Raw genomic sequence first — 65,109 nt, 5'->3', positions numbered from 1 at the left:
GGACTTACTGCATATATTTGTTATAGGGTCTCTTTTGAACCATTCAGACAATGTACTGGGAGGCATATTAAACTGTTTAAATATTAGACAATAAAATAAATCTTGCCTTCTGGGTAAGCAGTCTTCCCCTGGTGTGATTTGGTTTCATAATTTCAGCTGACTGCAGCTGCGGTCTTTAGGGAAGTTCCTCAGAGCCGGCTGGCTTAGGGCCCCTGTCATGACCATGGCTGCACCTTGTGATTTCCACCTCAGAGGAAATACTCAACAGAAACTGTTTGGGGGCCGATGAACACTATTTTAAAATTTGCACCACAGGCATTGCCCCCTCTGGCAAGAGTGGGGGTCATTTATATCCTGCCTCTAAGGTACAGAGTCACATGTGGAAACCTGAGTTAGCTGGGACCGCTTTTCTGATTAGGGTCAAGGGTTCTCCTCCCAGCAGGCAGCTGCCATGCTGGCCTTCCTCCTAAACTGGCCCTATCAAGAGACATTGGTTATACTCAGAAATAGTGCCAGTCCTCTTGATTTTGGCTCAAGTCACCATCTCACGGTTTGTGGGTTCGAGCCCCGCATCCGGCCCCGCGCTGACGGTGAGGAACCTGCTTGGGATTCTCGCTCTCTCCTCTCTCTCTGCCTCTTCCCCGCTTGCACTCTCTCTCTCTCTCTCTCAAAATAAAAAAATAAACTTAAAAAAAGAGAGAGAGAGAGAAAGAATTAGTACCAGTTTAAGCTAAAGGAAAGAATAACCCTTCAAATTTAAAAGTAAACCCTTACCATTAGACAACCAATCCTTGAGTCTGAGCCTCAAGAATGGTACAGAAAATTTCACCCTATTTTTTTTTTATTTTTTTTTTAATGTTTATTTATTTTTGAGACAGAGAGAGACAGAGCATGAACAGGGGAGGAGCAGAGAGAGAGGGAGACACAGAATCTGAAACAGGCTCCAGGCTCTGAGCTGTCAGCACAGAGCCTGATGCGGGGCTCGAACTCACGGACCGCGAGATCACGACCTGAGCCAAAGTCGGACGTTTAACCGACCGAGTCACCCAGGCGCCCCAATTTCACCCTATTTTTTGTTGAGCTCAGACCAGCAGACATCTGAAAGCTCCCTCTCTGGTTTGTCCTTATTCTCTCCTCCGTCCCCTACCCCCCCCCCACACCCCTCCCCCAAACAGCTAGTCCTGGGGCCATTTTATCCCATGTGCTACATTCCAGGCCCTTAGTCAAATGGTTCTTTCTGGGTTTTCTCTCCATGGAAGCAGAGGTGGTTTGTGTTTGAGGGAGAGGGTTTTAGTTCCCTCTGAGTGAAACACTGACCAGTGAAACAATTCTTTCTCTGGCTAAAATGGGTCACTTCTTGCAGGCGACTTCGTGGAGTTTTTCTGCTAACAAAGTATCTTTCACTTCTCTCCATTTTACCCAAATACTTTCTTGTAGGTCCTTGCTGGGCATGGGACCTACAGAGGGGGAGGGGGCGCACCTCCTTGGCGGACAGGAAGAGGAAAACCCCAACTGGCCACGTAAGGCAAAACCACAAACGTCCTCAAGAGAAGCAGGTTCCCGGGAGAGGTAACGAACGTGCTGTCTGAAAGTGTTCAAGCGGAGGCTGGTTAATTACCTTTTTGGTGAGAGCTTGGACGCGATGATCTCTCCGCTCTGTCCTAGAAGAATCTAGGCACATTTTTCTTGGCGACTTGTTCCCCAAACAAATCTGTCATGGTAGTAGGCATCTACTGTTTCTGTCCCCCTCTGCCCTTTATCCCTTCTCTCTGGCCCGAGAGGGATTGGCTTCAACCCCAGCCCCCATGCGGGGCTCAGTGATCACATTAACGAGTGATAGAAAATGTTCACACCTTGTGCCTCCTCCCAGGAGTCTGTCCACACGCCTTTCTCCAGACCGCCTTTTTCCTAATCTTCGAATGCTACTCCTAGGTCCCTGACTGACCAGCCAAACTATTTACCACTCCCCCGCAAATCCACGCACATCCCCAATTCAGGCCATTTCTCTTTGTGCACAAAGCAGATGACCAGATGTAGGACCTGAAGCTCTGCCCACGGGGGACAGTTTTCTCCTGCCTACAGTTCCAGGACCGCCCCTGAGAAGACTATAGGGCAGCTGTAGTCCTTTGTGGCTTTCCCCCACATGCCCAGCCAACTGATCCGTGAACCAAACGTTGTCTTTTTCTTCTCCCACCAGCTAGCTGGTTGTGAGCCCAATCCCTCCATCCCAAGGTGGCTATAGATGCGGCCAAAGCGGGAGGTGCGGATCCCATGGCGGTGGATGGCAGAGGGTCAGACTGAGGGACTGAATGGGAGAAATGACGAGGTTGTCCTTTAAGGACAGCACTCATTTCTGCCATTGCCCCGAAGAGACAGGATTATTGGTTGGCTGGGGTGGGAGGCAGTTCCAGAAGCTTCCCCTTCTCCTGCCTCATCCTTGTGGCCCTTACCCCATAGGACGAGGATCCAAATCAGCTCCATCTATCCCAATTATATATGGAGAGGCCAGAAAAATGACTGCTAGGTGGTTCTGTGGACCTGGGGGACCCACTGTAAAGCAGGTCATGAACTTGGACTACGCTTACTACCTGACCTTCATGCTCTCCCTTTGGGAAGGGGCCACGATGACATTTCGGGTGCCTGGGCAATAATGTCCACTTGGACTTTGGGTCCAACAGTTTCCAAAATGTCTGTGTAGTCCCCTTTCCCATGTATGATTCTCAAGTACCCAATTTCTTCCTATGGAAAAGCGTGGGGAAACCTCACCCTATACGTTTGCCAGGTGATATAAGGCCTTCTTTATTCAGTAGGTTCTAGGTCTTACCTTAGGCTGGGAGCTGGCAAGGGATCATGACTTTTTATTGGGGTGGCTGATCGTTTTTAAATAAGCAATGTTCTTTTTTCTTTCTTTTGTTTTTTAGAGAGACAGAAAGAGAGAGAGCGCGCATGCAAGCGGGGGAGGGGCAGAGAGAGGGAGAGAGAATCTCAAGCTTCATGCCCAGCGCAGAGCCCAACGTGGAGCTCTTTCCTGTGACCCTGGGAACGTGACCTGAGCCGAAATCAAGAGTCAGAGGCCCAACCAACCGAGCCACCCAGCCGCCCCAAGCAATGCTCTTTCTGTCTGTCTGCGTATCTTGCCTCGAGGAATATCATGTGCTCTTAACCATTTCCATGGCCCCCTGGGAGTCCGGACCTCCGGCTGCTTCTGTGACCTTGCTGCTCCCATGAGAATTGTGCCCACTTTGCAGCAGTCAAGTGCTACCACGTGGTCTCTGTCATTATAGGTTCTTCTCATCCCTGCTGCTCTCAGGGAGTCTGCTCTGGAACAGCATCTCCCACCCGCAGCCCCGGCCAGTGGAGGAAACCGTCAACAACGAACTTCTTCCAGAAGGTCAGCGTGTCCTGTGGGGTCTCTGGAGAAGAGCCAGCTGGGGGTTCTTCAGGCCTTCTGTAGGATAATCCGGCCCAGCAGGCCCTGTCCTGTAAGCCGTTCGATCCTTCCTTCTACCACCTGCCACCACAGTTCTGGCTTTTCTGCTTCACTTACTTTGTGCCACTGCTGTGTCTAGGCCCACCCAAGCCATCCTGGCGGAATCCTGTATCACAGCAGCGTGATCCCATATTATTAAATCTTCTGTAAGCAGGAGTCCCTGGATGGCTCAGTCGGTTAAGGGTCTGACTCTTGGTTCCAGCTCATGATCTCCAGGGCATGATCTCATGGTTCGTGAAGTTCGAGCCCCACATTGGGGCTCTGCGCTGACAGAGCGGAGCCTGCTTGGGATTCTCTTTCTCCCTTTCTCTCTCTGCCCTTCCCCCACTTGCATTTTCTTTCTCTCTCTCTCTCTCTCTCTCTCCCTCAAAATAAATAAATAAAAAAAATACACTTAAAACAAAAATCTTCTCCAATCAGACCTTATGTTCTGCCCCCGGGGCCCTCGTTCTTGGGGCCCAGCCTCAGATCCACTCTCCGGACTCCTGCCAGGACTTGTTGGCAGGACATTCCGGTAGCGCCTCCAGGGTACGGTATGGGCTTCTTCCTCCCCTTCACAGGCTGGGTTTTGTTGTGACTTGACTCGTGTTCTTTGTCTGGGGGCCGGGCGAGGGCATGCATGCCATGCTGCCTGGCAGGGACCCCGCACCATCTATAAGCTGGGAGGGGGAGGGGGGCTTTAGCCCTTAACAGGGTGGGTGGAGCACTTCCTCAGGGGCAGGGGGTTCAGTGGAACCCGGAGACTCGAGCTGTTTGAGTGCATTGACCCAGATGCTTCCATGCCAAGTCTCTGAGTCCTAATCCTTGTCTACTGGGGCATGACCTTGGTAGAACAGACTTGTCTTCGGTTGAGAATTTGATCTTCTCTGGATCTCCATTCTTCTCTTTCTCCGCTGGGGTCGGTTTTCACACTGCTATTGGGGACCACAGAGGAGGCCTCCTCCTTGTCGACAGAGATGCTCACAGTTTCTGTAGCCTGTCCAAACTTGGGTCCTGGGGGTCCTGGGGTGGCTGGGCGTGTCGGGTATGTTCCCATCACTTCAGAGGGGCACTGGGTAGTGGTAGGGTGTGGCCTGGTGGATCAGGATGGCGTACTTGGTGGCGGGGGGCAGAATTATAGTGAGGCCCCCTGTGGTGAAGGCCCGGGGCCAGCACTGGCTCCTTGGCCCAGGCATCGCTGAGGAAGGCGACAAGTCCTGAAGGGGTGGGTGAGAAGGGTAACCATCCGCCATCTTGTCTCCCCTGTGGCTGCGCCATTATTCTTCTAGTGAATTCCCAGACCCGATTCTTAGCTTTTTCTGCCCTCCAGCTGCAGAAGATAAAAGTCTCTCTCTCTACTTGCTGCCAAGGAGACTTTTACACTTTGCCTTAAATTGATGATTAAGTCCTCAGCCTTTCATTGCCTTTCTTTAAGCATTGATAGCCTCCAGCCATGTGACCCCACAGTCCTTGCAGTCCTATTTCCCTCCAACTTCTGAAACGCCTGGGGATTGGCCTCCACCAGTGCCTTCCTTCCAAGGTTTCCCAACCCAGGGCATCCCCAGTGAAAGTTTTAACAATTGCACCAGGTCCAGAGTGCCAGGGCCTTCCTGCTCCTGACCTTCCAGCTCCAAACTGGTTTTAGAAGTCTGCTTCCTGTCCGACTTAGGCTCGGGTCATGATCTCCCGGTTTGTGAGTTGGAGCCCTTTGTCTGGCTCTGTGCTGACCGCTCAGAGCCTGGAGCCTGCTTCGGATTCTGTGTCTCCCTTGCTCTCCGCCCCTCCCCCACTTGTGCGCGCGCGCTGCGCGCGCGCGCGCGCGCTCTCTCTCTCTCTCTCTCTCTCTCTCAAAAATAAATAAAATGTTAAAACAAAATTTTTTTAATTTTTACTTTTTTTTATTAAAAACATTTTAACATTTATTTTTGAGACAGAGAGAGAGCATGAACAGGGGAGGGTCAGAGAAAGAGGGAGACACAGAATCTGCAGAGTAACAAGGTGAACCGCCAACTGGTTGTAGCAGAGGCCTTAGCCGGTCCCGCAGGGAGCCCTGGGGCTAAGTTGGCCCTTCAGCGGTCTCAAATTTAGGCAAGAGGACTTGCCATTGTACCGCGTGTCAGGAGGCCACCTAACCTGGGGCGAGGCAGAGGAGTATTTGGATGGGAATATCTGAGCGCTCACTAATATGAAATAATGCCTCAAGCGGTGAGCCATCAACAGTCAAGCCACCTGACCGCTGGGGGCGTGAGAGCCCTGATCCCGAAGTGGAGGGAGAGGAAAGGTTCTCGGATATCACAGGCCCCCCCCCTCCCCCCTCGGGAAGAGAGAGGCTGGAAGATGCCAGGTTCTTGGTGACATCCTTGAGCTGCTGCGTGAAACCTTGCCTGAAGTCACATTTCCTTCGTACTTTTCAGTTAAACATGCAAATTCTCCTTTACGCTGAGGCCACGTGAGTTGGGCTTTCTGTCCCTTGCGACCCAAAGACCGTCCACGATCGGTGGATCCGCGTGGGAGCGCCAACGCTTTATTCCCGTTTTCAAAACCAGAGGCCAAGATTAAATTTGTGAATTGGAAAATGCACAAAGGTTTCGGTATAAATTTAATGAGGATTGTTTTGTTTTGTTTTGTTTTTGACTGTTGGGTTACCTGAACATGGGGTGTGAATTACCTATGGAAATGTTTACAAACTTACACTGTGGTATAATTGGCGCTTGTTTGCGCCCTTCATTAATATTTAATTTCACACCATTTCTTGAACGAATTTATTGGCACATTTTCACATTCCGCTGAGAGACTTAACATAAATCACATTAATAATAAATGGCAGGAGAGCTTTTTACATTTCTTTTTCTGAGCTATCATTTTAAACTAATTTTCTATGACAGGGCGTCCTAAATGTACTCTTGAAGATAAGACTTTCTTAATGTGTGCCGCGGCAGCCAACAGGGAACACCATGTGATTTTAATTATATTCACGTCTTGGATTTTGACAGTGCTTTCTGTCATTAACTCTTGCTTAGTGTTCCTCTTCATAAAGGGTCTGCAGCCACCCATGAAAAAAACAGGCTTGCTCCGACAAGTGCTTGAAGCTCAAATAAAACTAAAGAAGCAAGGTCATCAGCTGAAGCAAGAAGTGTTCTTGTGGGAACTGGGGCGAGACATGTTTGTCAGGAAGGCGAGGACCTGAATTCTTCAGGTGGCCCATCTTCCCGTTGACAGGCTGTCACGCTCCGTCTACTTCCTGAGAAACCACCAAGTTAAGCCGTATTTAGTCATAAGTAATTCAAAAGTTTTATGCGGAAGATAAGAGAGGATAAACCACCAGAAGCCCATCTTTAAACGCGTGTCAAGAAGGAAGCTGTGGAATTTCAAAACAAACTTTAAAATAGTTTAAAATTCTTTTTTTTTAATTTTTTTAACGTTTTTTTAATTTTTGAGACAGAGAGAGACAGAGCATGAACGGGGGAGGGGCAGAGAGAGAGAGAGGGAGACACAGAATTGGAAGCAGGCTCCAGGCTCTGAGCCATCAGCCCAGAGCCCGACGCGGGGCTCGAACTCACGGACCGCGAGATCGTGACCTGAGCCGAAGTCGGACGCCCAACCGACTGAGCCACCCAGGCGCCCCAAAATAGTTTAAAATTCTTAAAAGCACTTTTTCGCCAAGCGGATATTAAAAAGAAGCGCGAAAACTGGTATTTTTCCCCCCTGCAATGCTGCTGTGAAAGTATAGATTCTTTTGATGGCAAGTGGTAGAAATCCAGCAGAGAGGGTGATGGGGCGATTAAAGTAACCAAAATGTTCTGTTGCAAAGTAAGAAGGGGAATCCCTCCTCCCCCTCTCCCGTAGCCTACTTCCACTTCCAAGGGGATCCCCAAGTCGGGATAACTATTGGTTTTGCGTGCACATCGACCTTCTCCTGCTAACAGCATCCCCTTTGTTTTGGAGGAAATACACCTGACGCCCTGTCGGCACCGTGGGGGTGCTGTCAATCACTGGGCCCCTCCCACTCCTGCAAGCAGGGTGGGCTCGTGCCTCCGGCTGCCCCTAACTTAGCCGTACATCTTCCTGGAGACAGTGATTGGGCCAAGAGGTGGGCACGTGACAAATACTGGCCAATCAGAGGCTTCTCCTCTGAAGGCCTGAGGGCTGGGTCTCAACGCTGTTCTTGGTAAGTGGAGTTTCCTGAGCAAGGTCACGGAAAGGGAAGTAGGTAGGAATGTGGTTAGAAGCCCAGAGAGGAGCCAACCCATTCCACAAAAGGAAGGAGAGCACTGAAGGGGGAGGTCCATGGGAAGAGTCAGGAGTGGCAGGAAAAGTGTCAGCGAGGTAATTGGGAGGGTGGGGGTGGAGAGCGTGGAAGGACGAGGAGGGCGGGACTCCCAGGGAGGCATCAATGCTGTCTCTGTCCCAGGTTTCTCTCCTTGTGGGACAAGAGCCTCAGAAAGGGCCAAGGGCAAGGTGGGCCCCTGGCACGCCCCTGGTCAGACTGATCAACATGAAGACCCAGCTTTAATAAAGATTAAACAAACAAACAAGCAAGGGCCCAGGAAGCAGGAGGTGGGGGTGCTGAACAGTGCCAGGGGCTGCATGGGGAGGGTCAGAAAAGAGCCCCAAGGACCCACTGACCAGATACTGGGAAGAAGACATGGGCGACAAGGAATCTGAAGAGTTTGCTATCCAGGGAGTGTTGTAAACCCCGACCCTGCTCAGTTTTCTCCATGAAATAGTCAGTAAAATCCACATTGCTGATTCATGCCAGAGCACGCAAGATTGGCATGGGGGAACAACAGAGATTGCTTTCAAGGACAGCGGATGGCTCTGCAGTGACCTCTAACACTCACAAAATAAGAACAGAAGGCTCCTTTCTAAACCTTCTAAATCTCATCCGTTGAAAACCTGCGGGCAAGGCCATATCGAAAGGAGACATTTGCACTGTTATTATTTGATCTGGTTCTGGAGGTCCTTTTCTTTGCCTTGAAGAGGACGACGCAGTGGGTAGGGTTGGAAAGCCTCATGAGCCCCGTGCCTCTCTGGGGAAGGTCTGCCTTTTGTTTCCATGCTTGAACCCACCAGAGAGACCCAGTCAGAAGGTCACTGCTGGCCAAGTTATTCTGGACATCGTTGGGCAAAACTGTCACCATCACTGATGTCTGGATCTTATTCTTCCTGTGGGGGCTTAGAGGGCGGTATCTGGGTGGGAATCCATAAAGCCTGAAGCTTTACTAATAAGAAACATTAGATGGAACAGTCTGGTTCAGTCTAGAGGGGATCAAAGTAGAAGGTCCTGGCCACTAAACTCTGCCCCCAAGCATGGACCAGGAGGAACCTGTGAGCCTTCCTCGCTGAGGATGGCGCCAAAGGCAGGAGGTGATGGCGCGTGGCCATGTTGGTGGGGACGAACCCTAGAGCCAGGGGCTTCCATTTACCTTGTACAGATGACCCTTGAACAATGTGGGGGTTAGGGGTGCCACCTCCCTCCCATACAGTCAAAAATCTGCCTATAACTTTTGACTCCCCCAAAACTTAACTGCTGCTAATAGCCTACTCTTGACCGGAAGCCTAACCGATAGCATAAACAGATGATTAGCACGTATTTTGATTGTTATATAGGTTGCATACTGTGTTCTCAACAGGAAAGCCAGCTAGAAAGAAGAAAGTGCTCTTAAGAAAATCAGACGGGGGGCGCCTGGGTGGCTCAGTCGGTTAAGCGTCCGACTTCAGCTCAGGTCACAATCTCGCGGTCCGTGAGTTCGAGCCCTGCATCGGGCTCTGGGCTGATGGCTCAGAGCCTGGAGCCTGCTTCCGATTCTGTGTCTCCCTCTCTCCCTGCCCCTCCCCATTCATGCTCTATCTCTCTCTGTCTCAAAAATAAATAAAAACTTTAAAAAAAAAAAAAAAAAAGAAAATCAGACGGAAGATAAAACACATTTCCGGCGCTGGACTATAAAAGCATCCACATGGAAGTGAACCCCCACAGCACATATGGGTGCTGTTTAAGGGTCAGCTGTACTAACCGGACCTCCAGAGGAGCGGCCTGGGCAACATCAGTTATGTGGTGTCCCAGCATGTGGCACAGGACAACGAATGCAGTGACGCTTACGAAACTGAGACCCACAGTCTCTATTATGCGTCTCTGGGCAGGTGCAAAGCCTCGGTGCCACCCAGCCATGCAGAGAAAATAGCCCTGCGCTTCAAGAGAACCAGTTTGCCCCAGATGAGCTAACAATGGCCGAGCCAATTGAAGCTTCCCAATCAAGAGTCTCCATGTTGGATGGTGACCAGGCTATCCACTGAAACCCTCTCTCCTTGGGAAGGTTGGAGGTGAGAAGCAGACAAAAAGAGATGCTAGGGAAGGCCCTGAGAGACAGACGCCACCCCCCCCCGCCCCCACTGCCACAACTCCCAGCAGCCTGAAAGAGTGGGACCCACACGGCCCCTGGTCCCTCAGCCCCTCGCAGAAGAGGCTGAGCTTGGCAGGCCTCGTCTTGGGAGCCTCTCTAGCTCCCAGGGCTCACCAGGCTCATTTCTAAATGCACACCCACCATCTGTTGGCTGATTTACGCCTGGCTGGTTGCAAAGTCGAGGCTCGATTTGGGTCTTGGGACTTGAATTCATTCCAAAATCAAAGGTGTCAAGCTTAGTGGCCTTAAAATTCTGGAATCATTTTGGGAAATGAGGACGTTGTACAATCTCTTGACGTGTCTTCCATTTTCAGAGAAACATGGAGAAGGTGCCGAGAGTCCCCCTGAAACAACCGTTTCCCCATCTGGGCTGGGGCCCCTGTGGACCAGGGAGGGGGGCGCCCTTGGGAAGCTCCTGCTCACACCCACCTGCTCCCTTCCTGGATCAGCTTGCTTCCTTCCTGTCCTCCTTCCTCCCTCCTTTGCTTTTATGTCCCCGCGCCCCATACCGTTTCAGCGTTCTGTGCAGAAATTTGAGTTAATCACATGCCTAGTTCATGTGGTTCTGTTATCTCTAGTCCACGCAAGACCCCTCTTTTGTTTGTGATAGTTTATTCTCTGTTATCCGCATTCCCCTTTGCCATTCTGTAGCTCCTCTCCTGCCATAGGCAAATACTCCCGCAAATGAATCTTTTCTTTGTAGGTGTCCTTGTAAAAAGAGTCTTGCTGCTTTGTATTTTGTATTTTGTGATTTTAGAGACAGAGAGACAGAGTGTGAGCAGGAGAGGGACAGAGAGAGAGGGAGACACAGAATCTGAAGCAGGCTCCAGGCTCTGAGCCATCAGCACAGAGCCCGATGCGGGGCTGGAACTCACGAACCATGAGATCACGACCTGAGCTGAAGTCAGACGCTTAAACGACTGGGCCACCCAGGCGCCCCCCCCCCCCCACCCCAACCCATTGCTTCTAACCCTGCAAAGTTCTCCGTGGTGTGTGTGCTGGGCACCTGCCACTTACTCCCAGACCCACTTTCCACCTTGCTCAGTGCTCTGGGAAGCGAAACTCTATGAGCTGTAGCTATCGGGTTCTCTTATCTTCCGGCTGCCAGTTGAATTTGGGCTTCAGGAAGCGTCATCAGGAGATGAGACAGTAGGCAGGGGATGAGGCTGGGATGTTTATTTGGTCTGATGGGCTGGGGGAGCAGTGGCTGAATTCCTTTACCCACGGCAACAGGCCACCGCTCATGTCCAGAGGCCTCTTCCTGCTGTCGCTCCTTCAGGCACCAGGGAGGTGACAGCTCCCAGCAGATGCCAATCTGATGATGCTTGGCTGTCGCTTGTTGGTATCTCCGGATGCTGCCCGTACCTTGCACATGATTCCATCACCGAAGTCCCCCCCGGCTGCCCTGTTGGATCCGCACCCTGCCTGACTCAGCATGTACTCACCACATTTATTTCTCTTCACTCCATGAGCTGGGGACCCCTACATCGCCCGCCAGCTCCCGGCCCCCACAAGTATCTCTGGGATAGACATCTTCACTCCCCTCTTGCCCCCCCGTGGCCTGCCTTTCCAATCTCAGTGCATTCCCCTTGCTCTTAAGGCTGGAGCATCTAGGATGGTTCTTCTTCTTCTTTGTGGTCAGTTACCACGGGGGTTCTTTTTTTAATAATTTTTTTAAAAAAGTTTATTTATGGGGCGCCTGGGTGGCTCAGTCGGTTAAGCGTCCGACTTCGGCTCAGGTCATGATCTCGAGGTCCGTGAGTTCGAGCCCCATGTCAGGCTCTGGGCTGATGTCTCAGAGCCTGGAGCCTGCTTCCGATTCTGTGTCTTCCTCTCTGTGACCCTCCCCCGTTTATGCTCTGTCTCCCTCTGTCTCAAAAATAAATAAACATTAAAAAAAATTTAAAAAAAAGTTTATTTTGAGAGCGAGAGAGTGGGGGGAAGGGGCAGAGAGAGAGAGAGAGAGAGAGAGAGAATCCCAAGCAGGCTCTGTGCTGTCAGCACGCAGCCCGATGCAGGGCTCAAACTTTCGAACCATAAGATCATGACCTGAGCTGACCTCAAGAGTCCGACACTTAACCGACTGAGCCACCCAGGCGCCCCAACACAGGGGTTCTTAACCGGGGGCAGTTCCATCCCCAGGGGACAGCTGGCAATGTCTGGAGACATTTATGGCGGTCATGATTGGCAGTGGGGGTGGTCAGGTGCTAGGGACACGGTAAATAAATTTCTTCCAATGACAGGACAGCGCCCCCTTCTCCCCAAAGAGTTATCTGTTCCAAAATGTCAGTAGTGCCGAGATCGAGAAACACGGAGGTAACACAGCAGCATTTTGGATGTTAGACTTCCTCTTCTGTTGGGCTTTTATTTGTTCCAGAGAGGTAGCCGGAGAGCTTCTCAGATCTTGCCTGGGCTTCTGTGTTAGGTCCTCAAGATTCCTCATTTGTGCTTGAGAGGAGAAAACTTTGCTCAGTTGGGTTTAGTCGGAGAAGGAGAGTGTGGGCTGTGTCTGTCCAGTGTGTGTGTGTGGGGGGGAGCTGAACACAGGGGCACAGGAGCTTGGTGGGGGCCAGCGCCCCTCTTCTCATCACTCTGCTTCTGTCTCCTGTGCTGACAACATTCTCAGGCAGGTGGCTGCCGGGAGCAGTGAGACCTGATATTGTTAAGTTCAAGTCCCGCTGAAAATAGCTGCATCCTGTGCGTTGCCGATTCTCTGGCCTCAGACCTGTCTCCTGGACCAATGATTGAATTCTGGGGAGTGCACCTTGCTGGTCTCGTGCTCCTCCCCTATGGCCGGTGGCGATGCCCACCAGGACCATGAGGGCTGTCCGGGGAGGGGGGATGGGTCCCAAAATGAACACAGGCACTGGGGCTGGAAGAAGAGGGGAATAGACACTAGGAAGCATGTCCACAAGAGTCCCATGGGCCTGCTTCCTATCCTAACCTCCCAATCACTGGCTGTGTGATCTTGGGCAGGTCACTTAACCTCTCTGGGTTTCCTGTTTCCTTTCCTGTGAAATGAGAATGATAAGAACACCTGTCTCACAGAGTTGCTATGAGGACTATTTGAAATGACACTTATAAAAAGACTAGCATAATGTCTTGCTAAATGGTAGATATTACCACCAGAATTGTAGACGTTATGAATCTACCTCTGGATCCTGCTTCCAGGGGTTCTCAGAAGGCGGGCATCTGGGTGACGGAGGGCTGAGAGCAGGTGTTATCGTCGTTGGGCTGAGAGTCCTTCGAGAACACCCAGAGTAACGATGTTGGTGTGAGTTTAATGCCATTTAGGCATGAGGTCCTGATGCCATTAAAAGGATATTGAGAGGGGCGCCTGGGTGGCTCAGTCGGTTAAGCGTCCGACTTCAGCTCAGGTCACGATCTCACGGTCCGTGAGTTCGAGCCCCGCGTCGGGCTCTGGGCTGACAGCTCGGAGCCTGGAGCCTGCTTCCGGTTCTGTGTCTCCCTCTCTCTCTGCCCCTCCCCCGTTCATGCTCTGTCTCTCTCTGTCTCAAAAATAAATAAACATTAAAAAAAATTTAAAAAAAAAAAAAGGATATTGAGAGAGAGTTCTGGTTGAAGCATGGAGTTAATAGATACTTCGCTTCAGAGTTAGGTGTTCGGCCAAGATACCAACATGGCGGCGTGATTCCTAAGGGTAGATATGGAAGGGTTGGAAGCTGGGTGAGAAAGGCATGTTCGAGAGAGCTTTGGTATGCCACGAGTGCCCCTCTCCTTACACCCCCTGCCTCTTACCCTAAGCTTAGAGGCCAACCGCTTTGAATGCTCGGTATGTGTCCGCTGGCATTCAGAGCCCAGGGCACCTGACTCCTGGATGGAGGACATAAGGGTTGGGCCTGAGAAGAGGTGCGGCTTGCAGGGCCCATGCTTCTAGGGTTTGCTGGGGGAAAGGAAGGGTGAGTGCTTCCCGTGGGTCGGATGAAAGTGCTCGTGAGGGGTCACTGCAGTCCAGTCCAAGAGTGGCAAACACATCTTGGCAGAGAGAAGCTAGCGGTAGAGCCAGAGGCCCAGGGCTGGGGCTTGCGATGCATTTGGCTTGTTGAGGGAGCTAATTGTAACCCAAAACTCTCTCCTCCACACTTGGAGGGAAGGGACGCCAAGAAGGGAAAGCATGCCTGATCATCCCCATTAACAGGACATGGCTGGCCACGGCCTTCATTTGCGTTTCTTTGCTCTCCTGGGATTGTCTTGCCCAATCAAATAGTTGATTCGGTAGAGGGGCTTCCAGAAAAACTGACCAGCTCTCCAATGGGAAGCATCAACCTTTGTGGCCTAAGATTCCGTGGCTCAAAATCCTAGCCTGGCCGCCCCCACCAATCCTGGACTGTTGTATCACGATTCTTACCCAATCTTAATCTAGCACCCCCCAGGCCTGATTTGTCCCAAGCTTACTATTCTCGGTACCTCCCGACCTTAGCTTTCCTTCTGTGAGACACTACTGGGCTTTGCAAGGCGGTGACCTGCTTATGACGACCAACCACAGTGAGCAGTAAGCTGAGCTTTGTCTCATCAGCAAATACGGGAGATTCTTCTAGATGGGGAGATGGTAGAGCCTCACCCCTGCAAACCCATGCTAAGTACCAGCCAGGGGGTTGTCCTGAGATACATCCCAGTTCCGGAGAGCACAGAGGCTGGATCAGCATGACGGCAGCTTTGCTCCTTGACTTTGCTTGGCCCTGGACCGTCCGAAACTTCTGCCAGCAGAAAGGGAGAGGCTGGAAGGGCTTCTCAGGCTGGCTTCTCTGGAAGCAGACGCTGTGGGGGAGTTTGGCCTGCAGGACATTTCTCGGGGCAGTTTATGAGGGAAGGATGCCTGAATAAAGGAAGGGCAGGAGCAGGAGTGCACAGAGGGGCCAGGTGACCTGTGACGTCTCCCAGTGGGCCTGTGGCCAGTCACTGGATGTGGGGACGGGCTGCTGGGGAGGCAGCCGCTGAGAGAAATGACGGCGCTCCCAGCCACTGGGCCGGAAGTCCCTGCCGGAAGCCAGCAGAAACTGGTGGCCGGCCTTTGTCCAGTCACATCTCTCTCAACGTCTGGGCCCCAGCTTGGAGAGCAATCTCCTCAAAAGGAAGATGGATGATTTCCACTATTTTGCAGAATTAGATGTTTAGTGACTAACGTGACAACGATTTGTGACTTGAAGGGGCTGGAGAAAGGACAACCGGGGGCGCCTGGGTGGCCCAGTCGGTTGGGTGTCTGACTTCGGCTCAGGGCACGATCTCACAGTCCGTGGGTTTGAGCCCTGCGTCGGGCTCTGTGCTGATGGCTCAGAGCCTGGAGCCGGCTTCGGATTCTGTGTCTCCCTCTCTCTCTGCTCCTCCCCTGCTCATGCTCTGTCTCAAAAATAAATAAAAACATTAAAGAAAAATTTTTTTTAATTTTTTTTAAACGTTTATTTATTTTTGAGACAGAGAGAGACAGAGCGACCAGACCAACCAGAAGCGACCGCCGGCAGGTGGACAAAGGGAATGGAGTCCATCCGGGCGCTTCTGAGCTGGGACTGTGGGTAAGTACGTCCCACTACAATGTTGGGAGACGATCGTGTGACCGTCCCCTCAATTCCTCAGGGGCCTGATGTATGGCCACCCTGCACTCGCATGTCCTGGCCACCTCTTCTGGGGTTATCAGCACCAACCATTGGGTCCAGCTTTCTGGAATGGAGAGGGGGTGGACGTGAGGAGGGAAGGGACACAATATAACCTCTACTTTCTAGAAGAAAGTGGAGGGGGGGAGGAATCACTTAAATCTAAAATCTTCCTTCAAGCAATCTATTGATAATAGGGGCAGCACAGGGGAATTTTAGGGCAGTAAAATTATTCTGTTTGACACTGTGATGGTGGATTGAGGTCACTATGCGTTTGCCAAAACTCACGGAACGTACGATACTCAGAGCGATCTCTAATGTAAATGTGGACTTTAGTTAATAATAATGCATCAGTATCGGCTCAGCTATGACAAACATACCACAGTAATGCGAGATATTAATGATAGGGGAAACTGAGTGTGGGGGGAAGGGAGGTATGTGGGAACTCTACACTTGCCGTTGAATATTTCTGGAAACCTAAAACTGTTCTCAAAGAATGAAATCTATCAATGAAAACAAAACAAATCTATTAATACAAGGGCATATCTCTAATCCCTTCCAATGAACGCTCACAGCACATGGCTGTTTTCTGCAAAGAAAACCGTTCAACGCACAGAAACAAATGACGTAAGCCCCGGTTTTTATCACGCTTAAAGCCAGCTATCTAGGCACAAGCTTTAGCTGACGCAGACCCCGGACTCACACGCTCCGATCCTCTCAAAGGTTGCGCAACCATACATTTTCAGTTTCAATAATTCCATTATTTATCTTTGAAAGATACCAGAGCCTTGGACAAATAAGTCCTCTGCGGAGCTCTGAGAAACGACTCCACCTGTTTCTGGGCGGTCTTTCTCCTTCCCCAAGATGACGTTCTCTGCCGGGTAAGTCTCGTTTCCAGCTTGGAAGTGGGGAAGTTTATAGACACACACAGACACACAGACACACAGACACACAGACGCACACACTCTTTCTGGAGTCGCACTCTTTTGCGCTTCTCAGTGAGGGGCCATTTCGACAGGCTTTCTGGAATGGGGAGGGGTGGATCACCAGAGAGCGGGTCTGGGGTGCTGGCCGCCCTCCCAGGTCTCTCCCTTCAAGCTGCGTCACCCCTCTGTTTTCCCCACTTGCTGCCAGCCCTCACTGCAGGACCCCCCTCCTCCAGGCAGGCAGCAGGGGTCCCGCTCCAAGAGGAGGCAGCCCCTCTCTGTTCTCCATCAGCAGCCTTGTGCCTCTCACAGCCCGGATTGGTGCTTTGTCCTGTGTCCCCCTGGGGGGGTGGCCTCCTGCCTCCAGCTGTCGCGCATCCCAAACCCCACCAGCCTTCCTTGCGGGTAACGCGATGTTCTAACAAGTGCCGTTTCAGTGTTTCCCAGCTCTGTCCATACCTGGCTTAGCCGGCTCCCTGCCAGCCGTTGGGGGCCCACACAGTTCTGCTTCTACTAAAATAATCTTCCAGCTCTGCGATGGGGCAGAGGACTACTGTCTTTTCTTTCTCAAAACAATTTTTAATGTTTATTTATTACTGAGAGAGAGACAGATCGCGAGCGAGGGAGGGGCAGAGAGAGAGGGAGACACAGAATCCGAAGCAGACGCCAGGCTCTGAGCTGTCAGTGTGGCGTCCGACGTGGGGCTCGAGCCCAGGGACTCCGCGACCATGACCTGTGCCGAAACTTAACCGACCGGGTCACCCAGGCGCCTCGAGGAGGTACTTGTCTTCAAAGAAATGTCCGAATAGCATCCCTACGTCCCCAAGAAGCTCTTCCCTTTTGGAATCAAAGTCCCTCCCCAGCATCAGGCTCCTACTCCAGGTGCCAGACACTGAGGTCCTGGTCCTCCCTCGTGTGTGCCCAGCCCCAGTCCATGGGGACCTTCCCTCCACAAGGTTCTGGGAGAGCACAGGGCACCCGGGTTCCCCTCATGGGCTCTAGAACCAGGCAACCTGGGTCCTGATCTTCCTGAATGACCTTGGACAAATCACAGAACCTCTTTGAGCCTCCGGTTCTTATCTGTAAGGTAGGGATAAGGGTCACACCTACATCCCTAAGGTTTTAGTACAAGCCCTGGCTTCTGCCAACAACTGTGAGTCATAAGGTCACCATTTTATTCTGACCGGTCCCCAGCAGGCAGTGCCAGAGACTCCCCTCCCCATGTCGCCTGGGGCTGAGGGCTGGGCAGGCCTGAGCTGCACCTTTATTGACATTCCCACCCCATTAGGTTAAATGCTGCCCCTTGTCCCCAGATGGCTGCGGTTTACAGGTGTTTTTCTGGACACCGGAAGGCAGCCCCTTCTCACGGCCAAGGATGAGACAGCCAGCCAGGAGCCGGGGATGCCTGTGGACAAGGGCTTCCCGCGGACAATTGCGGTGTTGCACTGATGGTTTTGCCCATGATTTTCATCAGGGGTGTGGAGAAGCAGGGTGGGGCCGGAGCTGGGTGGTCCTGTCCTCTGTGGAAACCGAGGCCCTGAAGAACACGGCCGTACTTCTTGACCAGTAACACCCTCTCCCTGTCCCATTGGCGGGTTTTGGATGAGACAGCAGGTGACTGCAGTCGCTTTGGGGATCTAATGAAGACCATCTGAGCACAAACCAACTTGGGCTCTTCAAAGATATTGTTCTCTGTCTGAAACCTCTCCTAGACACATTTCTGCCTGTGAACACATGCGCACACACACGTGCACACACACTCAGAGCCTGTCCCTAACGGACGACTCCTCAGTCCTTCCTATTCTTACTTTACAAGTCAATGCCCAGCAAATGCTAGGCTGTGATCTGCTTTCCCTGGACATGTCCTGGGGTGTTAACACTTTCCCAGCCCATTAGGGAGGGACTTGGTGAGCGCCACAAAGACACGGTGGGCCAAGAACACCGTGCGCAGGACATGCTTAACCCCGCCGGTGCGGTCATGAACTTGGTCTGGCCCACCCGACGTAGCTCCCTCCGTCAGTTTCCATCAAGGGGGTCAGCTTCCTGTTCCTTCTAATCTGAATTCCTCAAACGTGGGCCCTTGTTCAGGCATCTGCCCTTCTGACAAAACTCTGGAATGTTCTGTGCACAAAGCAACAGAGAAATCCCAAAAGAAAGACGGACCGATTTGACTACATCAAATGTTAAACTTCGGAAGGTTAAGGAAACAATGCATTAAAGGCAAACCACAACCCGGGGAAAGCATTTGCCACAAAGATAGTGTGTTCAGCAAATATTTATTGAGCGCCTACCGCTCGCTGGGCATCGGGACACAGAACTAAGGCCGGAGCACAGTTGTGAAGTTGTCTTGTGTGTGCTCACGCACCTCTGTAAATGTGTGTGTGGTGGGGGTGTGTGGAGGGAGTCCCGGTCGGAGGAAGTCCAGATGGGACGGAGTTTGGCACACAGGAGGGGCTGGACCATACACATGGAAGGGATAAAGCCAGGAGGGGACAGAGGGGGCCTTCATCAGGCGCCAGACCCCCGGGGCCCTGTAGACCTTTGTTTTATTTTTTTTTAATTTTTTTATTATTATTTATTTTTTTTTTTATTTTTGGGACAGAGAGAGACAGAGCATGAACGGGGGAGGGGCAGAGAGAGAGGGAGACACAGAATCGGAAACAGGCTCCAGGCTCCGAGCCATCAGCCCAGAGCCTGACGCGGGGCTCGAACTCACGGACCGCGAGATCGTGACCTGGCTGAAGTCGGACACTTAACCGACTGCGCCACCCAGGCGCCCCTGTTTTATTTTTTATACTCTATTCTAAGAGCCATGAGAAGCCCTGGGTGGATTTTCAGCAGGGGGCAGCAAGGCTGGATTTGCCTTTTTTCAAGCTCACCCTGGCTGGTGAATGAATGGATGGTTGAGAGCAGTGTCGGGGCAGATGCAGGGAACCCTGTAAGGACAAAATGGCAACCGTATGAGGTCAGGCAAGTGGCCGTGCTGGCTTAGACCAGGCGTCATAGCCTTCAGGTGGCTGTACCTGGTCAACACGTTGACGGCGATGTTGTGAGAGACTCTGAGCCCCAGTTACCCACCAGATCCTGAGTCTTGGAAACACTGTCAGATGATAAATATTTGTTGGTTTAAACTGCTAAGTTCGGGAGTCATTTTGAACGCAGCACTAGATAACAAACACACCCCTGACTATTGTTTAAGGCAATTTTTTCATTTAGCAGCTATTTCTCGAGCAGCCACTCTTTCGGAACAGAAATCATACGTAAGAATCTTAAGTAAAAAGCAAAAGATACCGGGTAGTATGGAGGATACGATCTGCTTTTTATGAAAACGTGTGTGTGCGTGCACGGAAAATACTCAGAAGGATATTTATACACCACAGTGTTTATTGCTTTCCGCCTGAAATTTTCCTGTATTGTCTGAATTTCTCTACAGTGAATGTGTAGAACTTGGGGAAATAGGAATATGTTAATGCAGCTTCCTGGGAAATCTCTGACACACTGCGACACGCGTAGCGGTCGTTCAGGGGGACGTGTTAAAATGCTGAGCCGGATTCAGTGAGTTTCCAGTGGGGCCTGAGGTCCTGCATTATTCTCACAAGTTCTGATGTGACGCGGGGACTGCTGGTCCAAGGACTACGCTCCGAGGAGCCAGGCTCTAAAGCGACCCCGGATTTAGCTCAGCGCTCCGGGCTCGAATGCTGACTCTGTCCCTAAGGTGTAGTTCAGCATGGAGAAAACTACACATCTGCCTTGGTTTTGGTTTCCTCTTTTGTAGAAGGAAAGAGGAGTGCACCTGTCCTTGTTGGAGCTCCCTCCTCTGACCTTGGGCCCTCTCCGGGGCCCTGAAATGGACCTAGAAACCAGTTTTTCAAGCCACGCTTCCTGCCTCTTCCTGTGAGGTGCACTGCTGTCCTCTCCGGAGAAAGCCTGTGTCTCCTAGTCAGTTGGAAGGGGGCTCAGTCCCTGTGGTCCCACACCGCCGCCCCGCCCCCCCCCGCCCTCCACAACACCTTGCCCTGTGGGTCTCTGTCCCTCCATGTCCCTGCAGTCCCACCTCCTTCCAGACGATGGCAGCAGAGGACAAGGAGTCCCAGAGGGTGATCTCTGGCCAACGTCTTTCAAATGATTACAAGACTGTGCCAGTTCTGATTCACATATTTATTTATTTATTATTTAAAAAAATGTTTTATTTATTTTACAGACACACAGAGAGAGACAGAGAGTGCAAGAGGGGAAGGCGCAAAGAGAGAGGGAGACACAGAACTGAAACAGGCTCCAGGCTCTGAGCTGTCAGCACGGAGACCCAATGCGGCACTTGACCCGACGAACCTGGAGATCATGACCTGAGCCGAGGTCGGACGCTTAACCGACTGAGCCACCCAGGCGCCCCACCTAATTCACATTTTTATTTATTTAGGATTTAGGCTTTTCCCCCTAAAAAGACTTCAAGCATTAAATGACGTGGGAGACTTCAGGATTAAAAATAGAACAGAGGCCATGCGGAGATCTTACCTTGCACCGGAGCCGACCCTCGGGTCCTCAAGTTGGTGTTGACTTTCAAGGGAGGTGAGGTCAAAGGAGAAGCACAGGGGCCTTCCGGGCCAGGATTGGAGGGGGTGACCACGTGGCCAGCTACAGCCAGGCTGGGACCCGGCGGCTGCTGTTTGCATTCCAGCCTTACATTCCCAGGGGTTGTTACCTCAGTTTACATACGTGGCAACAGATTCAACGAAGAGAGCATGGTGACCGCTGCCCCTCAGCTTGTTAAGTGGCAGAGCTGGGACCTCCCCCTTGCATCCTTCCGTCTCCCTCCGGTGACAAACACGACTTTTATTTTCTGGTCCAGCGGCCATACCCACCTGTTGGCAGAGAGAAGGTTTTTTGTCTTTACCCCTTGAGCTTAAACACATCAGAGTGTGCCAAATGAGCCGGGACCACAATGGGCCGTGGTTTCCACAATAGTTGCGCAGGCCCCAGAGCAGGTGGGTGTGTGGCACACTGTGCCAGGGGTGGAGGGTAGAGAGCAAACTTCCTGGAGACGGGAGCGAAACTGGTTCAGTCCTATTGTTTCCTAATGATTTCCTCCACTCTGGCCACACTGGCCTCCTTGACATCCTCCAACATACCAAACACACTCCTACCCCCAGGCCTTTGCACCTGCTGTCCTTCTCCCTGGAACACGGTTCCTTGATAACATCAAGGCTCATGTCAACCCCTCCTTCAAGTCTCTGCCCCAAATGAGTCTTCAAGGCGCCTACCCTGACCTCTCGATTTACAGTTGCATCCGCTCTGCGCCCCAACCCGGATCTCTCTTACCCTGCCCTGTGTTTTCCCAGCATGCATCACCTGGTAGCATACTATATTATTGATTCAGGTGTTAGACCTATTCATTTATTTATATGCTGACCATGTTGACCATAATAATGCTACTGCCCCGACCTCCTGGGCCTTCTTCATTATCTTGCATAAACAGATGCCCTTCCCAAACATACAACTCTTATTTTCTCTTAAAAACATAGAATGTCCCCCCTGCGAAGTATCTTATGGCGGGACCCTCTTCCCAGAGTTCAGACAGACATAATTTTTATTTTATTGTGTTTTATTTTTTTAAAGTTTTTAATTAAGTGGGACGCCTGGGTGGCTCAGTCGGTTGGGCGTCGGACTTCGGCTCGGGTGATGATCTCACGGTTTTGTGGGTTCGAGCCCGGCATCGGGCTCTGTGCTGGCAGCTTGGAGCCCGGAGCCTGCTTCAGATTCTGGGTCTCTGCCCTTCCCCCACTCATACTCTGTCTTTCTCTCTCTCAAAAAATAAGTAAACGTTAAAAAATTTTTTTTTAGAAATAAAGTTTTTATTTAAGTAATCTCTATGCCCGATGTGAGGCTCGAACTCATGACCCCGAGATCAAGAGTCACACGCTCTTCCGACTGAACCAGTCAGGCACCCCAATTTCTATCTTGTTTTTGCCCTCAGTCTGTTTGGCAATCTGAAGTCTATGGGCCCCTTTCCAGAAAAATACATAAATGCACTTTAGATGTATAAAGCAAAATACTTTGGAACAAAAAAAAAACCAGTTGTGTTCAAATGTAATGATGCAAATATTTTGAAAACATTGTGATACAATGATGCACGTGCTTCTTTATGAAAACACTAAACAGAGAGATCTAGTAGTGAGTCTAATAACTAACTTGATCTTAAAGTAGTTCTGAGTATAGGTATTTTAACACACTCGCAATGCCATCTGCTCATGAGCTGTCTGGGCACTGCTTACCCCAGGAGGCCAAAGCCAGTGGCAGCGGGGGGGTGGGGGGGGTGTCCTACCCCTCGTGGCCAGGATTGTCACGGGTTCCCCACGGAGATGGAGCTGGAGTCCTCCGTGAACCTTGTGGGTTCTCCTGCAGAGGGCCTGGAGGAACTGGCTTCAAGTAGGGGCTTAAAAAAAGAGGGGGAAGCCCAAGGAGGAATGTGGTCAGCCTGGCAGGTGCTCTGGGTGCTCCGAGGAACCTGGCTGCAGAAGGTCACCGGCATTGAGGGGTTCCGGGGGACTGCCAAGCACCTTGAAATTAAACCCGTCTGATTCCCACGGCTTATCAGGATTCTAGAGGCTCCCCGAGGCTGTCTCCTGTGTCCGAGACTGAGAAGCTACCCTGAGGGGTCCCGATATTTCCAAGGTTAAGGGGGAGTCATACAATTGATACTGTTTCCATTGTTGGTGTGAGTGGTAGATACATGGCAAAATAGGTAAGACAGTACATCCTGGATTTTCTAGGGTATTCTGATGGTGCATATTTCTAGGCCAGCATCAGAATATGTGTCCCACTTTTGGGTATGGGAAATGCTGTAACCACACACGTGGACCAGGTTAATGTTTTGGAGATGGGGGGACGTGTGCTTTGCTGGGACCTGTGTATTGTATCTGTTGGTCCAGAATCAGGCAGAATCACTTTTACAGAGAATCACTTTTACTCCTGGGATGGGGAAAGGCACCTCGACTAACATTTTTGTTCACGGAATGCAAGACCTCGGAGTAATGCAAAGTCTTCGATAAAAAGAGTTAAAATGGGGGCACCTGGGTGGCTCAGTCGGTTAAGCGTCCGACTTCAGCTCAGGTCACGATCTCACGGTCCATGAGTTCAAGCCCCACGTCGGGCTCTGGGCTGATGGCCGAGAGCCTGGAGCCTGCTTCCGATTCTGTGTCTCCCTCTCTCTCTCTGCCCCTCCCCCGTTCATGCTCTGTCTCTCTCTGTCTCAAAAATAAATAAACGTTAAAAAAAAAAAAAAGAGTTAAAATGCCCGAGTGGGCTGCCGGCTGCAGTTTGGGGTTCTTTGGGGATCACAAGGGGAAAAGGAGAAACCCAGCTGCAGGCAGGGCCCCGGGGAAACCCCAGGAATACCTGAGGTAGGAGGGCTGGTGTCTCGAGGTCAGCGATGATTGATACACATCACGTACGTGCTTGAAATGTAATCCGCTGGACAGGTTCTGCAGAAGGTGGGGTTCGGGCCTGCCCAAAACTTGCCGTCTGCCCCAGGAACACACTGAAGTACTATTTGTACCAGGCTCAGAGGGGACAGGGATTGTGGCTTCTTGGGTCGCCCCGGATTACTGGAGTGTTGGCCAAGGGATTCTGCCCGTCCTGGGTAGAGACCTGCCGTGTCCTATGTAGCTTTAGGAGCGGGGGGTGGGGTGTCGCCAAACAACCTGTCCTCCCAGCCGCTTCTTCCTGAAACCCTTGCATAATTGCCTCGCGGTGCTGCAGAAGCTGCTTCTAGCAAGGTCGCTGGGATCAAACTGAAGTTCTTGGTTGTCTACACACATCGTCTTGCCACACATTTCCAGTCCAGGCTGTTAGGCCCTCTATTTAGCAGTGACCACTCTGTTCTTGCATATATCATGTGACCCGCCAGGGCCCATCACCCTTGTTAACCCAAACCTTCAGGGAAAGTCACATACGTGCGACCTTGTCAGTGGCGCTTGGGAGGTGGGAGGCAGGAAGGACGCCTGTCTTAGGTGGGGTGGGGGAACAGGAGGAGATCACGAACTACAGGACCAAACGGGGGCCAGCCAGGCTGCGCAACTATGCAGAGAGAAGCATCTGGGCCTCCCCCCTCAAGCCACCTGATTTTATAAGGGAGACCTCAGAAGGCCGGGAAGCTTGGGACCCGCGGGCAGTCGACCCTTGAGTGAGTCTGTCAGTCATCTCTCTTTTAGCCTTGGTGAGGAGGATATTTATCCGCTCGGTTTCATCTGAATCCTGCATGAGAGTTTTGCAAAGAGGGAAAGATCTCCTTTGATCCCGCCTTCCTTGTGTGAGAGCTCAGCCACAAATAGTGTGATGTCCTTTTAGTTTCCCCCTCTAACACGCCCGGCTTTGTTCTTCCCACTCTCAATTTCCTGTGCCGACCCTCCAGGTTCTAGGCCTCCAGTTATGTTTTGGTGGTCTCCTATTTTTATCCTTTCCCTTTTGTTTCGTGGATAGAAGGAGGTACAGATGCATTTCCTTCCAACTGAGGGTTTTGGAAATCTCCAATGGGCTTTAGAAATGTCACATGGCACACTGCAGTGGCAGAAGCTGTGCAGAAACACGTGGGAGCTACAGTCTGGAAACTCAAGGTCCAGTTCCAGCCTAGACCCTCAGTAACCTCATAGCCTCAGGGAAGTCACAGCCTTTCTGGGAATCCATTTCTGCATCTGTAAAGTGAGGGAGTGGGTCCAGTAGGTAACTCTGGGCTCTTGGGGTTGCAAATAACAATAAACCAACTCACACTAGCTTGAGCAAAATGAGGAACTATTGGCAATTGGTTGCCAAAGACGAGTGGAGTGGCCAGGCTGTGGGAAGGCAGCAGGACCTCAGGAACAAACGGGGCCAGGCATTTGATGGTCGTCAGGACTTCCTCTCTGTCTTCTGTCCCCACTTTATTATTTTTTTTTTGTTAAAAAAATTTTTTTAATGTTTTATTTATTTTTGAGACAGAGAAAGAGAGCATGAGCGGGGGAGGGGCAGAGACAGAGGGAGACACAGAATCCGAGGCAGGCTCCAGGCTCTGAGCTGTCAGCACAGAGCCCGATGCGGGGCTCGAACTCGCAAACCGCGGGATCACGACCTGAGCCGAAGTCGGACGCTTAACCGACTGAGCCACTCAGGCACCTCTTTTTTTTTTTTTTTTTTTTTTTTTTTTTTTTTTTTTTAATGTTGGCCTCTTTTGTTCTCACTACAGGCTTCTTCATGTAGTGGCTAACATGGGTCCAGTGGCTTTAGCTGCTCCATCTAACAGCTTTGTGACCTGACCATCCGGAGATGAGACAGACTGTGCTGACTTCTTAATCCAGAATTCTCGTGGAAGGGCTCTGACGGGCCCAGACTGGATCTGTGCCTGCCCTGAACCAGTCAGCTGTGGCCAGAGAGGCATAGCCACTTAGCAAAAAGTGGCTGCTCCCCAGTCCCACGGTGATTACGTGAATGGGGATGGGGGTTGCAGGTGGAGACAGATCCAAGAAAATCTAGGGGACTGGACATACGGGAAAATGTGCAAAATAACACGTTTGGGGGGTTGATTGTTCATGAAAGTTCTGCTTTGGCTGTGTCAAAACACAAAATTATCTTCTCGAGTCTCTGATCAAAGGTCTTAACATCCTTTGTTCTGAGAAAACGTTGGCAGGAAATTAAAGCAAGTTTTGAAGAAATTATTGGTCAAATCTCAGCTCACACAGCTGATTTTCCCAAATGGACACAATTAAAAAATAATCCAGCTGAGAGGATTCTCGGAAGATAATGGTGCAGGAAGCAACCAGAATCTCTCTCCTCACCTAGACAGCTGATTGCTGGCAGTCTGATGTAACTATTTTGGAACTCTGGAGTCTGTTAGAGGCTTGCAAGTTCCAGGGGAAGTCTTGGGCAGTAAATTGCAGTTAATTTCAGTCGATTTCAGCTCTTAGCGCAGTAGCACTTGCCCACCCCCCACCCCCAGCCAGGTGGCAGACAGCTGTGCATGTGTTCCTGGAGCAGCTTGCACACCACATGTGGGAACCCAGGTCGGCCAAAAGGACCCTGACTTACAAATATCAGGGATCTGTGCTCTGACTGCTGTTTGCTGCTTCTGATCTCAGAGGCACACAGAGGAGGGCCCCTCTTAGTAACACAAAACGCACCAAGATGAAATCATGAAGAAGTAGAAAATTTGAATAGATCAATGACTAGTAAGGAGACAATCGGTAATCAAAAATCTTCAGACAAAAAAAAGCCCTGGACCTGAGAGCTTCATTGGTGAATTCTACCCAATACTTAGAGAAGAACTAATACCAATTCTTCTCAAAAATTTCCAAAAATCATGACGGGGACATTATCTTCCTAGGTCATTCTAGGAAGCCAGCGTTGCCCTCATACCAAAGCCAGACAGAGACACTACAAGAAAACTACAGACCAACATCCTTTTTGGACATTGATGCCAAAATCCTCAATGAAATACTAGCAAACCTAATTGAGAAGTATATGAAAAAGATTACACACTGTGACCAAGTGGGATTTATTCCTGGAATGCAAGGATGCTTCAACATATAAAGATCAATTGATGTAATACACCACACTGACAGAATGAAGGGAAAAAACACACATGATGATCTCTGTTGATGCAGAAAAAGAATTTGACAAAATTCAACCGTATTTCATGATAAAAACCCTCAACAAACTAGGATTAGAAGGAAACTACCTCAACATAATAAAAGCTATACATTAAAAACCCACAGGGATTCACAGAACAAGAACAAATCATCCTGAAATTTGTTTGGAACCACAAAAGACCCCAAATAGCCAAAGCAATCTTGAAAAAGAAGAGTAAAACTGGTGGTGTCACAATCCCAGATTTCAAGATACACTAGAAAGCTGTAGTAATCAAAACAATATGGTGTTGGCAGAAAAAGAGACACCTAGATCAGTGGAACAGGATAGAAAGCCCAGAAATAAACCCATGATTGTATGGTTGATTAATCTTTGACAAAGGAGGTAAGAATATGCAATGGGAAAAAGACAGTCTCTTTGACAAATGGTGCTGGGAAAACTGGACAAGCTACATGCAAAAGAATGTGGACCACTTTCTTACACCATACACAAAAATAAACTCCAAATGGATTAAAGACCTAAATGTGAGACCCGACATCATAAATATCCTAGCACAGGCAGCAATTTCTCTGACATCAGCTGGAGCAACATTTTTCTGGATACGTTTCCTAAGGCAAGGGAAACAAGACCAAAAATAAACTATTGGGATTACATCAAAATGAAAAGTTTCTGGGGGTACCTGGGTGGCTCAGTCGGTTGGGTGTCCAATTTCGGCTCAGGGCATGATCTCACGGTTTGTGGGTTCGAGCCCCTCATCGGGCTCTGGGATGACGGCTCAGAGCCTGGAACCTGCTTCGGATTCTGTGTCTCAATCGCTCTCTGCCCCTCCCCTGCTCATGCTCTGTCTCTCTCTGTCTCAAAAACAGATTAAAAAAATTTTTTTAAAAATTAAAAAAAAATAAAAGTTTCTGCACAACAAAGGAAGCAATCAACAAAACAAAAAGACAACCTACTGAATGGAAGAAGATATTTGCAAATGACATAGCCAGTAAGGGATTAGTAACCAAAATGCATAAAGAACTTATACAACTCAACACCAAAAAAACCCCACAAAAAATCCAATTAAAAAGTGGGCAGAGGACACGAATAGACATTTCTCCGAAGAAGACATACAGATGGCTAACAAACACAAAATGATGCTTACCATCACTAACCATCAGGGAAATGCAAATCAAAACCACAATGAGATATCACCTCACACCTGTCAGAATGGCTGAAATAAAAAACACAAGAGGGGCGCCTGGGTGGCTCAGTCGGTTAAACGTCCGACTTCCGTTCAGGTCACGATCTCGAGGTTCGTGAGTTCGAGCCCCGCGTCCGGCTCTGTGCTGGCTGCTCAGAGCCTGGAGCCTGCTTCGGATGCTGTGTCTCCCTCTCTCTCTGACCCTCCCCCGTTCATGCTCTGTCTCTCTCTGTCTCAAAAATAAATAAATGTTAAAAAAAATTAAAAAATAAAATAAAATAAAAATTAAAAAACACAAGAAAAAACAAAAAGGATGCGGAGAAAAAGGAACCCTCATGCACCGTTGGTGGGAATGTAAACTGGTGCAGCCACTGTGGAAAACAGTATGGAAGCTCTTTAAAAAATTAAAAATAGGGGCGCCTGTGTGGCTAGGTCGGTTAGGCGTCCGACTTCAGCTCAGGTCACGATCTCGCGGTCCGTGAGTTCGAGCCCCGCGTCGGGCTCTGGTCTGATGGCTCGGAGCCTGGAGCCTGCCTCCGATTCTGTGTCTCCCTCTCTCTCTGCCCCTCCCCCATTCATGCTCTGTCTCTCTCTGTCTCAAAAATAAATAAAAACGTTAAAAAAAAATTAAAAAAAAAAAGGGATCAAATCGAAAAAAAAAAATTAAAAATAGAATTACCATATGACCCAATAATTCTGCTACTGGGTATTTACTCAAAAAATACAAGAACACTATTCAAAAGGATATATGTACCCCTGTGTTTGTTGTAGGACTATTTACAATAGCCAAATTATGGAGGCAACCCAAGTGTCCATCCATAGATGAATGGATAAAGAAGATGTGGTATATATATACAGTGGAATATTATTCAGCCATAAAAAGAATGAAACCTTGCCATTTGCAACCACATGGATGGATCTAGAAGGTATGATGCTAAGGGAAATGAGTCAGTGAGAGAAAGGCAAATGCCATATGATTTCACTCGTAGATGACTTTAAGAAACAAAACAAATGAACAAAGAAAAAAAGAGACAAACAAAAACCTATATAGAAAGAGAACAAAGTGGTGTTGCTAGAGTGGAGACGGGTGGGGGGAATGGGTAAAACAGATTAAGAGTACAAAATCAACCACTGTTACATTGGGGCTTTCTTTATACTGAAGCATGGGGTGGTGATGTCACAAACACAGAATTGACTTTGCATGTATAGTTCCATCCTAAAATTAAGTGTGATGCTTTGGTTCCTTTTAACGGCAAATGGTTTTATTAAACCAGTTGGGTTTGAGGGGTGCCTTGGTGGCTCAGTCAGTTGAGCGTCCAACTTCGGCTCCGGTCATGATCTCACAGTTTGTGGGTTCGAGCCCCTCATCGGGCTCTGGGCTGACGGCTCAGAGCCTGGAGCCTGCTTCACATTCTGCGTCTCCCTCTCTCTCTGCCCCTCCTCCACACATGGTCTCTCTCTCTCTCTCTCTCTCTCTCTCTTGCTCTCAAAAATAAATAAAACATAAAAAAGAAATTAAAAAATATATATAAAAGAAATTAAAAGCCTTGTGCCCCATGGGAGGGAATGTAAAAATGGTGGAACACGATCTAGAGGTTCTTCAAAAAACGCAACATAGCATTACCAGATGATCCGTGGGCAGATACCCAAAAGAATTGAAAGCAGGCTCTTGAAGAGCGCCGTCTACCGCACCTTCATAGCAGCATTATTCACAACAGCTAAAGTGTGGAAGCAACCCAAGTTCCATCAACACATGAATGGATAAGCAAAATGTGGCATCTGCATACAATGGAGGATTGTTCAGCCATAAAAAGGACGGAGGTTCCAACACATGCTACAACACGGATGAACCTCGAGTGTGTTATGCTGAGTGAAACAAGCCAGACCCAACAGACAAATACGGTATGATTCCACTCAGACGAGGTAACGTTAGTCATATGGGGGTAGTCAAAGTCATGGAGGCAGAAAGCAGGGAGGTGGTTGCCAGGGACGGGGCAGGGGCAGGGGCGGGGCGGTCCGGGAAGGGAGAGTTACTATCGGATGAAAGAAGCTACGGAGATGGAAGGGGTCACCACAGGGATGTGGCGATGGCCGTACCACATCACAAATGCCTCTGATACCACTGGCCTGTACACGTGAAAATGGCGACGGGAAATTTCATGTTCTGCATATTTTGCCACAATAGAGGAAACTGGAAGTGAAATGGGAGAAGAAAGACCGCAACAAAAACAACCCAACAGCACAAGCAAGCCGGGTAGGGCGTGAGAGATGGAGGAATAAGACTGACTTCTATTACGTTTTAGTTCAGAAGTCAGCAGATGATGTATACGGACAAATCTATAAGATACATAAATCGTGTCCCACGGAAGTGCACCCAGATGACCAGGAAACTTCCCTCAAGTTGAGGTCTTCTTCCTCTGGCCTCTGTGTCTCGGTGTGAGCAGGAACCATACACACTTGGCTACAAGAAAGTCATGGTCAGGTGTGAAGGAGGGAGAAGATCCCCTGAACTTGGCATTTGCCACTGCAAGAGAGAGTCCGCGAGTCTCTCTACACCCAAATCACCAGTTTGAATGAACCGCAAATTATAAAAAGCAATAAACGGGGCTTTGTTTTGGGCACATAAACTGAACCGAAATTTGCCCTGATGATCTTTACGTAGAAAGCTCTTGCATGTGGAGGCAGGAAACGGATTTTTTTATTTTTTTTTTTTTACAAGCTTTGTATTCCGAAATCATTGCAGAGTCACGGGAAGTGGCAGAGATAGTACGAAGAGGTCCCAGGTTCCCTTTGCCCGGTTTCTCCGGGTGGTTCCATCTTATCCACGGCATCAAACTCGGGAAACTGACACTGAGTGTGTTGTTTGTCATTTTATCAGCCGTGTGGATCTGTTACTCCCGCTGCAGTCGAGGTACGGAGCCGTCCCACCACCGCAAAGATGTCCCTTCTGCCACCCCTTTATAGCTACACCCACTCTGTTCCCCGCACACCCCCCCCACGTCACCCCTGACCACAGGCACCCGCTGATTCATTCTCCATCTCTATCATCTCGAGGATCCTGTTTTAAATCCAGCGCTTGGCCCTCCCAGCTGTGCGACCTTGGACGAGTCACTTCTCTTATCAGGATTTTGGTCATCTCACCTATAGTAAGATGAGGCTGAACTACATCAGCATTTCCCTCAAACGTCCATAGGCCGATGGGATCTTGAAGTTCCGCGGGGATTATGGGAAGGAATATGGTGAAGTAAAGTACGGCCGAGGAGCCCCTTACGTGGGTGTTTCTCCTGCAGGAACTCTGGGGCTTTGCTTTCAAGGTGGCCACGGGATGAGTCAGTCCGCAAAGACTGGCTGACACCTACCACGTGCTAGGCATTTTTCTAGACTTTGGATGGGACAGCGAACATGGCAAATCACTGTCCCTGAGGAGGTTGGGCCCAGAGGCGGGGGAAAGAGACTGCAAACACATAACCACGTAAATAAAGAAGATGACTCCCAGTACTGGGAAGCGCTATCAAGAAAATAAAATAGGTTCGTGTAATAGAGTAGGGTGGTCAGGGAAGCCTTCTTGGAGAAAGCGACAGCTCGGCGCTGGAACCAGGATGATGAAAACATGGCAGCCATGTGAAGACTCTGGCAGAAGTTGAGGGGAGGGGACGATTCCAAGCAGAAAGGCCATCAGAGGCCCTGAGCCAGGCTGACGGGGGACAGTCAAGGCTCAGAGAGAAGGCCACTGTGGCTGGAAGGCAGTGAGGAGGGAGGGGAGAGGTAAGAGATGATTTTGGAGGGGATGGGAGGCCCCACGCCTTGTAAGTCCCGCAGGCTGCAGTCAGGGGGTTGGCGTTCATTGTGACCACAATAGGCAACCATCAGAGGCTTCCAAGTGGGGCAATGGCGTGTCTTATTTATGCTTTAGGAAGCTCTCCCTGACTTTAGCGTGTCGGATGAACAGCAGCACCAAGGTGGACACAAGAACAGAGGCAGGAAACCGGGTAGAATGTCATTAGGGATGGCACGGGCTACACTTGACCGCGTCTTGGTCCAGGGCTTGAACAGTGAAATGGTGAAACGTAACATCGGTCTAATCTGGAGGCCGGATGAGAGGGTAAGACCCGGAGGGAAATCACAATCCCTGGGTTATTTTTGGCCTGATCAGCTGGCCGGCTGCCATCTACATAGAATGGGACAACTGGGAAAGGACTTGGCTTTGGGGCGGGGTGGAGGGAAGTGAGACCCTAGTTTGGGCTGTGGTGTGTTCGTTCAGGGTCTAAGTGGAGGTGTAGGTAGTTAAATAGTTGTTAAGGACAGAAGTCTGCAGTTCAAGGGAGAGTCCTTGGCCGGAGACAAAGATTCGAGATCCATCAGACAGTAGATGGTCTCTGAAGCCTCAGTCCCGGATGAGAGCCACTACGGGGGAGGGAATGAAGATAAAGACAGAGTCAAAGTCGACTCGGGTCCCTCAGGTCAACTATCATTCAGAGATGGTGGAGGAGGAGAGGAGAGCAAAGGAGCCTGAGAAGGAGCTGCGGGTTGAGTAGGAGGAAAACCCGGGAGAGTGGAGTCAAAGAAGTCCAGACAAGAAAGCTTTTCCAGAAGGAGGAAGTGACTAAGTGTGTCAAATGCCACCGACAGACTGAGAAAATGAGGCTAGAGAATTGACTTTTGGCTTCGGAAAGATGTAGGTTACTGGTGATATATGGACAAGAGCCACTGCCTGTCACGATGGGGACAAAGGGCTGGCTGGAGCAGGATGGAATGCGGATGGGGAGGGGGTGGGGAGGTGGGGGAAGGGCATGGAACAGCAGACACAGAGGGATGAGGGTATCAGGGCAGGTCGGCGATGAGGCATACTTATGGCCAGGGGATAATGACAAGGGTCCGCTAATGAGGGAGAAACGGCTGATGTTTCATAACTGCAGGAGCTCACCCCTGAGAGGGTATGAGGGGATGTCACCAGAGGTGAGGTTGTGTTAGGTGGTTCTCCTGTCACCGTGTCCATTTTTGTCTCCGAAGTCTGTGGTGTCACCACCATCTGAAATTGAGGCTGGGAGTGTGGGAAACTCAAAGAGAGAAGAAGCAATAATGACGTCATCTCAAGAATGAGGAAGGGAAGCTTTTTTGTTTGTTTACTTACTTATTTTTGAGGGAGAGAAGCAGAGAAGGGGGGGGGGAGAGAGAATCTCAAGCAGGCTCTGCGCGCTCATCACGGAGCCTGAGGTGGGGCTTGCACCCACAAACCAGGAGATCATGACCTGAGCCGAAATCCAGAGTTGGACACTTGACTGACCGAGCCACCCAGGCGCCCCCAGGATGGGAAGCTTCTAAGGCGCGTTGGAGGAGTCGAGGACCTGCCTGAGATCTGCCGTTTTGATTCTAAAGCGGGTCCAGCCGCACAGGTGTGCTTGTTCTTGAGCAAAATCTGGACCCAACCTTAGTTTGGGGTTTTGCCCGGTGAGCGCGATGGATGGAAAAGGGGGTTAAGGGGTTGGAGGCAGGGCAGGGCCCATCGGGCTGGATCAAGGCCTCTGGGCTGGACATGGAGGACAGTGGGGACGTGGCGGGTGACCCTTCCAAGGGGCTCAGGTCAGTGGCTTGGGGGCCTCCGTGAGCTCAGAGCATTGCTGCGATGGGGCTAATGCAGGGCCTGACCTGGAAGCAGAGGAGGTCGCGTTCAGGGGTTCAGGCTTGAGGTTACCAGGGATGACAGGACTGGAGTGCGTGGCTGAGGTGGGGTGGAGACAAGGCGGTCGCCGTCCCAGGAGAACCCCTGGATTCTCTTACCTTCTTAACCCCTCCCAACATGGCGGCCTGAGAGCTACATCCTGCCAGAGCTGGAAGGGGTAAAGCTCTTCACTGTACCAACAGAGAAACAGACCTGCAGAAACTACAATGTCGGAAGCCGAAGTTCTGATTCCCAGCCCCAGAGTGAGGCGAGATTCTTGTTGGTGTCTCCCTATGCCCCGCCCCCAGCCCCGCCCCCTCCCCAGCCCCGCCCCCTCCCTCACCTCCCTCCCGCCCCAGCCCCACAGCTTTCCCCGTAATCTCCAGCCTCTGGGGCGTCTCCTGCAGACCGAAACCCACAGCCACAAGGAGCGCCTTCTTATTAACCATGCCACACGTGTCCTTACAAACGTCCGGTGGCAGATCTGCCCATTTGTTCGCTCATTCCAATGCCCACTCAGTCATTTCAGTCCTTCGTCTGTTCATTCACTCAGTGATTCTACCTTTCGATATTCATTCATTAGGTTTGAGCTGTTACTCCAAGTGCAAGGAATGAATTCTGTCCCTGTGAAATTTGCTCACCCACGCAACCAACCAGCCAGACATCCGACACATACAGAGCGCCTGCCAGTCGCAGATCTGCACAGGGTTAACATATGGGCGTCACATGTCCCTCAAATGTCTGGCAGGCGTCCAGGCTTTCCCGTGTCCACTGATGATCTATTCCCTGGTTGCAAGCATGTCATGTGTGTGCCAAATGTCTGTTCTTCTAGCCTCTTCCTCATAGCAGAGCTGATAATATGTGAATTGCTGTCGATCAAAGTCCACAAGGCAAGTCTTCATAAACTTCTAAAGCTGCCTATATTTTCATTAGAGGGTTTTTTTTTTTTTTAAATCTGAGAGCAATGCTTGCTTATTGTAAAAAATACAACCTGTGACAAAGCATACAAAGGAAGAGAGCTCCCTTATAATTGGCTCCCTCCGTCCCTCCATCCCACGGTGCCAACCACTGTTAAGTGTGGGGAATGATGGAGTGACTGTGGCACGGTTCGTATCCTTCTGGATCTTTTCTGTACATTTGCAAAGGAAAAAAAATGTATATACACACACACACACACACACACATATACATATATACACACATATATACATACAAAATGCACGATTGAGTGTATATTTACAAATTGAGATCATTGACTATTCTTCTGCAACTTGTCTTTTCTCTCTGATGATGAAATGAGGAACATTCTGCCAGGTCAGTGCTTCAGATCTCCTTTATCCCCTCTAAAGGATGCATTGCACTCACAATATGGATGGATCTGGTATATTTAACTGGCTCCTGTCAGTGAATATTGAGGGTGTTTTTGTTTACCCCCCATTACGATGCCTGCAATGCACATCATTCTGAGCTCTTCTGTATGAGCATTTCTTCCCTCTTTTGTTCCTTCTTTCCTTCCTTCCTCCCTCCCTCCCTCCCTCCCTTCCTTTTTACGTAGGCTTCATGCCCATCTCAGAGCCCAGTGTGGGGCTTGAACTCAGGACCCTGAGATCAAGACCTGAGCTGAGAACAAGAGTTGGACACTTAACTGACTGAGCCACCCAGGAGCCCCTGTAGGAGCCTTTCTGAAGGCTCATTCTCAGAAGCAGACTTGCTGGGTCATGAGCATTTAAAATTCTAATGGGGAGGCACCTGGGTGGTTCAGTCGGTTAAGCGTCCGACTCCGGCTCAGGTCATGATCTCACTGTTCCTGGGTTCAGGCCCTGTGTCAGGTTCTGTGCTGACAGCTCAGAGCCCGGAGCCTGCTTCGGATTCTGTGTCTCCCGGTCTCTCTCTGCCCCTCCCCTGCTCGCCCTCTGTCTTGTGCTCTCTCTCAGAAACAAATAAACATTAAAAAAAAATAAATAAATAAAATTTTAATGGATACCAGGTGCCGGACACATAGTAGGAGATTTGTAACTATCTGTGCCATCAAAGGATGCTGCTAGATTGCCCTCCAGGGTCACACTATTTTCCCTCCCACCAACAATACAACAGAGACATAGAACTGGCCGTTTCTGCCACCAGGTCCCAGCAAGGTTGGGCTTCAGGAGGCCTACTACCCTCCGGGCCGCTCTCCTGCTGCTGGGGGAGGATCTAAGGGCTCTCGTGTCACCTTTGATGAAAAGAACGTAGCAGAAGGTGACCTCCTCCTCCAGGTCTGTAAATCTCATTGCTTACCATCCTCCCACCCGGGTGGGTGCTTACCCAGTGAGGGCATCAGCTCTGAGACTTCTCTAACTGGGGCTAGCCTCATTTACATCAGGCAGACAGATCTTCCTTCTTCCTTCTGCTCCCCTAACCAATCCCTGAAACTGAAGGGAAACATCTCATGGCCGCGCGCATTCTCCTAACTGCCAACCCAACTCTGCTCCTCGGCCCTAACTACTGTTCTCCCTTTGGACCTCTGGCCCCAGCCCCAGCCCTAGTGTCTTTGGAGCTGGCTGTGCTGTGTCCCTGCTTCTGGCCCTGCCACCTGCCTGGGTCGTGACCTCCCCCCCCCCCACCCCCCCCCACCAAAGGATGGGTATTATCGAGAGCCCTGGAGGAGGCTTACAGCAGGGTGCTACCTCCAATCCTCCCAGGAGTTTCGGCCAGTCTTGCCGCTGTGCCCTCCGTCTGGGGAGGAAGGCCAGCATTCATGGGCTGCAGGGGAGCAGTGCAAAGGCAGGATCACGGTGGAGGAGCCATGCCCTGCCTGAGCCCCGAGACACTGGCATGGAAGGTGTCTCTCACTCTGCCTTGCCCAATGCTAGTCCCCCAGCTCCACACTTTGCCGGAGGTCCCATGGTGACTAATGCCCCACGAAGACTCTTCTCTTGAGCCGAGGTGGTGAATGCTTCTTTCCTCTTAGGGGTTAACCCTGCAGACAAGCTCAAGTGGGAGCACCTGGGAACCACACCGGGCTGGAAGAGAAGGGTGAACCTACCCTTTCAGTCTCCTCTTTCCAGGAGATTCCAGGGTGGGGCAGATGGAGATCTCCAGAGGCCCTGCCCCACACCCCTCTCCTTTGCCCCCTCCCCACCCCCACGGCGAGAAAGGCAGGGAGCTGAGCGTTACATCTCCTGAGGAGAGCAGTGGGAGGACGGGATGGGGAAGAAAAGAACAGTTACTCCCACGTGGTCCCCAACTTCCTGTCCTCCTTAGCACCCTGAGACCTGGGTGCTGGGTCAGAGCATCTCCAAAGATCCTTTACCAGAGGGTGGTTCACAGATGTTCTGTCCGCCCTGGCTCATCATCAATACATCAATGGTGGGATTTGGGGGTGTGGGGACCACCCCCCAACCATCCCCTCCTCCCCACCCCCACAATGTCTGGGCTCACTCCCCAGTCACCACCCCACACAGCCAGAGGCAGACTCTCAGTGACGATCAGCTCAGATTTAGTGAGTACACGTTTGGGGGTAGGGGGCAATGGGGTCTTCCCTATTCAGGTAGACCCGGGGTTGGCTCAGAGCCCACGCAGTCCAATCGCGCACGAAACAGGAGTGCCCTCTATAATATCTCGGAGCTGGCTGCCCAGCCAGGATTTGTATACCCCCCAGAAATGGGGTTCTCTCCGCTCCCCAGAGTGGCCCATTCTATTGTCAGGCACCTCCAAGCATTGACATGTTCCTCCTGGCAGCCTCTCACTTGGGATGGGGGTGGGGGGGTGGCCGCTGACACTTCTGACCGGCACTCAGGACAACAGAGGCGGCTGGTGGTGGAGCGGGAAAAGCAATAAGTTAAAACCAAGAACAGCAAGAGACATGGCAGGACGGATGGGGGCATCACGGGGGTCCCAAGAGTCTCTGGCTTGATCCAGGAAGCACTGGGGAGGAGGTGGCCGATGATGTCGTAGCTCCAGGCAGGAGGTGGCTCAGAAGGCTGGGTTGTCGATGCCCCTGGGCATCCCAGAATATTCTTCAGGCCTGGCACTGTAGGGAGGGGGCGGCTCCATGGGGGGCAGGACGGGCTTCAGAATAATCTGCAGGGGAAAGAGGGAACACAGAGTCTTCTCAGGGCCTGGCAGCGGCCGGCACCCGCCAAGTGCCGGCCGTGCGTGTTCGCCAGGGGGAGGGGGGACCCAATGGTGGCTGCAGGGCCCTCTCTAGGTCCAGAGGCCTGGGGTAAGGAGGGCCTCCCTGTAACCTGGACAATAGGGAGGTATGGCCAGCTGAGGAACCGAGCAAGGAGTGGGGCAGAGACACCTACCTCGCTGTAGGGGGGTGGGGGCTCAGAGGTGGACGTCCTGACCCTCTCTGGGGGGGTGATGGAGGGCGGCTCCGGGGGCCCCTGGTGATCCGCTGGGGGGTCCTGCTCCTGTTCTCTGCAGCTGCGACAGAACCGCTTAGCGAGACAGCAGATGCACAGGAGGGGGAGGATGATGAGGAAGGTGATGACGAAGATCCTAGGGCGAGGAACCATCAACATCTCCCTGAGTGTCTGGGCTGTCCCGGACCCCCCCCCCCCCGCCCCCCACCCCCGTGGGCGGGAAGGCCAGTCGCCCTGAGGACTGCGCCCGAGGAGCTGGCCCTGGGCTCACCTCAGGGGACTGGAGAAGAGCTCATACTCCTGGCAGCAGCTGTCACCACAGCATTTGAATCCTCTGGGGCAGGTGCTGGGGGAGCAAAGAGACGCTGCTGGTCCCAAGGTGGCAGGAAGATCCCGGCCTCCCCAAAACTCACCCATTTCCTGGGGCCCAAGCCACGCCCTAGCTGCGGGGCCCAGCGGGAGGACACCTGGCGCCGGGACCCAGGATCTGGCTTCTAGGCTCATCTCACTACTTGTGCCAAGTTCCGCTCCTTTCTGGGTCTCACTTTTCCTCATCCATAAAGTGGATGTAATGTTCTGTCAACCTCACTGAGCAGGGGTGGGGGAGCATGTGGCAGTGGGTGCCAGGGCACTCTAAGGAGATGGCTGGGGAGGGGAGCAGGGGCGACTGTCCCTGAGCTAACTCGAGGAGCCCTTGCCGGTGCCCATGGACTACGAGGTGGGAAGGACAGGGTGTTCCCGGAACACCCAGGGTTGAGTTGATGGGAACATTCATCTGCTCAGGGACCACCCCCTCCTCATTGTGCTCAGGCTTTTTGGCATTTATATATTAAAGTTGGCACAGATGGTTTGCCCGCCCCACCCAGGGTGATGGGGTGGGGGGGGGGAGCCCTCAGAGAAGAGACAGCAGAGAGAGGGGTGGGGATTAGGCTTTAGACCCGCCCACAGGCAGAAGCTGCTTGGCTGGAGAAGGAGGGCGGGGCAGGGGTGGGATGGGAAACGCATTGGTGGGGGTGGGGGGGGAGTGGGAAATGCGTTCAGGCTAGAAGGGCAGTGGGTGAGGATGATGGATGAGATGCTTTTCTGTCCCCCCCCCCCCACCCATGAAGGCAGACAGGGCAGGATTTGGGGTGTCTCTTCCTCAGACAGGAAGTTACAGCCCAAAGCCCAGACTTACAAGAAGAGACCACATTTGGCTGCAGCCTGCGGAAGAAAAGAGGCAGAGGTTAGGGGCCGTGAACTGGGGAGCTCATCTCTACCCACCCGCTGCCCAGGTGCAGAGGCTGCCGCAGGTTCGCATTGGGTCAACCCCTTCCTGCTCTCCACCTCACTCCAGGTCTAGGGCTGGAGCCCCAGCTGACACCTGCGGCCCCAGCCCTCCTTTCTCTCCTCGCCACACCCCCACAACACCTCCACTCACGCCCAGGTCTGTCAGCTGGCGCCTTCCCGCCACCCCTCCGATCTATCTCCTTTCCATCTCCTTTCCGTGTGACCACGGCGGTCCAGGGCACCAGCAGCTCTCCTCCGCAGCACCCCCCTCCCCGAATCACTCCCCACACTGCAGGCAGGTTCGTCTCCAGCAAATCCGATCGCCCAAAACCTTCCTGGACGCTCCCTTCAGTGGCTCCCTGTGCCAGGACCCCCGGCGATCAGCTGCTGCCCCCTTGCCCCCTTGCCCACACATCCGCAACCACTGGGAGTGCCCTGCACACGCCTGGTTGTTTGACACTTGCGTGTAAAGGCAGACCACCTTCCTCGTGCCTTCATGATCTGCATTCATCTTTCGGATCCCTGCCTGGCAGGGGGTGGAGGGAAGGAGGAGGGGGGGCGGTTTCCTCGGTCTTTGAAGCCACCCAGATCCTCCTCTGTGGGCCGGGTTTCTCTCTCTCCGTTTCTCTTCTGCACCAGAACTATACCCATCCAGGCTCCAGTTTCAGAATGTAACCGGATTAATAGCAATTATGTGTATAAGCCCTGCCTGGAGCATTCTTTCCCCCAGGTATCCTAGCTCCAGCACCCCCTTTCTGCCCCTCTTACTTAAAAATTAGGGGCACCTGGGTGGCTCAGTTGGTTAAGTGCCCAACTTCGGCTCAGGTCAGATCTCATGGTTCGTGAGTTCGAGCCCTGCGTCGGGCTCTGTGCTGACAGCTCGGAGCCTGGAGCCTGCTTCGGATTTTGTGTCTCCCTCTCTCTCTGTCCCTTCCCTGCTTACACTCTGTCTCTCTCTCTCTCTCTCTCTCTCTCTCTCTCAAAAAAATGAATAAACATTAAAAAAATAAAAAAATAAAAAAATAAAAATTACGTCCACTCCCCCAAGGCACTCCTTTCCCCTCACCGAACTTCAGTTTTCTCTCACAGTCCTTACCCACATCCAACATACTACACAGTTCCTTTTAGCTTGTTCATTGTCTGGTCAGAAGAATGTAAACTCCAAGAGGGCAGGGATTTTTGTCTGTCATCACTGTTGAAAAACCCAACAGCCACAATATTGGCAGAATGAACGAAAAAGAGCCTTTTCAGACGACCTGGTTTCCTTTCCTCCTTGCTGCTCCTCAACTTGGGGGGGGGGGGTTGGTGAGAGATGGCGGGGGTCGGGGGGGGGATTCAGGGGTGGGAACTCCTTAGCGGAGGAGAGGTTATCTGTCACTCTACCCTAGCCTCTGGGGACAAACAGCCACAACACGAGCATAAGAAGCCAACTTTGGTCAGACTACCGTGTCTTTGTACCTTTACTCGAAATAATTCAATCACATCTCAGTTGCTAACAACAGTAAAGCCAAGAAAACCAGTGACAACTAATGACTGTTGGGCTGATTCCCCTTTTCTGGGCTCAGCCGCAGGCCAGGCGGAAGCCTCCCCCCACCCCAAACCTTGCCCCCTGGGGACTGGAGCTGGAATCATGAATGAATACTCCCCCACCCCCACTCCCCCACCCCCCTCGCTCCGCAATGTCTGGCCCAGAGAGGGTGAGATCTTCACAGCACACAGGGGCAACTGCAGAGCTGGGGACAGACCAAGGGGGTCCAGGCACTCAGTGGGACCCTCTTCCCCCTCAGATTCCGGACCCCACTTTCCTGGGGCTTTTCTGGCTCCCAACGAAGAAGGACAGAACACAAAAAGGTTCAATCAAGAGTTGCTGTTGGGGAGGACAGATCTCCCAGATTCTCTCCCCGCCCCCCCCCCCCCCTTTAACCTGGGGCAGGTCTTGTCTGGGGTGGCTCAATCTGAGTTTTTTTCGAGCGTCACTGTGGTTGTAAAGAACCTCAGCTTCCGTACATGTGCAGCGTGGATATTATCAGCACCTGCCCCCTGGGGCTGCTGGGAGAAATCAAGAGGATGCTCAGCTTAGTGTTGGTACAAAGGGCTTGCCTAGACTAGGTGGAGAAGGAGCTCGAAGGCTTCGGGGGCAGAGCCAGGAGAGTCTGCACAGTTGTGTGAACGTGCCCTGTTCTGGGGAGGGGGCCTGGGATGTCCTGGCATTCTCTCTCTTTTTTTTTCTTAATGTTTATTTATTTTTGAGAGAGATAGAGCACCAGCAGGGGAAGGGCAGAAAGAGGGAGACACAGAATCCCAAGCCGGCTCCAGGCTCTGAGCTGTCAGCACATAGCCCTACGCAGGGCTCGAACCCAGGAGGCGGAGCTGGATCATGCCCCAAGCAGAAGTCGGACGCCCAACGGACTGAGCCACGCAGGCACCCCTGTCGCAGGCATTGGTAAACAGAAGTGAGAAATCCCTGTTTTAGACCCATGTCAGTTGCCACGATAATCTGCCATCCCAGGAATGGACAGATTTCCCGCATCATTTTCAGAGTTCAACGGAGGAATGGGAGGAAGGAGAGGGTGCTTAATCCCTGCCTCAGGCTCAGAATCACTGATTTCAGAGGTCAACACAGCCTTGGGTCAGGCAACCAGCTCAAGTCCTGCACAGACTAGAATCCTACCCGCGGCTCCTAGAAGGGGTGGAAGGAGCCTTCTCTCCCCTAAGGCACAGGCAGAGACACAGTCCCAGAGAGGGCCAGAGCTTCTCCCAAGGTCACCCAGCACTAGAGGAACAAGACAGTTAGGGAGACGGGCTGGCCGGGCGTCCAGACCTCAGTCCCGGCTAGTGCCCGCTTTCGGACTAGCGGGAGGAAGCGGGAAGGATGAGCCCAGGCTAATATGAGGGTCAAAGTCCCCACTCACAGACAGGCGCTAGGTGTCAGATGGTGGTGGGCGGGGTCCAGGGCCCTCTACACGGTCCCCCCACAGGCGAAGGAACCCAGGCTTTCTCAGGGCCTTCCTCCGCTGCCCTCACCTCCACCTCCCAGCCAAAAAGAGAAAGGAAGTTGCTAACTGTGTACGGTCACCAGGGAATCCTGACAAAGGAAGGTGGTGACGGCGCTCCAGAGGTAGGCCCCTGACCCACAAAGTTCAGGGCCCTGGAAGTTCTGTAGCTTACCTCCCAAGCGCTCACCTGTTGGGGGCCAGCCAGCAGGCTGAGCAGCAAGGTGGGTACGAGGCCTGGGACCCAGGTGTCGGACATCCTGGCGTGGGGGCCACAGAGCTTCCGTGTGTGTAGGGGGGAGGAGGGGAGAGGCGGGGCCACGACCTCTCCCACGTCTCTCCACCTATGGGGCCCCGCCTCGGGCAGGGGCGGAGCTTAGGCACCCGCGAAGGGCCGGTCGTGGGACAGGGCGGGGGAGGGGAAGAAATCTGGGTTGGGTTTTAGGAGGTAGAAGAGGTTAACTGGAAAAAAAAAAAAAAAAAAAAAAATTGTGGGGTCAGTGCTAGACTGCAGAGCCACTCCTTGCCAATCCCCGCTCCTCCACCCCTAAGTGAGCCCCGGCTTGAGAGGGACAGTGCTGCGCCTGGCCCGGGGCCGGGATGGGGGGTGGGGGGGTTGGCGGCGGGGCGGGGGAGGATGCCGGCGAAGCGACCCGCCCGCTGTAAGTCCCTTTCCACCTGGGTTTGCGGGGGGCAGTGGTTGCGGGAGAGGGAGGAGGCGGCTCGGGAGTGGATTGAGGGCATTGTATGGGGTGGGGTGGGGGGTGGGGATGTGTCACCTTCATTTTTGGCCAAGAAGGAGGGAGAGGCGGCCTGGTTGATTTCAGGAGCACAGCGCTAGTACACTCGCGTCCCCCGGCGTCCCCTGCAATCCTGGGAGGATGTGGGGACACACTTCCTCCATTTGACTTGGGGGAAATTAAGGCCCAGGGTTAAGAGCCGCGGCCGCTGGGGCCAAGCGGAAGCCAGGCGAGCAGGGGCGCGGCGAAGCAGGCCCATCCGGATTCCTTGGAAAGACCCCGCGGAGGCTGTCCCGGCTGAGAGCGCCGGATTCCGACCCTCGGCGGCCGCGCCCCGGCCCTCCAGGCGTCCTGTGCTTCCCGGCTCCGGCCGGCAGGTGGCAGCATCGCCCAACGCGGGATTCCCACGGAGCCCCACAGCGTGCGGCTGGGACCTGGGGCCGGGTCTCCCCGAGGGAGAGAGCTGGCTAGCGGGCGGCATGCGGGGACGCCTCGATGGGCGTTGGGCGCAGGGTGAGAGCCAGACACCCAAAGGCGGATGAGACTTGGGGACACCGTGCAGGAGTCGGAGAGATGGAGCCCGCCCCCTGGGGAGAGGGCGAAGGGGAGATGATGGGTGGGTGCTGCTCCCGGCCTGGGGAGACGCGGAGGGCTCCCGGAGAAGCTCGGTTCCCGGGTGCTTAGGCGTCTCCTGCTGGGTCTCAAGTCGGACTTTGCCACTGCAAACTATCCCCAACTTAGTAGGGACGGACAGACTTCCTCCTCGGACTGTCCTTTCTTTTTCTCTCACCGCTTTCTCTTTATCTCTGGCTCCCATCTCTGTCTTTAACCTCTCCTTGTGGCTCCCCATCCCTCTCTCTCTCTCTCTCTCTCTCTCTCTCTCTGTCCTCCTGTTTGTTTCTGCCCATCACTGTCTCCACGCGGTTTGTCTACATTTCCGCTTGTTTTCCCATCTCTGTTCTCCTCTGTTTGTTAATCACCGCTTGTCTCTTTTGGAGTCTGTTTCTCTGTGTGTGTGTGTTTCTTTCTTTTGTCTCTGATTTGGTCCTGTGTCTCCCTGACTGTCTTTCTCACTCACTCTCCTGGACTCTCTCTGTCCCTCCTTTCCTGTCTCTGTTTCTCATTATCTCTTGGCCCTTTTTTGCCTCTAAGGACAGAGCCTTCCAGTCTCCTGATCCTGGTGGAATTAGGGTCTGGCCCCAGAAAATGCCCTCTATTTCCAGTTCCTGGTGATTCTGAACTTGGAGAAGGTCCTGGGCAGGCGCACCTCTTCTCTCCTACCCATGCAGTTGGCTCTGGCCCCAGCTAGCCCCTCTAACAAGTCCAGGGAGTGCTGGAACCTTCTCCCAGCAGCACCCCTACTGCTGCCTCCTTAGTGGGGTTGTTGCTCACTTGGGCTTCCCTCCTGCCCCTGCCCTTGCCCTGTCGCACCAACACACCTGGCCTAGGGTGTTTCGCTGGGTCCCCTGCCGCTCTGCCCAGGCTTGGAGACCTACAGAGTCGTGTCCTTTAGGGGAGAGAAAGATGGGTGAGCTTAAGGGAGGAGGGCATCCTGGTGGGGTTGGGGGGGGGCAGAGAATGGCAGGGCTGAGAAGGGGATAGAAGACTTGGAGGGGTAGACGTGAGAGGCTGTGAGGACTGACTAGGTGAAGGGGCCAGGCAGGCACCAGTGCCCTGAGGAGGGGCAGGAGGAGGGCAGGAGGCTGGCATGGCTCCCCTCTGGCTCTCTGGCATCCACCTGACACAGATCTAGGGTTGCCAGACAAAATACAGGATGCCCAGTGAAATTTGAGTTTCGGACAAACTGAATAATTTCTTTAGTACGAATATACTAAATATTCCTATGCAATATCTGGAACATACTTATGCCAAAATCTGTCGCTTCTCTGAAATTCAAATGTAACTAGATGTCCCGCATTTTTATTTGCCAAACCTGGCAACCCTACCCATCTTGCTAAAATGTCATAGGGACAGACATCTGAGAATGGCTACTCCACCCACCCCCTGCCCCACATCTCCCCGGTGGGAAAGTGAGGCTCATGGGGCGGGGTCCCGAGGGCATCTGGCACCTGCCCCTTGGGTACGCATTTTTTTTTTTTTCATGACACCAAACTGCCTTTCTGCGTGCCTTCCTGCGGTTGGGGACAGGGCAAGGGACCTGGAGGCGGGTGGTCCCAGCTCAGTCAGGCCAAGAACACCAAGCCCTGATGTCAACATCCATCATGGCTCCCAAGGGCCCCAGCATTCTTGGTGGGTGAGGTCGGGTGGTGGTGGGGGCGCAACGGGGCCCCAGCCTGAGCAGACAGGGGGCTTTCTTGTCTAGAGGCAGGACTGTCTGGCACAAGGACAACATCTGTTCAACGCTTAATCTGGCAATGGGGGGGGTGGGGAGCGTGTACATGCGTGCACGTGTATGCTTAGGCACGCAGGGCCAGGAGGGCAGGGAGGCCCGGAGACCTCAGGCAGTCTGTGGGTCCCTCTAGATTCCAGGCCAAATTCCATGTGGGGTTTCCCAAGAGCGGCCGAGTCGAAATGTCTTCATACTCGCTAGCTGCCTCCTCGGCCCATTCACCAAAGAACGAGCTGATTGTCTACATCCTACAAACGCCCAGCTGCAAGGGTCTTGGAGGTCAGCTGGTCCACCGGCTCCCTTCTCGGGGAAGCCAACCGGAGCCCCGAGGGCCGGGAAGGCCAAGCCACACGGGCTGTTGGGCTGAGTCAGGACCAGAACCAGGCAGGTCTCGAGACCCCCACACCCAGAGGCAGCCCCTGAGCAAGAAGCTGCCCGGGGGGCCCGCTTCTCCGGATGAACTCCTGACAGGGGGGGTGGTTGGGGTGGGAAGGCTTGCCCAGCCCTGGGTGAGAGGGAAGAGCCTGGCTGGAGTTCTGATCGTCTCAGCCCCTCCCCTGTCCTGTGATGGCCACGGACACCCATAATGGCTTATGGCATTGGGCTGGGATCCTTCTTTTCAAAGCCTGCAGAACATTCTGTTCTAGCCCAGCTCTGCCGGCAGGGACAGACAGTATGATGCTGCGTCGGTAAGTCTGCCACTGCCGTGTGCTGTGTGATCCTCGTCAAGAAGCTTCTAACCTTCTCTTTGCCTCTGTGAACCCTGTGGAGGGGCGTGGGGGCGGCAGACAGGGCCTCCTTCGTCACATGGGGTCACCGTGAGGATGATGTAAACCGCTCGCTGTCAGCATACCGTGATGGTAAATAAATGTTAGCTTAATCATAACGAGCAATAAATGTTTAACTCCCGGCAGAGCAAAGGGGCCCCAAACTCCTTCTCTCCATTTCCCCTGGAGGCAGAGTGAGGTACCAAGGAACGAAGGGTCTTGCTCCTCTCTGAGAACCTCTCTCGGTCCCCTCTGGATGGGCCACCAAAGTCCAGCTACGGTCCCCCCCAGAACACCCGGCTCCTAGCCCCCTCTGCTGCTGGTCAAGTGAGTCTGGGCCAAGGAAGAGAGCGCGGGGCCCGTGACCTACCTCAGAGAGAGACCTAGAGAGTCTCCTGGAGACTCACAGGGGACTGGTTGCGGCCAGTTCTCTCCACCTAGAAACACCTGTTCCCAGACCCCCTCCCTGAAACCTCACAGATTCTCACCTATTTTTCAAGGCTCAGCTCAAATACGACCTCCTCCTGTAAGTCTCCCAGGACTTGGATCTTACCAGCCAGGCCTTTTCTCTGAGCCTCTCTGCTGGCCCCTGGCCATTCTCCCTAGAAGATGTGTATACATGTTCTAATGTTCCCACCAGGCCGTGGGGGCTGGCCCAGTTCTGATTCATCTTTCATTTCCCCATGGTGCTTTGTTCCAAGTAAACACTGGTGCTGTTGTCACTGAACTGAAGCTGGTTGGGGGCCTCCCCGGGTCAGGGGCCAGATTTCTCTAAGGGGATAGGGAATGAAGTCCCCAACCCTTGGTAGGGGGCTCTCATTTTGGGGCGGCGGGGGCGGGGGGGGTCCTGTCCCAGGCTGCCTGGCTTCTCATCTTCAGTGGCTGTGTGTTTTCGGGAATCCACTTCTGCTTCCCGCCCCCCGCCCCACCAAGTGTCCACATACCCTCTTAAGTGGGTAAGACGGCTCCCTAGGGATCAAGCAACTCCCACAGGGTGCGCTGCAAGGAGGGCCTGGCTCGCTGCCCACCTTCCAGGAGGAGGCAGGATGCACGTTGGGTCGCCAACAGGAATGCTTGGCCATGGAACCAGGATCTGAGCCTCCTTCCCAGCATTCCTTTGGAAACTGAAGTCCAGCCGTCCCTCACGCGCCCAGGGTGGGGAGATGACTTCTAGAGTTGACCTCGCGTCTGAGCCACCAAGCTGGGGGCCAGGCGGGTGGAGGGAGGCGTGCCACCTGACAATTAACGGTGCAGGGAGCTTATTATCCTAATGAGCGGCTTGAGGAGCTCCACTAACACTCACCTGCCCGGAGGCTTAGCAGAGACAAAAACGGCATTTGGGAGCCATTATCCTTCCAAAGTGTAGGTTTCCGGGGCACAGCCAGGGGTGGGTGGAGAGAGAAACACCTTCAAGTGGTGGGGTGGAGTCAGGGTGAAGGTTGAGCCAGTGAGCTGTGGCTGTCTGGGGTGCAGACTGAGCAGAGCCACCAAGCCCCAGGTGGGAGGGGACGAGGCAAGACCAGGGTGAAGGTCATAAGACCCCCCTACCCCAGCTCTGGTCCCCTCCCTCTAGGGTTCCTTCTCCCCAGGGCTTCCCTGCAGCCCCACACACTCTGTGTTGACTGTTTTCCACGGGACCCTGCCGCCAGAGAGAAGCGAGGGGTTGGGGATCCCCTCCTATCTCCCACTTTCTAACTCTGCTCTGGTTGGCAGGTTGAAAGAGGGCTCTCCTGCACCGGCTCGTGGCTGCCTCTGTCTCAGATCCAGATGTTGCCGGTCATTGTAGGCAGACTTCAGAAGAACTTCCCAGTCCCAAAGAAGCCGGGAGTTCTGGGTGGCCGGTGGAGGGGGGTGGGGGGTGCGGGAGAGAAGAACTGCTCCGGCGGGCTGGCCGCATGGAGAGGAGGGCCTCTAATGGGTCTGGGGCCTTAGACTACAGCGGGGGAGAAGGCACAGCCTGAGACATCCCTGAAGCGAATCGCTTCTTTGGGACGTGGGGTCAGGCAAAGAATGAGGGAGAGCGGAGGGGCGGGAGAAGTGAGGTGGGCAGCGATCACATTCTTCCGCAGACCCTCTAAGCAGCCACATCATCCGGCCCCCAGCCGAGGACAGACTGGGCCCCCACTTGTGTGCACGCGCCCACGTGTGGGCGCGCGCGGTGGGCCTGCCTGTGTGTACATACACGTGCACACGGGGATGCACACCTCCCGGCTTCCCCTGCTCATGCGGCGGCCCCCCACTCACCCCCCTCTCCCGGCCGCTGCCTTATCACCAGGCCAGCCTTTAGGGGGCGGCCTCCAGGATCCCTTCACCCCAGTGGCCCTGTTAGCACCTCCTCCCTCCCTTGTTAGCGCCTCCCAGCCCCCCTTCCGCCTCCAGCCCCTGTTGTCCCTGGAGAGAGGCCCCGTGGCCGGCAGCCCAGTTCTCTTCTTCCCACTCGGTCTTCTATTTTCCCGAAGCTTCCTTCTCCTCCCAGCGTCGAAGCCCCCTGCCCTCTCTGGCCTCCCTCATCCACGCGGAGAGGTCCTTTCCTGAACAAGGGAGGCTGGGGGATGAAGTCAGAGCCCCTACAGTTGAGCACGCCCTCCCCCTCCAGGCTACGGGCCACAGTGTGCCCACCGGCCTCTCCTGCCGGGAGGATGGGAGGGGGCAAGTCTGGGGCCGAAGCTAAGTCCTGGTGCCAGTTGTGCCACCGTCACCAGGGCAAATCACCACCCTGTCTGCAGCCCTGGCGGGGCTGGGGGTGGGGTGGTGGGGTAGAAATGTCTTCTGCCCCCTGGCTCTGGGACCGCTGTGCCCAACCTGCGCCTGGGCTGCCGAGTGGGACAGGGTGGTCCTGTGCCTGAAGCCAGGCTGTTAGGCCGCCAGGACTGCAAGTTTCCTCTACTGAAGGGCCCCTTCCTGGCCGGCTTTGATGTGTCTGCGAGGTTAGTGAAGGATGTTTGGCTTAGGGGCCCCGCGCCAGGATAAACTCCCTCTGCCTGCTGGGCCAAACCACTGCCTCCTTCACTGCCTGGCTCGCCCGCCTCCCCCGGCCTGGGGCTTGGCCTCCCCCAAGGCCAGCGCTGTTCTGCCCCCTCAGTGGGGTGGGCACCAAGTGGCCAAAGTTACCATCACCTGGGAGAGGTCCTGTGGTCAGTGGACGTCCTGTTGCAGAGGCTGGCACTGGAGTGCTGGCCTGCCTGCTAGGTGATCTGGGCCCTGGCCCCGGGCGGGGACGGAGGGGCTGGACCCCAGCTTCTGTCGGGGGCGGGGGGGGGGGGGGGAGTGAAATGCAGTTTGGGGGAGGGGTGTCCACGTGGAGCTGGCTGCACAGGCTTCAGCTCTTCCAGATGTGCTGAGGCTCCAGATGTGGGGATGACTCAGCCTGGAATGGGGAGGGGTGGGCGGTCCATGGGGGGGGGGGGCGGTGGATGACAAGCAGGGGGAAGTGAGGCCCCCTGAGCCACCGCCAGCTGCTGTTCCCCTTCCTTTGGAGCCCCCAGACCGGGCTGGTGGAGTGGTAGCCGCAGGGAGCTGCCCAGATGTGCAGCCCGTGTGCAGATGGGGGAGAGGAGAGAAGTGAGGTCCCAGGGCCAGGGGCCCAGCTAGGAGGTCGCCCAGAGACAAAGAGGCAGAGACAGAAGGTGGGGGGGGGGGGACGCAGTGAGTGCAGAGGGAGTGGGGAAGGGAGGTGGGAGGGGGATAGAGATGGGGGGGAACGGGACTGAAATGTTAGACCCCTCTTGGTTCACCTGGGGGCGTGGCACTGGGAGGAGGGTGTGTGTGTGTGTGTGTGTGTGTGTGCATGTGACTTTGCTGCTGGAATGTAGGTTATATGTGGGGTAGGGGGTGTCGGGGTGAGCATCGTGTGTCTGACACCTATAAGCTGTATTTGTGAGCTGAGTCGTAGAAGATTCCGTGTGTGTTGGGTGTGGTGGGCTGGGGGGGGGGGTATGGTCTGTGCGGTGGAGAAAGAATGTGGACACTGGGTCTGTGTAGTGATCCGCAGGGTGGGAGGCTGTGACAGTGTTCTCAAGCTTGGGAAACCACATGTGCCTTTGGGTGTGGAGGGTCAGTGGTGCCTCGAACCTGGGGAGCCTAGAGGTGTCCAGGCACGCTAGCCCGGGGCTCCGAAGTCCTGGGGCTTCCTCCACCTCCTCCAGCCTCCCCGCTTCCTGGGGACAGGTTGGGAGGGGACTTCCAGAATCCTCAGAGCTGCTGTTTCTCCCGCCGCTCACCCCTGGCCTGGCCCCGCGTGATGGTCTCTCGCAGGACAGCTGAGAGGCCGCTGAGCTTTGGGGGGGGGGGGGAGCAGAGCGAGACCCAGGTTTGCAGCTGGGCTAGACGTCCCTCCAGGCACCTCTCCCTGAGCCCCGCAGTCCTCGCCTCCGTTTTTGGCCTCCAGGTGTGTCTGCTGGCCGCGCCTCTGGCCGCTCCCTGGAGAGCCCCACCTGTGCCAGCTGCCCGTGCCAGGGTAAACAGAGCACTAAGTGTCTGAGCCGGTGCCTGCCGCGAGCTGGGCACTGCTTCTCCACTCGAGGCTCTGCGGTGGTTTGGGTGGCCTCCTCCAGCTAAATGGCAGGTCTGACGCCCCGGGCCCCCCCAAAAACTGTGTTTTCGGGCCTGGGGACCCGGTAAATGGACGGATAACCCAGTTTAATAGGGAGGCGACGCGTCGCCACCTGTATGGGCGGAGGGCTGTTGTAACTCGCTGCCCTCCGTGCTGCAGGGGTCCTCATCTGTCCCCGGCAGCCTTGGTGGGATCCTCTCTCCCCTCCCCCTGTCCTCCGGACACAGTAGTACCACACCCACTGCCGGATCCCTGGGCCATGTCACTCTCTCCTCCTAGAACTCAGGCCTGGAAGCTAGCTCCTCCGCCGGCCGGTTCTCCTGCTCCTTTACCCCTCCTCCGCCCCCTTCCTCTGCAACTCTCCCCTCCCCTCCTCTGGGGCTGAGTCCCCAGTAAGAGGGGCCACCTGTTTACCTGTCCGCCTTCTGACCTCACTGCTGCCCCCTCCCGCAGGGCAATGGAGAGGGAGGAGAAGCCTCAGCCCCCTCGAAGCCCCTTGAGGGGCAGGTTGTAGGGGTGGGGGGGAGGGGGTGTGGGCAGGGATGGGGCATGGAGGAGCAGCGGGAGAGTCTCTCTCCTAGGGTGGCCTGGAGGCCCTACACCTGCCCTCCCGGAGAGCAGGAGCCAGGGGACAGGGGACAGGGGTCCAGGCCCACGGGCGCCACCCAGGAGAGGCCATGTCCTCCCAACCTCCGTGTTGTCCCAAACCTCGGCGCTTCTGCGTCTGTCTCTTTCCTTATTTCTGTTCCTCTGTGTGTGCAAGTCTCTGTCTCCCACTGTCTTCTCCAGTTCCTTCTCTCTTGCCTCTGCCCTCCCCTCCCTCCTCTGTACTCCGCGAGGGGAGCGGCCCCAGTTCGGGACCGGGTTCCCAGAATGGAAGGTGACTTTTCCAGGGAGGTCCTTGGCCTAGACCTGGGGTCTCAAAATGACCGCATCCAGCTTCCCACTCTCTTTGCCAAGCACCCCCACTAGGCTCCCCCTCTGCTTGGGGTCCTTGGGGCCAGAGCAGCCTTGTCCTTGCCGGGTGGGGGAGGAAGGGGTGCCCATCCTCAGAACTGCTCAGTGGCAGCTAGGGAGCAAGGACACCTCTCTCTCTCTCTCTCTCTCTCTCTCATTCGTGAGAAAGCCGTGCTCTGGGAGGCTGCAGTCTGGGCCCCTTTGCTAGGTGACCAGATGCCCGCTGTGCCCACGATCCAGATATATGCCACTGCCTGGGTGTAACTGTTAGTCGCGCCCCAGAGTATCCTGATGGGGCCCATAAATGATGTCCCCATGCCCGGTCAGACCCTGGAGGGTCTCACAGCCTCCCCCACCCACTTCACCCTCCCGGGAGAGCCGTGTAGCCTGCTTGGGCCTCACCCACCCAAAGGCAACCAGGCCAGACAGCAAAAAGGGGAGCTGTATAAATAGCCATTTGGGGGGGGAGGCCCCCCCCCAGCATTGTGTGGGGCGGGTCTGCTTGCTGGAGAGGGAGGAAGGAGAGCTGTGGTTGCCCCCAGGCAGCATGTAATTTAAGATTTATTTTGGGGCACTCTCTCCAGCTCGGGTGGGGCTGAGGTTAATTTAAGGGTTTAATGGGGTGGGAGTTTGAGGGGAGGGGGGAGGGAAGCCCTCCCCCTCAGGCCTGGCTGGGAAGGGGGTTCCTTTCCAAGATTGCCGCCACCCTCGGATCCCGGGTCCGTCTGCAGAGACCTTCCCGGACCCGCTGCACCTGCTTCCTATAGCCTGGGCTCCGGCTCATGGGTCTCAGCCCTCCTTATGCCACCAGGCACCAAGAAGAGGGACTGTGATGGCTGGGGTGTGGGGGTATGGTCAGCATGTGGGCACTGCCACAGAGGGCCCTGCTGGAGGGTCCTTGGGCTGGGGAAGCAGCCATTCCTGGGAACTGAGAATCTCAGCTTTTGTTCCCGGATGCTCCGTTCTCTGTCCTTCCTCAGAGGCGCAGGGCTCCCAGTCCGATGGAGGAGACGCGGGCTCTGCCCACAGGGAGCCCTCGGTCACAGTCTCTACCCTCAAAGACTGGCCAGTCATTATGTTCCTCACAACCCCTATCATGATCTTAATTTTTAGTCTTAATTTGTTTATGGCATTATAGTCTGTGTCTCTTCCTGGAATTTATTTAAACTCTGGGATGTCAGGGACTTTGTTCTGTCCCTCACAGTATCTTCAGCACTTGCCTAGCATGGAGTAGGATCTCAGATATTTCCTGAACGAGTGAATGAATGAATGAATGAATGAGTAGGGAAACAGCACCAGATCGGTAAGCCCCGGGTCAAGAGGCAGCAAAGTCTGACGGCTTCTCCCTTGGCACTCCAGGCCCCTGTGATCTGGCCTCTTCACCTTGAAGCCTCCTGCCCCCCCCTCCCAGCTTTGGGGCCACCAGCCACCCTGAGCTACGGGCTGCTGTGCACATGTGGACCCCTTTCCACCTGCACACCCTTTCTCACCCTTCCCTCCTCCTGTGGCTCCTTCTGCTCCATGGCCATTCGACCAAATCCTGCTAGTTCTTCAAGGTCCCAGGCAGAGTCACCTTTTCCATGAAGTTCACGAGGGCCCCTCTGCTGGGTCCAGACAGCCACAGCTTGTTCTCTGGGCCTCTCCTCTCAATCGGCACGGGCCTGTCAGGCCCTTGCTTCTCTCTCCTTTAGGCTGTAGGCCCCTGAGCGCCAGGCTGGCCTGGAGCTGGCCTGGAGCCTGACCCTAGGGCTCAATCGAGGAGGCTATGAGCTACCCAGGAGGTCAGATTGGGATGTGTGCTCCTCTCTGCCCCAGCTTCTGGATCGGGGTGACTCTCTGGTGAGAAGTGAATGTGATGGTGTATGTTGTTGGTGGTGATGGTGGGGGTGGCGGGTGATTTCGGGAGCCAGGGAGGGCAGCCAGGCCCCAAGTGGGGTAAGGGTGGCGTGGAGTTTCTCTGAGAAAGATGTTGAGCCTCGGGTCAGAGAGAAAGAGTGAGGGGAAAGAGGGCACATGGGGAAGAGGGAGGGGGCATTGAAGGGTGAGGGTGGTGGGGTTTAGGATGGGGGGGCTGTGGAACAGAGAGTTGGGGGAGGCTGGGGTCAGGGAAAAGGCAAAGGCTTCTTGGTCCCTAGACCGTATGTCCCTTCTCGGGCCTCAGCCAGCTTCACCTCTGGCCATTGGCCTTCTAGAAAGCCTCCTCCTTCGGAGGCTTTGGCGGCCCCTTCCTGTCCCAGTTTCCTGCCTGCCTCTTTGTCCTACTCCTTCTCCAGCTCCTTAGCGGGCTCTGTCTCCTCTGTCTTCCCTCGGGTGTGGGCCTGGTCTCTTCTCTGCACCGTCTCCAGGGACCCTTCACGCATCCAGCCCACCTGGAACCATCCACTCGGATGCTGCACAGGTGTATCAAAGTCACCACGTTCGGCAATAAAGCCCCTGGCGAGATGGTCAAACCAGAAACCCAGGCGCCTGCCCTTATCCCTCTGCCAATCTGTCACCAAGTCCTGTGACTTCTGCCTCCTGAAGCCCAGTCTGGCTACCTACCCCTTGCCACCCTGCTGCCCCTGGCCTGGGTCTGGCCAGTGTCACCTCCCACCCGGACCTCTGTGGCAGCCTCCTGAGCGGCCTCCCCACCTCCATTCTGACGGCTCTCCAGCCAGTCCTCCACATGTCACCCAGAAATCTTCCCAAAGCACCCATTTGATGGCGTCATCCTACCTGCCCACCCCCCACCGTAGGCGCCCCTGCATCTCCCCCTCCCCCACCCCTCCCCCCCACCGCCCCCTGTCAGCCTCTACACCTGCAGCTTCTGCTACACCTGCAGCTTCCGTACTGGGTTCTCTCTCATCACTGGGCCTTCGCAGGGATGCTCCCGAGGCCAGCCACGCTCTTCCCGGGGGCTCCTCCCAGTTAGCACTCAATCTGGGACGCGTTTCCTGATGCTCTGCTCAGCAAGCTTGGGTCAGGAATTTGCTTCCCAGGGCTGCCGCAGCCTTGCGCGCCCCCACCACGACGCTCACGTTTGCACCGAGGGCACTGCACTTTGCTCCTTGCTTCTGGAAACTCTACTGGGGCAGAGACCCTAACTGCCCACGACGAGGCGCGGCACGGGCAGGGTAGGTGCCCAGGAGCTGCTCGTTGATGGAACATGCATTCAGGGGAGACTGACAGGGCAAGGAAGAGGAAGACAGAGGGCTTCCTCCCAGGGCTAGGCAGGGAGGCGGTGGGTAGGGAAGGTTCCGGGAGCTGGCGGCCAAGCAGGAGGCCTCGGTGGGCCCTGGGGCTCCAAGTGGAGGCTTCCCTGGGCCTGTGCTACGTGTCCCTTGGAAACCGATATCCCCGGGAGGCACAAGAATCAGCAAAGGGCTCCAGCTCCTGGCCTCTGCAGCCTGGGATGGGCCCAGGCTGCCCACCATCACCCACCAGCATCTTCAGCAGCAGTCCGGGGCCCCAACTAAACGAGCCACACACAGATAAGCCCAATGTGTCATCCCACTTCACGGCCAGGCCCGGGGGGGTGGGGGAGGATGCTGTTCCCTGGCATCCGGGGGCAGCCCCAAGTGGCGATCTCTCCTGGGAACTTGTAAAAAACGTTCACAGGCCACTTTGCTTCCTACCCCCTACTATGCCCTTGCATGTTTTAATATGAAAAAATGCTTTAAATCACTTACCATCGGGGGAGGGGGGGATGCACACTCTGGGGCGATGAGGCAAATGATCAGGCCTGAGCTGTTCTTGCCCTCTTCCCGGGTCTGGCAAGAGCGCAGACCGGGATCCCCGGGGCCCCGGGTCCTAGGCCCCGCTCTGCACACACTGAGCATGGCTGTGGCACACAAAGTGGGCGGTGGGCCTGTAACACGTTGGCCGAAGACGGTGGCCACCGTTAAATGGAGCAGTGGATGTGAGGACCTAATGATTCACACATGGAACCTTAGGTGCCAGGCTGGATGTCTGGGAGCCTGGCCCTTTCTGGGCACCCCCCACCCCGCCGTCGGGGACGGCAGAGGCAGAAGGAAGCCTCTAGGCCTGTGGCCCCTGCCCGGCGCCGCCCCCTCCCACCGCCCCCCAGCTTCCCGGGAGCAGGCTGGAGGCTGGGGGTCCGGGCAGCGGCCGCCCCCTCCCTGGCCGGAGGAAAGGGTGAGCTCACCCTCTGGCCCCAGCAGCAGCAGCAGCAGCAAGCGGGTAGGAGAATAATTAAAATGCCAGAGGTTAGGAGGTGAAGTTACAATGGAAAGAATGAAACCCAGCGTTGCCGCCACTCGCTGCCGGCTGCTCTCCCACCCCGCTCGCTCTGCCAAGCCCACATTTGATTTTTATTTCGGGAGCCGCCAGCACGGCACTTGGGAGGGAGCAGAGAAACCTCACTCCTGCTGGCCCTGCCACGTCTGGAGCTGGGGCTGTGCAGGGGAGGGGCTCCTGCCCCCCCCCCCCCCAGGAAGAGCCTAGAGGGCCCTCACCCCTCTGATCTGCTTCCTCCTGACTTGCTGTGTGATCCTGGGGGAAGTTACTATCCCTCTCTGGACCTCCGTTTCATCTGTGAAATGGGAGGGTAGGTAAGAGAAGCAGGTTCAAGCAGGGCTCCACAGAGGTGTCCAGAGGCCTGGGCACGGTCCTCCCCAGGCCACCCTCTCCCCGGGGCACATCTCTTATCTGCCCCCCCGGGGACTGGGGAAGTGGGGGCAGCTGCTGGCCCATCCTCTGAAGAGCACTGAGCCCCTTCTTCCTGCAGACGGGAGTCTCGGGGGCCAACTCACATTTTCCTGCTCTCGGCTTTCTCCACCGCCCGTAATACACTCCAGATGGTTTCTCCATCCGAAAGCCGAGGCAGCAGATTCCAGAGGGAAAGTGGTTGGGCTCCTCTCTGGGCTCCTCTTTCCATCAGGCTGGAAAGGGGGCCTGGGTGAGGGACTGGAGTGGCTGGAAAAATGGAGTGGGGGTGGGTGGGAGATCTCCCCAGGGTCCTCTCTGCCAAAGAAGGTGCTGGGGACAGTGGGAGAGACTGCGGGGCAGGGCTGAGGCAAGGGCATGGCTCCAAGCACCTCTCAGATTCCTGAAGGTTCTTTCCCTGATGGGGCAGCTCACCAAGAGCCGTTCAGGGGGCTCCGGGCCCCGGGGGAGGAAGGCTTGCCAGGGTTTCCAGGAAAGAACACCATCTAATGCGCCAGGCACAAGTAGGTTCAAATCCTGACTCTGCCACTTAGAGGCTCTGCAAACCTTGGCCTCTCAGAGCCTCAGTTTCCTCCCCCTATAAAATGGGGATGGCTGTTGCTGCTTAGGGTGACTGTGAACGTGACCTGGATAATGCACAGAGAGGCTTCCCGTGTCCTCAAGTGTTCAGGAAGGGCCCGGTGGTTGTCTGGGGAACACTCTGAGCACACAGCTTGCCTCCCCTTTAGGAAAAAGCCCTGTTCTAGCCTGACTCAGCTCCCTTTTGCTGCAGCTTCCCAGTGGTTCCTTTTAGGACACCAAGGGGACTTGAAGTCACCCTTTGGAGGGTGGCTTTGGAGACAAGCCGGGGAGAGGGTGCTATGGGCCTGAGGCTGAACCCAAGCCAGTGCTGGCCTCCTCCCAGGCCCCGCCCCCTCCACCTCAGCCTTGCAGGACTGAAGCCTGGGCCTGGAGAGCCACGTAGAAGCAGAGGGGGCTGAGAAGGGGGGACAGTCTCTCCCAGCCAGGCCCCGCCTGCCCCTCAACTTCCCCGCCAGGACAGCCTCCCAGCCACGCTCGCCTTTCTCCTCTCGGCCTCAGCTGTACCAAAGGGAGAGCTTCGATTTTTCCACCAGAAGAGCCAAGAGCAAAATGAGAAACAAATCCAGCCTGGGGCTGCTGGTCCCCCCCACCCCCGCCCCACCCCTGCCTGACCCGTGGTGGATGGAGGGAGAGGGAGAGAAAGCCCCCAGCCCCTTCCCTACCCCCTCTCTCACCCCCTACCCAGAACACTGGTCTGCTCCAGTATCCCTGGGGGGGCAAAAGGCCTAACTGGGGAGGGGAGGGAGGCAGAGGGGAGGGACCCTCACTTCCCCACACCCGCCATGAAGCAGCAAATCTGGGGCTCACACTGCTCCCCTCCCCCCGCCCTGGAAAAAAAATGAGAAAAGAGGCTGCCTCTTCACTTCCTACAGGGAGGCTCTGCGCTGGGACCATTATCAGAGGGGAAGGGACAGTCACTGTTCTCAGGTGCTCCCTGTCTAGACAAAGAGATGGGACCTCCAAGTCCCCTTCCAATTAATAACGCCCCCCCCAGGTCCTTCCCCTCCTGGAGCTCCCCCCTGCCGCCACACTCCCCCGCCCTCACTGACCCCCCCATGCTAGGTCGATATCCCCCCCTCCCCACTGCATCCGGTTCCCTCTCCCTCCTTCCCCCCCACCCTGGGCTACCCTTCTCTGCGGTGAGCTCACCTCAGCCAGTCCGGGAAAGAGCCGCATGGAGACGCACACAGATGCAGGCGGAGACCCAGCCAAAGTCCCATACACCTGGCAGGCCCGAGCTAGCGTTTCCTCCCCTCACCCTATGAGGCGGTTGGTACCCCATCCTGGCCAAAGCCCGCCTCCCCGGGCTCGGGGCCCTGCACTCCTGCCCCAGCTCCCCACCCCGGTTCTCCCGGGGCTGGCTGCCCACACATCCCATGGTGGAGCCTCCTTCCCATCCGCCCACATATGCCCACATATGCCCACATATGCGTGCTGGTGTGTCTCACCACCCTGCACTCCCGAGCCCCCACATCACCTTCCTGGCGCTCTCTTCCCTTCCGGGCACACTTCTTACAAAGGCTGTCTTCGCTGCCATTGGGCTCACTCTTCAGCCTGCTCTGATCTGGCTTACCGTTGGGACCCTGGAAGGGACTCTGTCTGGAGAAGGAAGTGAAGTTCTCTGTGGGAGAAGAGGCCATCAACCAGACCCTCCACCACCTGTCACACACAACGTCCACCTTTCAATTAAAAAAAAAAAAATTGGGGGCGCCTGGGTGGCGCAGTCGGTTAAGCGTCCGACTTCAGCCAGGTCACGATCTCGCGGTCCGTGAGTTCGAGCCCCGCGTCAGGCTCTGGGCTGATGGCTCGGAGCCTGGAGCCTGTTTCCGATTCTGTGTCTCCCTCTCTCTCTGCCCCTCCCCCGTTCATGCTCTGTCTCTCTCTGTCCCAAAAATAAATAAAAAACGTAGAAAAAAAAAATTAAAAAAAAAAAAAAATTTGCCAGGCAGCTGTCTTCCTCCTCCTCCTCCTCCTCCTCCTCCTCCTCCTCGCCCCTCTCTTTCTTTTCCTCTTCCCTTCTATTCCCTTCCCTTTAAGCACAGTTCAGTCCAGAAGCCTTTAGGTAAGTGGACCAAGGTGAATGTCCCTTGGTGGGGGGTGGGGTGGGGGTGTGTCCGGCAATGGTTTCAGAGCTCAAGTGAAGTAAGGAGGGCTTTCCTGCTTGGGGGGACAGCCAGAGCAGAACAGGTGGGTGTTGGGGGTGGGAGTGCAGAGAGAGAGAGAGAAAGAGAGAGAGAGGAGACAGTCAAAGCTCAGTCATGTAAGCAGATGGCCTCTCCTGAATGTCAGAGCTCAAGCAGACAAAGGAGGGCATCCAAGGAAAAAGGCACTGCTGTGGGATGTCAAAGCCCATACGAGATAAGGAAGATATCCACATGGAGCCAGCTCAGTGAGGGAGATTGGTTGGACCTTGAGGCCGTGAAGGGGGCACTGGACCAAGGTAGTGGCCAAGCACTGGGAAGTGGAGTCCGCAGGGGATGAGAAGGGCATCTGCAGGGGTGGGCTGGAGAGGGGCAGGGCATCCAAAGCCTTGGAGGTCAGAGCCTGTGGGGGTGAAAAACATGTCCAGATGGGAGAAGGGGCGGTGGGGGTGGCCTGAGGCAGGTGTGGGAGCCCAGGAGGGCCGAGGAGGGGTCTGCATGGCAAGCAGTGGCAATGGGCCATGGTTACCCACAGTGGGAGCGATCCGGTAAGTACATATGTGGAGGGAATGAAGCAGGTTTCTCCATGTTGGCAAAGGGTGTTGCAAATATGGAAGGGAAGAAAACTGGAATGAACCCTACGGTGTTAGACTGGAATTGGAGGTATTGGTGAGATCTCGTGATTTTCAAAGTAAGTAGATATAAAAATAATTGTTGATGCAAATGTGTATATGTGTTTATGTTGTGCGTATGTGTCGATGTCTGCACATTTATGTACATACGTGCGTATATTTCCTAGCTTCATCTACTGCGAGGGCTTGGGGAGCAGTGACATCTTAATGATAACGAGCATAGCTAGCACCAAGTCTTGATTTCTTTTTTTTTTTTAATGTTTATTTGAGAGAGAGAGAGAGAGAGAGAGCAAGTGAGGGAGAAGCAGAGGGAGAGGGAGGGAGAGAATCCCAAGCAGGCTCCACACTGTCAGCACTGAGCCTGACCCAGGGCTTGATCTCATGAATTGAACCGTGAGATCATGACCTGAGCCTATATCAAGAATCGGATGCTTAACAGACTGAGCTACCCAGGTGCCCCTTTTCTTTCTTTCTTTCTTTCTTTCTTTCTTTCTTTCTTTCTTTCATTGAAGTGTAGTTGACACACAATGTGAACATTAGCTTCAGGCTTACAACACAGTGATTTGATAACTCTAAACGTTATGCTATGCTGAAGTCTTGATTTCTAAATACCACTGTCTGCCAGAAGAAACCAGGACTTCTTGGAGAAATGGCTGATTACAGGGCTGGGGCAGGGAAAGTACAAGACAAGCCTGACTTATCTTGTGCAGAAAATACTCAGAAATGATTAAATAGAGTTACCATATGATCCAGCAATCCTATTTCTTTTTTAAAAATTTTTTAATGTGTATTTATTTCTGAGACACAGAGAGACAGAGCATGAGTGGGGGAGGGGCAGAGAGAGAGGGAGACAGAGAATCCGAAGCAGGCTCCAGGCTCTGAGCTGTCGGCACAGAGCCCGACGCAGGGCTCGAACTCACAAACCGTGAGATCATGACCTGAGCTGAAGTCGGTCAACTGACTGAGCCACCCAGGTGCCCCCCAGCAATTCTATTTCTAAGCATACCCAAGAGAAATAAAAACACATATCCACACAAAGACTTGTGCTGGAATGTTTATAACGACACCGTTCATAATAGTCAAAAGGTGGAAACAACTCAAATGCCCATGAACTGATGAAAACAAACAAAATGTGGTATATCCATAAAATGGAATATTATTCAGCCATAAAGAGGGACGAAGTACACTAAAACCTTGGTTTGTGAGCATAGTTTGTTCCGGAAACATGCTTGTAATCCAAAGCACTTGTATATCAAAGCAAATTTCCCAATAAGGAATAATGGAAACTCAGATGATTCGTTCCACAACCCAAAAATATTCATATAAAAAATGATTACAATACTGTAATGTAATACAAAATAATGATGAAAATACAAAATATAGAAATAAGCCATACAGAGGAAGACAGATACCATATGTTTTCACTCTTATGTGGATCCTGAGAAACTTAACAGAAACCCATGGGGGAGGGGAAGGAAAAAAAAAAAGAGGTTAGAGTGGGAGAGAGCCAAAGCATAAGAGACTCTTAAAAACTGAGAACAAACTAAGGGTTGATGGGGGGTGGGAGGGAGGGGAGAGTGGGTGATGGGTATTGAGGAGGGCACCTTTTGGGATGAGCACTGGGTGTTGTATGGAAACCAATTTGACAATAAATTTCATATATTGAAAAAAAAAAAAGAAAATACAAAATATAAAGAAAAAGAAACAAATTCACCCGCACTTACCTTTGAAAACCTTCGTGGCTGGTGTGAGGGAGACCAGGGAGAGGAAGGTTATTGTGGAGGATGACGTTCACTATCACTCACGGAATCACTGCTATCTGTGGGCTCCATGGAATCTTTCTCTTTTCCTGAAATTTAACAAGGAACCTATCCAATGACACTTGCTTCTGCCCCCTTTTGAGGATTTCACAGAAATGTGACGTTGCGTTGTCGTTAAACAGATTCATCGCTCGCACTGTTACAGCCTTATTCGGGTGGTGATCTTCTACAAAATTTTGCACTGTTGCCCACATTTTACACATCTCCTTAATCTCATTTGAAGTGAGGGATTCCTCCACCTTTCCCCTCCTCCTCTGCAGTCCTCCGTAACCTCTTGAGCTTTTTGCTCACGATGCGGATCCATCAGCTCGTCGGTGGTCACCTGGGCCTGAGACCCGAGCACCTGAGCATGGGAGACGATCACCCACAATCTCGCAGACAGAGAGAGAGAGAGAGCGTAGAACCACTGGCTCAGTTGTGACATTTGGTGTCACGTGCTACTCGTATTGCGAGACGTCGCTCGTTTATCAAGTTAAAATGTATTAGAAAGGTTTGCTCGCCTTGCGGAGCACCGGCCAAACAAGTTACTCACAATCCAACGTTTTACCGAAATTCTATATGCTACCCCTTGGATGAGCCTTGAAAACATTATGCTGAGTGAAAAAAAGCCAGCAAACACCACCTGTTATATGATCCCATTCACATGAAGTTCCAGAATAGGGAGACGTATAGAGACGGAAAGTAGATTAGTGGTTGCCTAGGGCTAAAGTGGGGACAGGAGGATACGAGGATGATAGCTAAAGATTACAAGGTTTACTTTTGAGACAATGAAACTGTTCTAAAATTGACTGTGGCAATGGTCGCACACATCTGTGAATGTACCAAAAACCACTGAATTGTACACTTTAAATGGGTGAATTGTATGGTATGTGAATTACACTCAATAAAGCTGTTCTAAAAATAAGCATCCAAAGAATGATGGAGACATGTCAAAGGAATACAGAAGCCAGCTGGAAGGGACTTCCGTTGGCAGCATCTGGTTATTTGGAACATCCAAATAAATAATGATATTAATACATTATAACTTACCAAGTAAAATGGGAATCCATGACTCCATACCGATACACTGAATGCAAATACGGAAAGTTTGTTGTGGAATGGGATATTGACATAATCTCAAAGTGCTTTCCTACAAAATATTTATCAATTGCAAAGGGAGAAGGGTAACTTTACAGTGGAGAAGGCCGGCAGACACCAACTTAATCAAGAGGTCAAAATAAACATCGCAGTAATAGGACAACTTACAATCGTGCACTACCCGATAGGAGGCAATGAGAGAGACACAGAGCATCGCTTCTGTGACATCGCTACATAAAGCGCACAAACCGAATCTAGTCATGAGGAAACATTGGACAAGTCCAACTTAAGGGAACGTCTACAAAATAACTGGCCTATAATCTACAAGAGTGTCCTCAAAGTTAAGAAAAGGCTGAAACACTGTTCCATATTGAAGGAGACTAGAGATATCTGACAGCCAAGTGTAACATGTGATCCTGTACTGAATGGTTTTGCTGCAAGGGCATTATTGGGATCACTGGTGAAAAGTGAACGGAGGGTGTGGGTTAGATGGGAGTAATGTTCCAATGGTAATTTCCTGATTTTGATGATGGCATTGTGGTCATCCAGGAGGATGTCTTTGTTCATGGGAATCATGAGTTGAAGCGTTTGGGGGATGGTGGCAACACACCTCAGCTGAGTCAGGAAAATGGGTTTTTGTACTATATTTGGGACCATGCTAAAAATTTGAGATTGCTTCACATTAAATAAAATTAATTATCATGTATGCGAAGAAACTGAACTAATGCCTAAAACCTAAGAGAGAAACAGATCACATAAAATACAATCTCCCAGGAGATCCAGATATTGGAGTTATCCCGGGTTTTTTTTCTTTCCCGTTTTAAACTCAGATCAAATGTAGAAACCTTCGTAGTTAGAAAGGTCAGTTGTAAAACCTTTTCTTCTTTTTTCCCCCCAAGATTTTAATTTTAAGTAATTGCTGCACCCAGTGCTCAAACTCAAAACCCCAAGGTCAAGAGTCACATGTTCTGCCAACTGAACTGACAGGTGCCCCAACTGTAAAATCTTTTCATCGTTGTTCAGAATTGATTAGCCTTTATATACACACATCTTCATTGTCATTCATCCATCAGCACCCACCCAATGTCATTCATCCATCAGCAAGTACTCAGTTATCCACTGTCACCTTAATAAACACACACACATACACACACACACACACACACACACCACAGACGTAAGCCTCATTGTTTTAAATTACTTTATACATTCGCTTCTCAAAACTACAGTGGTCATGCATTAGGTAGACTGGAAGGTCTTCTGATGCTCAAACTTGGCTGTTTCCATGAAGACACAGTTTGAAAATAACTAAGATCATACCGTATAACAAAACAGATGAAAAGCTGTAGAGTTTCATAAAAGAAGGGGGCTTAATGAACAATAACGAATCAAATGGAATCCTAGGATGGGAAAAAGACAATAACTAAAATGAAGAATTTATTACGCAGATCTAAAGGCAGGACAGACGGAGCAGAAGTGAGAATTAGGGAACCGGAAAAGAATTCAGTAGGAAATACCTAGATTGAAACACAGACAGGAAAAGAAAGAAAAAAGATGGAGAACACAGAAAATGGCGCTACGGTTACATGCAACACAATAAAAGGTCTAACATCTGTTTCTGGAGGCCAAAAAAGGAGAAGAGGAGAGATAATGGGGCAGAAACAATATTACTAGCCCCAAGTTTTCTATACTTGACGTAAGAATCAAGATAAATAGGGTAATTACAAGAAAACCATACTTAGGCACATTGTAGTTAAACCGCTAAAAATTAAAAACAGAGACAAATCTTAAGAAGCGCATCGCTTCAAAGAAACAGCCCTATGACTGACACACTGAAAGATGAAAAATATGCAAAATCTAAATGTGACTTGAATAGATAGGACTAGCAGCATCTTAGACATTGCAGAAGAGGCCATCGGTGGACTGGAAGCTATCTGAGGACGTATCAGCAGAACGTTTCTGAAAAGAAGCACACCGAAAACATAAGAGAACCAGCGACCTATGACAAGATATCAAGTACCCTAACACCCTTGTAGTGTTAAGTCCAGGAAGAGAGGGAGATCAGAAAAATAGGGACTCAACATTTCCCAAATTTGACCAAAACTAGGAAACCAAAGATCCAAGAATCTCAACGCTCACCACAAAATGAAAGCAAGGTTCATTATAATCAAATTGCTGAAAGCCTGTGACAATGAGAAGATCTTAAAGGAAGCTAGAGGGGGGAAAGGGACATTTTGTTACAAAGATAAAATGATCACAGCCTTACTGTCAGAGACTATACAGCCGGAAGAAAATAGAACACACTTTTTTAAGTTGTGAGTAAATGAGGTACTATCAACCTAGATCTGTAAGCTTAG

At 53.1% G+C, this 65,109-nt stretch overlaps 1 protein-coding gene, 1 long non-coding RNA gene, 2 other non-coding genes and 1 pseudogene across 5 annotated transcripts; all 5 read right to left on the bottom strand.

Annotated features, from left to right (window-relative positions):
• Window positions 1–4,450: 4,450 nt before the first annotated feature.
• On the bottom strand, window positions 4,451–15,374 carry LOC109247469 (NADH dehydrogenase [ubiquinone] 1 alpha subcomplex subunit 3-like; annotated as a pseudogene).
• Window positions 15,375–37,319: 21,945 nt separating this feature from the next.
• On the bottom strand, window positions 37,320–47,861 carry TMEM92 (transmembrane protein 92). Of its 2 annotated transcripts, none has more exons than XM_019415801.2 (6): window positions 43,249–47,861; window positions 42,645–42,931; window positions 39,385–39,410; window positions 38,479–38,553; window positions 38,148–38,343; window positions 37,320–37,920 (listed from the first exon to the last, which is right to left on the bottom strand). In XM_019415801.2, exons 2-6 carry the CDS (start codon window positions 42,726–42,728, stop codon window positions 37,813–37,815), a joined length of 489 nt encoding a protein of 162 aa, XP_019271346.2. In that variant the 5' UTR covers window positions 42,729–42,931; window positions 43,249–47,861; the 3' UTR covers window positions 37,320–37,812. The 2 variants fall into 2 exon arrangements, with proteins under 2 accessions (XP_019271346.2, XP_019271347.2); XM_019415802.2 differs by having other exon boundaries at window positions 42,660–42,931; window positions 43,249–47,135.
• An 8,050-nt stretch (window positions 47,862–55,911) lies between these two features.
• Window positions 55,912–58,307, bottom strand: LOC109247486 (uncharacterized). Its single transcript, XR_002071755.2, has 3 exons — window positions 58,232–58,307; window positions 56,587–56,749; window positions 55,912–56,366 (listed from the first exon to the last, which is right to left on the bottom strand). It is a non-coding gene; the product is annotated as an uncharacterized LOC109247486 (long non-coding RNA).
• A 5,266-nt stretch (window positions 58,308–63,573) lies between these two features.
• On the bottom strand, window positions 63,574–63,643 carry LOC128774368 (small nucleolar RNA U2-30). The gene has a single exon (XR_008418946.1). It is a non-coding gene; the product is annotated as a small nucleolar RNA U2-30 (small nucleolar RNA).
• Window positions 63,644–63,967: 324 nt separating this feature from the next.
• LOC128774369 (small nucleolar RNA U2-19) lies at window positions 63,968–64,047 on the bottom strand. The gene has a single exon (XR_008418947.1). It is a non-coding gene; the product is annotated as a small nucleolar RNA U2-19 (small nucleolar RNA).
• Window positions 64,048–65,109: the final 1,062 nt, after the last annotated feature.

Source organism: Panthera pardus, unplaced genomic scaffold, assembly GCF_024362965.1.
Source record: "Panthera pardus isolate Hobbes unplaced genomic scaffold, ASM2436296v1 HiC_scaffold_3, whole genome shotgun sequence".
NCBI classification, from domain to species: Eukaryota; Metazoa; Chordata; class Mammalia; order Carnivora; family Felidae; genus Panthera; species Panthera pardus.
Note: the sequence above shows the minus strand (reverse complement) of the source record. Positions and strands in the feature narration are given on the sequence as shown.

Bases quoted from the DNA above. Each gene is read 5' to 3' on its own strand.
- TMEM92 (XM_019415801.2), bottom strand. From the start codon at position 42,728: ATGTCCGACACCTGGGTCCCAGGCCTCGTACCCACCTTGCTGCTCAGC. The intron at 38,554-39,384 runs GTAAGTCTGGGC...TTGCTCCCCCAG, and splicing joins GCCAAATGTGGTCTCTTCTT to CACCTGCCCCAGAGGATTCA. The intron at 38,344-38,478 runs GTGAGCCCAGGG...TCCTCGCCCTAG, and splicing joins CTCTTCTCCAGTCCCCTGAG to GATCTTCGTCATCACCTTCC.